Raw genomic sequence first — 72,089 nt, forward strand, 5'->3', positions numbered from 1 at the left:
CTATCATATATTTTTCTTTTCTTAAAACCATGTATTTGTTGTTTATTAATTGTACTTCCACATAAATCCTTATCCTCACCAAGTGGATAATATTCTTCTTTACGAGACTGATTAAAATCATGTAGGTCTTCTATGTTTATTGAAAAAGACCAATTATACCCTAAATCAGGCATATCATACCCCCATTTATTAATTCGCATATTAACTATATGTCCTTCTTTATAAAATTCAATTGTAAGCAGGTAGTTAAATTCAATGAGGAAAGGTGTATGGTCAGTATAACCAGGTGTTGTGGTTGTAAATTTTACTTGTTTAACAAAACGTGCTGTTTTCTTTAAAAATATATATTGTGATAAATCACTAAATCTAATTAAGTCATTCGCATCTGTAGGGTTTGGATAATTGATTAATTTATAAGTATTCTTCATATTAATATTTTTACTTACACTATATTTTTGTCGTTCAGCCTGTGCCTTTGTATAATAATTTGATAAATCAATATCCTGAGAAGATTTTCCAAAGATAGAACCATCTTTTCCATCATAAGTCATTTATATTAGATTTAAAATGATATCATAAAAATTTTCATTATTGTTGAGTTGAAATAATACATATAAACATAATTGACCACAACATTTAGAATTAATTTCTTGAACTTGAAATGTTTGATAAACACCATTCTGTAAGAATTGTATTACTTCAACAGGTGGTGGCATACCATAACTATCAAAATAATATTTATCCTGACTATTATGAATACAAACCCAATGAGAACCATTCTATGTGTCTAAATTCATAATAATATTCTTTGTATTCTTATTTATATGTATTAATTCATCTCTCATACAAATAACCACATTATCAATTTTTAGTGTTTTACAATACTTAGCTAGTTCTATATTTGACGTTGTATTCTTTCCAAATTGTTTAAACCATTTATCCATTTATTTATGAGAAAGATACAATCCATTACCCCGTTTAGTTAGTTTAACACCCGCTTGAGCGATAGAGGAAAGCATATCTCCAACCAACAATCTAGCTTTATCAGGTAGACTTTCAAGTTTTTGAGCAAAATCTACAATTACACCACTTCCACTAATTTGTTTCTCCAACTCCTTGTTATGTCTTTCCAATTCTTTTTGAGCTTTTAGTTGTGCCTTCCTTTCGTTAGCAGTTTTTACCGCTGCTGAAATACCACCAGTCAATGCTCCCGCCGCACTTAAACCAGCAAATAAAGGAATTAGAAACGGGAGAAATCCTCCTCTTGACTCGTCTATTGAATATTTCTTTAACATAGGTTTCGTCATTTTAATTTTAAGAGATCCAACATCATTTAGTGTTTTTACTTGTGTGTGTGTGAGTAAAACATCAATTCTTACAGCTCCTTTTCTTTGAATTGTATTAACATTAATAATACAAGGCTTTTGATTTTGAATACAAGATGTTAATTTATTAAGATTGATTTGATTAACATATACCCCAACCATTTATTTATGAGAAAAAACCTATGTGATATTAATCATAACACCATTATCTGTATTAATCTGTAATTCTGTTTCCTCCAAAAGCAAACAATATGCATTAACCTCTTCACTCTCCCCTCTTTCAATGTATAGAGAAGTATCCACTCGATTAGACTTTATAGTTTCCTTTTGAGAACTCAGGTCAATTGCGTAGATTGTATAAAGCTTTTGAAACGCAACCATATCCAAAATAGGATCATTATTACCATTACTTTCACACACCTTTTGGTAGGACTTGTAGGCTTCCGCATAATCATTTTTTTCCCAATCAATTTCCAATCTATCTCGCGGATAAAATGTGCCATCAAGAGAAACCCGAAGTTGTTTCACCTTAGCATTATCACTCAGCGCATAATTCTTATCAGTGCCTTCATCTCCATCTGGTTTCTTAAAAATGAGCCATAGGTATCGTGGCTTTCCTTGAAGAACACCTAAATTCCAAATGTAGGTAGTGTGTTCCAGTTTAACGTGTTGACATCTTCTTTTAAGGTATGATACATTTAGTGGTTTCTTTGAGTTAAGTCTTCTATTTAACATCTCTTCCGTTTTAAGATTAGGAGTATATTCACTAATATACCAACACAAATCATTAATAACAAATTTATTATTATCACCAAAAGCATTTTGAGCCCCAAAAAGCAATCTATTTACATTATCATTCCTTTGTCGTTGAAATCTAATTTTAAGCCCATACAAAACTTTATCATAATCACAAAATCCAAATATACCTTTAAGAGGTACTGCTACGGTAAAACTATTCTCTGCTTTTGTTTCATCATTATACATTGACTTCCTTTGACTATAACCGGGGTCAGCATTTGTTCCCGTTGACATATCAGGAATAAAACCTTCAACAGCTCCCTTACCCATTCTATCACTAAACGAATATAGTGTAAATTTCATCATTTCAGATGTAGCAGAGACATAATCAACCGCTTCAACCTCTTGTGTTCCAATATACAGGCGGACACTGTCAAACATTTTCCAGAAGAAATCATTTACGAGTGTAGCATTAGTATTATTCGCAGCCTTAGTGAATTTAAATTTACACAGCAAGAAACTATCAGCTATATTCAAGTAAGTTTGTTGATTATTTATTTCAAAACTTTTTGTCCCGTTTGAATTCCAGTCTGTTCCTGTTATAGCATTTACCTTAAAATAGTCTTCCTTTTTAGTGGAGTTTGAAATGATAATCATATCATCCAAATCATAGATACTATCAATCGCTTCCATACTTGTATTTATATAGCATTAAAATTGTTGAAACCCTGACCCAAGTATTTTAATGATTTTTTGTCGTTCTTGTGAAGATAGTTGAGTTTTACCTTTTTTTATTTCTTTGATTGCTTGTAATTTATGAGACTCCTTTTGAGCATCTTTTATACTCTTTATAGCACCCGCAACTGAACCCATGGCAGAAGCAGTTGAACCAATTAGGTCTTTATGTTTAAGGATGGTTGAACCAATACCCATTAGAGTATCAATTATCCCATCTCCTTTATTTCGAAATTGATGACCTACACCTCGTTGTCTCTTAGGTTTATAGTATCCTCTACCCACATACCTTGTATAGTCTGGTGAAAGGAACATGCCCTCCCCTGTAATTATTTTATATTTTCCCAACTCGTGTTTTCTCACAATAACCATTATTTATTTATTGAAAAACTTCACGTAGGTGAATTCTGATGGATATAATTTCATCATTAAAGGATATCATACGATTATCTTGGTCGGTTATCCTAAAATTTACTCTGTATATGGTTTTTCCTGACACAGGTAAATAGACAAGATTTTTTGGTTCCATATTAAATTTATAACCAATCGGGGTTGAGTATGCACTGAATGAAAATATTGTATTTCTTCTTATTCCATCGTTATAAGCACCATCAATCAAATCACAATGAATTAATACTGAATTTATACCGGAGGATATTTGGATAACATTATCACTGTAAAACGTCCCGTTAGTTTCAATCTTTTTTGAAGAGAAACCCAATAGCTCTCTGAACGAATTTTCAATCGTGAAATCAACTTTATAATTATTTTTAAGCTTAATCGTTGATTTTGAAGTGTGTTTTTGAATATCTATTACCATATTTTTTGGTTCATCACCTTTTTCTTTCATAAGGCGAGAGACTTCTGAAGATATTTGAGAAATCTCGTAAGCTCCGGGTGAAACGGTTATAGTTTTATATCCACTTCCTGGATTATAACTAAACTTGTTGTTTTTCTCTGTGATATTAAACAAGGTATTATAAGTTTCCATCGACAATAAAGATGCCTCATATGAGGTAAGGGGGTCAAGTTGTAGTGGGTAAGGGAATGATGCTGTGTAATCACTCGTTGTGAAATTAAAACTAAGAATTGTGCTTCTCATCTTATTTAATATCTATTAAAATATCTTTGTATTGACATTTAATAATTATTTTCATATTCATCAACTGATCTAAAATGGCTGAGGATTCATTAAAACAATTGTTGTTTCCAGCCTTCTCACTACCTAACAACAATAATAGCCTTTTAACTAATTGTGATGGGTCATTTGGAAGAAAACTAACACCTGAACCAAGCTTACTTAAAGCATCAATAATATGTTTCTCCTTCTCATTCTTCTTACTTTTACCAGCAACAGAAACTCCATAATCAAGTGCATTTAGCAACTCAATATATACCCTATCTTCCTCTCTTTCCATATCAAGTGGTTCCTCAAAATATTTTGAACCGCTGAATCCGGGGTTTGTTAGAAGAAACATTAATCTTGGAGTTAATTTAACATTTGGTTGAGTAGAACTCAAGAACATCAATTCATCATTAAATATCAATACCTTTTCTTCCACAAGATGAAACACTGCTGGTTCTTCTGTTGGAATGAGACCTGCTCTGGTTTTTGAATCTGCCAAATATTCATTGTTTTGAAGAGCTTCCACTACATAATTAGGGGGTTGAATTACCTCCTCAAGTTTCTGAAATAATTCTTCATCATTATATTCTAATTTTCCAAGTACTTGTTTTGTTATCTGACTAAAATCTTTGAGCATTTGAAGTTTTTTCGGAGTAAATTCTACCGTGGGAACTGTAGGGTGTTGAGTTTTTAAAAGCGGTTTAAAAAATTTCTCTTGTTTTCTTTCAAAGGCTTCTTCACCAGTTAGTTTCTGTCTCCGTTTCTTCTTTATCTCTTCCTGTTGTTTTACAACTTTTGAAACCAACTCTTGATGTTCTTTAAACTTTCTTGCTCTTTCTTCAGTATTCATTTTCTGTATTTATTTATTGAAAAATATCATTTAATAAATTGTAAAGGTCAATGGGAAAATTTTCCTTTTCTTCATCATTATAGTAAATGTGTTGAAATAAATCCTTTTCTTTAAATATTTCATCAAATTCTTTATTGGTATTAATACGAGTTGTTATTTCTTCTTCACTAATACTTGTATCTCTGCTTTTCATACGTTTGCGTTGAGTCTCCTCATCGATATCAAAACCAAATGATAAAATCTTAACTCCATCACCACACAAATGTTTAATAATTTGTCTCATTCCTTCAGGATTAGTTTCTAAAATCCCAAGACCATTAGATTTTACTTTATTTAACTCACTCTTACAATGTGAATATTTTGTAGAACCAAGAGAGACCTCCTCAAATATTTGACCTTCGTTCCTCAATCGCATATGTTCCTCCATTGAAATGTAGTAATAATCTTTCCCTTCTACTTCTCCTGGTCGCTTTGCTCTGGTTGTAGTACTCACAAAACGAATCATAGGGTGTTTTTAAAAAAAACTTACAATCTTTTCATTTTTACTATTCAAGAGTTTAGATTTATGAAAGTTCTTTCCTGAAGCAGATTTACCCACAAGATTAATAATAATAGTTATCATTTATATATGTAATTATGTTTAAAATAAAAATACATCCTTTAATATCTCATCTTGTTTCACAACAATATATTTATATTTTTCAATCGTGTGTTTCATATAATTTTCAAATTCTTTTTTACTACATAACGTAGAGCAATTATCTCTCCAAAAATTATTTACATCTATTGAATTTAACTTAAATAAAATAAAAGTATTGGCATTGTTTCTTATTGAGCATCGAGGGAGTTGAAAATATGATTGACTAAGATATATACAATTACAAGAAGAATGTCTCCCTCTTGTATAGTAGCTATCCATTACTGTTTGGTTTCTCTCATTAACACAATCATCAAAGATGACGAGGTTCTTTTTTGATTTATCTAAATCTTGAGGTGAAGGTATATCATCCGTATTATCACTGAGAATACAAGTTATGGGTTTTGGTTTCGATTTTGATTTCTGTGCATCACAAAATAATTGTATTATATCTTCAATATTATAATCATTTAGTTTGTTTTGAAGTTTAAATAAACCGATAATGTCTTCCTTTTTAAGACCTGCATTAAAACCCTGTGAGAGTAGTTGATACTCGGGTTGAAAACTAGACTTTGTAAAAATTATTAAATTATCATAATCTAAAAAATTAGGACCAAGGAGCATCTTTAAAAGTAAACAGGTTTTTCCACATCCACTTGAACCAACTATTAGACATCTCAATGAATTTGGAATGTTTTTATGGTTATTAAATTTTATCTTATTTTCCCAAACGGGTAAAAAATCATTCATTTATATATTTGGAAAACAAGTCATCTAACTTTTTTTGAGCTATTTTAGAAACTCTATATTTTATCCTGAGTTCGGGTTTAATTTCAAAATAATTCATTATTTTATTTATATAGTATCTTGTATTAACATTTCCATTAAAATTATTTTGAATAATAAATATCATTAAACCCTTATACATTTCCTCAATACAAATAGTCTCTTCCCTTGAAAGAAATGGTGTATTATCATCACAATACTTAACATTCATCTCTCTTATTAATCTTGTAAAGTAATTCATTTTTGGTTCTAATTTAAAAGAGTTATATATTTTTTTATTTTTTTTATTATCATTAATTAAAATTAAATCACAGAAAATACATTGTTTATATGAACCCTCATTATTAAGCCCTATTCTATCACAAGCTGGACAATTCTCTAATTTATCATATGGAGAGTCTGGAAATTCTAAATATCCTTCAGAACTTATCATATTTATATGGTAAATTTTTACTTAAACTAAACGCAAGTTTATTCATTAATAAATACAATGTTTCAAAGCACAAAAGACAAATTTCAATCAATCTCTACTTCGGTGAAAGATATAGAAAAATATGTCAAAGATGTTAAATTGAACAAAGATAAATATGGAAATTTTTGGGTAAAACCAGTTATGGAAAATAACATGAGCCCCTCTATTTCATTTAAAGGAAGAGCTCTAACTATACCTGGAAAGACATCCATTAAAGTAAATCTAACAAAAGTTTCTCCTCTACTCCTGGCAATTTATTCAAAGCTTGAAAAAGTGATTGACCACGATACTTTGAAAAAGAATGATAAGACCATCAACAATACTCGTGGAGAAATTTGTATTTACTTTAATAATCCAAAGGGTGTAGATCTAAGTAAAATGAATGATGTTAATATTTCTGGTGAAATGTCATTTCGTTCTATGATAGTTAGAGATTATTTAAAGATAACTTTTGATATTAAAAATGTAGAGATTGAATCCATTAATGAAAGAAAGTATATTAGTGTAGCAGCATAGCAAACCTGTTGTGCATTTTGTGATACAAGCACCAAATTTGGCACAAATGTACATTAATATGTTGCGAACATTTTCAGATATTGGGCCACTTGAAATTCCATAATTTTTTTTTCAAATTTTTTCAAATTTCGTAATTTCAAATTTTTCAGGTGACACCGTCACAATTTCGGTCTTCGAGGCCGGCCGATATACTGGGGCGGCTTAGCCCAAATATTCAAAAGAATTGTGCATTTTGTGATACAAGCACCAAATTTGGCACAAATGTACATTAATATGTTGCGAACATTGTGTGGTCAGCAATGAAGACGAGAGTCTGAATTACATGTATGCAAAAGACCTTGTGAACCAGTGAAGCAAATACACGGGTAAGCATGAATTAAATCTAGGGCATGATATAATTTCCATGATGTTTACCTCTACACTCAATGGTGGAAGGAGGTAATGTTTTGATCCCAGCTTGTCTGTATGTCTGTTTGTCTGTTAGTCCACAAAATTCCAGACAAAGCTTGTAGTAGTGGTAGTTGTAGTGGTAGTGGTGATAACAGAAATTGTTATATAGAACTGAACTTATATTATTATTATATGCAGAAAATAACTTCATTTCTATATGCCCTGCAGTGGACAGGTTAATTGGTTTATGCACTGAAGGGGTCACCCTGGTGTGCACTGCTGTGTTCTGCCTCACTGAGTTGTTCAGGTATGATGTACTCAGCACAAGCTTCCGGTCGGCCCGGAGGTGGGGGTGCGGGGCCTGTCACGGAACGTCAAAACAAACGGCCTGCCGGGGCCGCCCAAAAGTCGGGCGTGAGGGGCGCGTCCACTAATGGAACGCCTCTCGCTTCCCAGATCGAGGGCCACGTGGTCAGGAGAACCTCGTCCCTTCCGGTCACACTTTGCCTATCGGCCGGCCTCGAAGACCGAAATTGTGACGGTGTCACCCGAAAAATTTGAAATTACGAAATTTGAAAAAATTTGAAAAAAAAAATAACGGAATTTCAAGTGGCCCAATATCTGAAAATGTTCGCAACATATTAATGTACATTTGTGCCAAATTTGGTGCTTGTATCACAAAATGCACAATTCTTTTGAATATTTGGGCTAAGCCGCCCCACTATATTGGTATAGATGGAAAGGTTTCTTCTGCTAATTAAATATGAGTCATTACAGCAGTGAAGATTTTACTATTTCATTGAACTCGGACGATAGTGATGATAGTATTTCATTGAACTCGGACGATGGTGATGATAGTATTTCATTGAACACAGATGATAGTTATGATACTAATAGTTTGTGCTCAAATGATAGTTATGAGAGTAGCTTTATTGATGACTCTGAGTATGATTCTGAGTATTCATGTGATAGTTATGACTTAGATGATTCTGAGTGAAAAAGTGTTTTAGTTTAAGCACAGCGATATATATAAAACGGAGCTGTAAAGCTCAAAAGTGTTTTATTTTAAGCACAGTGATATATATAAAACACCACGTTTTCTCACGCTATAAATATGGTTTATTGTGATACTTGCGAGAAGGAAGTAAAATATTATAAACAACATATTCTCACCGCAAAACATACATACAACATTCTTAACAAACTTTCCCCTCTTCCACCTAAAACAAAACATTGTAAGGTCTGTAAAACAACCATCCTCAAGAAGGGGTTTAAAGCCCATCTTAAAACTAACAAACACTTGTCAAAATTGTTTACTATTAAAAATACTGATGGTGCTTTCAAAAGACATATCAGGATTCGAATCTTTAACTTCAAACCTCCCGAACCAAAGTCTATAGTTGATGCTGTAGAAATAGTCAAACCTGCTGTTCAAACATTGATTGAAAAAACACTAAGAGAAATGAAACCACTTAAATTTTATATGGGGGTAAAATTAGAAATGACAAAGGATAAAGGAGTTATAGATACACCATACATGAGAACTGAGCCACACTTTATATCTTCATATCAAGATTTTAAAACATCAGGAGTCTATGATGAACTTATTAAACAAGAGCAAGATGTGGATAATTCAATCGTAGGAAGTGGATTCAATATAGGAAAAATTATTTACATAGACATTCATATTCTTAAATCAGATCCTTCAAAAGCTTCTTCTTACATTGATTTACCCAGTGTTATCAAAAATAAAAAAGCAGTTATCAATATCAAAAATAAAGACAATAAATGTTTTCTCTGGTCTATTTTAGCACACTTACATCCTCCACATTTTCATGATGAAAGAGTATCTCATTATAAAAAATATGAGAATACATTAAATACGAAAGATCTAAAGTTTCCGATGACTTTAAATGATATTCCTAAATTTGAAAAGATGAATAATTTATCAGTTAATGTTTATGGTCTAACAGAAACAAACAACATTCAGGTTTTAAAGCTTTCTGACAATTGTAAACAAACTCATATTAATCTTCTATATTTTAATTCAGAGGAAAATTCACATTATACATACATCAAAGATATTGCTAAATTAATAAAACCACAAGTCTGTAAGAGAACAAATAAAATATATATTTGTTTGCGTTGTCTTAACTTCTTCAATTCACAAGAAAGATTAGATAAACATTCAAATTATTGTGGTGAACATAAATCAACGGTAATCAATATGCCTAAAGAAGGGTCAAAGATCACATTCAAAGATGAAAATAAAAAGATCAAACATCCATTTGTTATATATGCTGATTTTGAAAGTATTCTAGAAAAAATAGATACTGCTTCTCCAGATCCAAAATAATCATACACAAATAAATATCAAAAACATACTCCTTGTGGTTTTTGTTATTATATCAAATCATCCGTTGGTGATAAATATAACAAGTTAGAGGTGTATAGAGGCTCAAATACCCCAGAGGAGTTTGTGAAACGACTAGAAAAAGACTGTGTTCGATTAACCAAGATAATGAGAGAAACCAATAAACCAATGTCCTTAACAAGTAAAGAAAAAAGGGAATTAATAAAAAACAATGTCTGTCATATTTGTGAGGAGAAAATTGGTAAAGGTCGAAAGGTTAGAGACCATTGTCATCTCACTGGTAAATATAGAGGTCCGGCTCATCAAAGTTGTAATATTAATTATCAACTCCCCTCTTTCATTCCTGTCTTTATTCATAACAACGCTCATTATGATACACATCTATTTATCAAGGAACTCTCAAAGACTTCTGGAAGTATCTCAGCAATTCCAAACACGGATCAGAAATACATTTCATTCACAAAAGCAATTCACACATCTCCTATTACTCATATCAGATTTCTTGATACATTTAAATTCATGGCAAGTCCATTGGCTAACTTGGTTCAAAATCTAAAAGAGTTTCCATGTCTTTCAGAGTATTTTTTAGATAAAGATTTTCTAACACAAAAGGGAATTTACCCCTATGACTATATGGACTCATTTGAGAGATTCAATGAAACACAACTTCCTTCAAAAGAAAATTTCTATAACAAATTAAACAACAGTAATATATCTGATAAAGATTATGTACATGCACAAAATGTTTGGGAAAAATATAACATCAAGAATCTTGGCGAGTATCACGATTTGTATCTCAAAACGGATGTGCTTTTATTGGCCGATGTATTTGAAGCCTTTAGATCTGTTTGTCGCACTGGATATGGATTGGATCCTGCTCACTACTACACAGCACCTGGATTGGCCTGGAGTGCGATGTTGAAAATGACAAAACAAGTTTGGATTTGATAACCGATGTTGATATGCTTTTGATGATTGAAAAGGCAAAAAGAGGTGGAATTTCACAAGTCTGCTCGAGTAGATACGCAAAAGCAAATAACAAATATCTTCCAAATTATGATCCAACGAAAGAGAGTTCTTACTTGATGTACTATGACGCGAACAACCTGTATGGCTGGGCAATGTCTCAGGCTCTTCCTTATGGAAAACTTAGATGGGTAAAGGAAAAAGACTACAAAAACGTTTTACAAGATGTATGTATCTCTACACAAAAAAAATTGGATGAAGAAAAAGTTGGTTATTATTTTGAAATTGATTTAAAATATCCAGAGGAACTCCATAACCTACACAAAGATCTCCCATTTGCTTGTGAGAAAGAAAGTCCAAAGAAAGAATGGTTGAGTGATAATTATCAACGATCGTTTGATATAGGTGAATCAACAGAAAAATTACTTACTACATTATATAACAAGAAAAATTATGTTCTACACCAAAGAAATTTGCGACAATATTTATCAAAAGGTCTAAGAGTAGAGAAGATCCATAGGGTTCTAAAGTTCAATCAAAGTCATTGGTTAAAGGGGTACATTGATTTTAATACACAAAGAAGAACAGAGTCAAAAACAGATTTTGAGAAAGACTTTTATAAATTGATGAATAATGCGGTCTTTGGTAAGACTATGGAGAATGTGAGGAAAAGACAAAATATCAGACTATCAACATCTTGGGAACAAGCATCAAAATTAATTAATAGACCGAGTTTTACTCGAGCTGAGGTCTTTACTGAGAACTTTTGTGCGATCCATTTGATTAAAGAGAGTATTGAAATGAACAAACCTATTTATATTGGAACAACAATTCTTGATTTATCAAAGTCATTAATGTATGATTACTTTTATAATAACTTGAGGAAGAAATATCAAAATGATGTTAATCTACTTTATATGGATACAGATAGTTTTATTTTGAAAATTAATACCAACGATGTTTATTCAGACATGAAAAGAGACATTAATATCTATGACAAGAGTAATTACAGTCCAGAGAGTGAGTTGTTCTCTTCTAAAAATAAAAAGGTGATTGGAAAGTTCAAGGATGAATTAGGAGGAAATGTTATGAGTGAATTTGTGGGATTGAGGTCAAAGGCTTATGCTTATAAATACATTGTGAATAACGTTGAAAAGACTGATAAGAAGTTAAAAGGTGTAAAGAAAAATGTTATTAAAGAAACAATAAACTTTAAGGATTATTATAACTGTTTAACAACAAAGAAAGAAGAGTTTAGAAAGATTAATGGAATAAGAAGTTATAAACATCAATTATATTCAGAAGAGATAAATAAGAAAGCATTGGGGGCTTTTGATGATAAGAGGTTTATTTTAGAAAATGGAATTGATAGTCTCCCTTATGGTTATATAAGTATATAAGTGATAAGATATATATAAGTGATAAGATATATATATAAGTGATAAGATATACATAAGTGATAAGATATATATAAGTGATAAGATATATATAAGTGATAAGTTAAAAGGGGGGGGTTGGGGATTTTAACGGGCTACAGCCGCCTTTTTTACTATTATATAAATGATAGAACCAAGTACCAACCAGACTAAAGAGTGGAGGTGTAATCAACCTTGGTATATAAATGGTAAACATAACGAATGTGAAAAATATCAAATAGGTATAATTGAAAAGACAACTGGTAAAACAATTTACAAAACAAATAAGAGAATTAATTTAAATACCGGTGAATTGGGTAAAAAAGATGGAAATATTTTTGAGTGGACGGAAAACTTTGATGGTTGTCAGGAAAATATATACTTTAATTTAAAAATGGTATGTGGCACTGGAGGCGCTCAAACAAGAACATTGAGGGAGGTTTACCATTTTATCTTAGCTCAGTTAAAATATCTTAATAAAGAACCAAACTCAAACATATTTTTTGTTAATATATTAGATGGTGAAGAGAGTGGCAAGAGAATTAAATTATTTCCCACACATAAACAAATATTTGTAGGGTCGTTGTGTGAGTGGGCCAAAGATGATTCACCAGATGATATTAAGAGTAAAAGGTTAAAAGGTCCATAAGGTCAGAAGGATCACAGGTTCACACAGAAGGACCATTGTTTAAGTGGTCTAATGAATAAGGATAACATGTCAAAAGGTTAGAAGGTTCGTAAAGAACAGGGTGAGAGAAATAGAGGTGTTATGGGGCAATGAGGGAGGGAAAGAATTAATATGGAAGTGAATGGGTCAATGTTTGAGTGGGTCAAAGATTAATCTGCCAGATGATATGTAGAAGAAGGATGATAGGTCTATAAGAGAAAACAAATATTTGTAGTGTTTGAGTGGTCTAATGAACAACATTAAGGATAGGTACTACAGACAAAAGGTTCATAAAGATGAGGGTGGGAGAAATAGAGGTGTTTTGGGACAATGAGGGAGGGGAAAATTTAACATGTAAGTGAATGAGGATTTGCGGTGTCCCAGAACCAACATTATTACACTACTGGAGGGGCTACAAAAACAAATATCCACCATTTTCTTTCCTCGCATAGCTTTGAGGCCTGTTTTGTTCGGCCTGTGGTGTCTTGCTCTCTCTCACAGTTTTATTTCAACTATAATTCGATATCTCATTTCATTTTTCACAGTCGCTAACATAGTTTTTGACTCGGTGAAAAAAGCGGGAAGAAAATCCGATTAAAGTTTCCGTTTATAGAACAAAATGAATAATTCTCAAAGGCCTGTAATATAAAGGCCATTGAGTCTCTCTCACACCTTTATCTCCAATCTAACTCACCATCTGATTTCATTTTTATCATTGGTTTTAGACTCGTCAGAAATAATTGAGAACATTCACGCACACACAGGAAAATGCCGAGATAAATCATGAGAATAAAAAAATCATACACCGCCTAAAATATCAGAAGGGAGAAATGTCGACATATATAAAAAATTCGCTTTTTCTTTTCCGTTAAGATATATTACTTTTCCGTTTGATGACAGTCGTCACAAAAACGTCAGCAATGATGCTGACATATTTCTTCAGTCTTATTTCATTCAAAATTATTATCCGGAAGTAAAGGTTCGCATGTTCATTTCACGTGTGCAAAAACAAACTCCATTTCACGTGTGCATGGACGTGTCATTCACATGTGTAAAACAAATAAATTAACAGACGGAAAATTGCTGAGATATTTCATTCGGAACGATTATACATCGCCTTTCATCGAATTTGACCGAGTTTCAGGAAATTACCGAGAGATATTTCTTCGTTTTTATTTTATTAGTTGCTAGCAGAAGTACCCGACGTTGCCGGGCGGGGGAGGGAGGGGGCATAAAGGGGGGAGGGAGGCGGGAGGGACGGGGCAGGGGGGAGAAGGAGGGGGAGGGAGGGAGGTGGGAAGGGCACGTACACTTTAAACATGTATTTTCATTAGTCTAGGACCTGGCTAAGACATGTATGCACATAATTTAGGAGAGGATAACTCAACTGTTATAGGCTAATATGACCCGAAAGAACAACCTGGGATGTGTGCCAAAATCTCTATCCCGGGCGAAAAGCCCGAAAATACAGCCATCTTTAACACGATTTCCTACTAATATCAGGCATATTCATGATATACAAAGGCCACTATGAGCCTCCATACATTTTATGATTTTGAGCTCCCTGATTGGCTGATAGTTTCAGTCTATAATTATACCACATTGAGGTTTGTCAGTGTGAGTCATGTAAAATGGTAAGTTTCCACATTTTATTTCAATTTTAATGAGCAAACTATTTAGATTTTTAATGCTTAATTAGTAGTTTTAGAGGTGATCAATATAAATGAATCTAATTTCACATATGGAATTTTATAAGCAGATGAGAAACCTATGTTACGCCCAAGGACTCTGAAGAGCCAAAATACCCCGTAGACCAAAAGACCCCAAGGATGCAGAAGACCCCCAAGGATTCTCAAGGCCCCAAATACCCTGAAGACCCAAAACATCCAAAAGACCCTGAAGACCCAATGGACCCCGAAGACCCAAAATATCCCAAACACCCAAAAGACTGCGAAGACCCAAAATACCCTGAAGACCCGAAGGATACAAAAGACACAGAGGACCCAAAATACCCCAAGGACTCAGAAGACGCCCAAGGACTCTGAAGACCAAAAATACCCCAAAGACCCAAAAGACCCTGAAGACCATAAAATACCCCAAAGACCCTTAAAGAAAATTAAACACCCAAAAGAACCCGAAGACCCAAAATACCCCAAAGACCGTTAAACACCCCAAAAAAACCAAATACCCCGAAGACCCAAAAGACATCAATGACCCAAAATATGCCAAAGACCCTTAAACACCCTTAAAGACCCAAACGACCACAAAACCCAAAATACCCTGAAGACCCAAAATTCCGCAAAGACCCAAAATCACCCCCCCCCCCGAACCCCCCGACTTCCCATGCCTCCTCTCCCTAAGCCCGCTCCCTCCCACAGATCTTCCGTTGTCCCTGTTCTCTGCTGTTGTACATGTGTGCTTCCCTCTCTCTCCCCATCTTGTCTCCCGCTCCCTTTTGTTGTATGTTTTGTGTGTCCGTTTGTTTTTGGTTTTTTTGTGATTGACGTTACCTCTTACACAAGCTTCGATCTTGTATACAAGAAGAAGAAAAAAAGACCCCAAATACCCAAAACATCCCAAGACCCTTAAAGACCAAAAAGACCATGAAGACCCAAAAGACTGTTAATGGCCCAAAATAACACAAAAACCCAAAATACCCCAAAGACCCAAAATACCCCAAATACCTTTAAATACCCCGAAGACCAACAACATCAAAACGCCCCTTTAGACTGAAAAGACACAAAATACCCCAAATACCTTTAAATACCCCAAAGACCAAAAAGATCGAAAAGACCCTGAAGAATGAAAAGACTCAAAATATCCCAAATACCCTTAAAGAATCCGACGACCCAAAAGACCCTGACAACCGAAAAGACCCTGAAGACCCAAAGGAACCAAAGAACCTTAAAGACCGAAAAGAGCCCAAAGACCCAAAATACCCCAACACTCAAAACATCCCAAAGACCCTTAAAGACCCCAAATACACCAACAAAACCCCAAAGACCAAAAAGATTGAAAAGCCCCATAAGACCAAAAATACCCCAAAAAACCCCCAAAAAACCCCAAAGACCAAAAAGATTGAAAAGACCCAGAAGATCGAAAAGACCCCAAAGACCCAAAATACCCCAACACTCAAAATATCGCAAAGACCCTTAAAGAACCCAAAGACCCCCAAAAACCCCAAAGACCAAAAAGATTGAAAAGCCCCAGAAGACCCTTAAATACCCCAAAGACCCAAACAATCCAAAAGACTGAAAAGACCCTGAAGACCCTTAAAGACCTGAGTACCCAGTGGACCCCAAAGACCCAAAATACTCAAATAACTCAAAAGACCGAGATGACCCAAAATATACAAATGACCCAAAAGACACAGATGAACCAGAAGACCCGAAAGACACAAAAGACACTGAAGACCCTGAAGACCCCAAAAACCCCAAGGGCCCAAATGACGCAGAGGACACAAAAATACGTCAAGGACACAAAAAATACGTCAAGGACACAAAAATACGTCAAGAACACAAAAGACCCCAAGGATTCCGAAGACCCAAAAGAAGAGTAATTATGCCTCTTATGTTGGAATTGTAGATGGTGGCTTGCAAACTGAGCCTCATGGTCGGTACAGAAGCGGTATTTTTTAAATCACAATAAATACAAGGCACAGGGAGGTGAAATTTGCTGCACATTATGTGCAATATGTGCAGAGCAAAACGAGTGTTCATTTACGTCTGTGGGATGTCTAATAAATAAAGGTTATAAAAGCACACATGACACTACGCCCAGACTTCAGACTTCGGCATGCTCACATGGCTGTACCATCAAAAACTGTTCCAACCCATCCATTTTTGACGGGCTTTATACTAGTTTTCCATAAACAGTAATTGTGTCTCCTCTATAGGCGCCCGCGGAACGACGTAACTTCCGGTTAGTGCACCCTTCGCGGCAACAGTCACGTGATTGGATACGTTGAAAACAAACCACAAAAGGGCACGTGTTACAGCTTACTTCCGGTAGTCTCGCCCTCACCTATTGGAAATGTAGACGGTGGCTTGCAAACCAAGCCCAAGGGCAGTGTACAGATGCGTTTAAAAAAAAAAAATAATGAATACAAGGCACAGGAAGGTGAAATTCACTACACGTGATGTGCAACACACGCAGAGTAAAATGATCATTCATTTACATCCGCAGGGTGTCTGATAAATAAAGAAGATATAAGCACACCTGACACTAGGCCGAGGCTTCAGACTTTGGCATGCTCACAAGGCTGCTCCATTGAATAAACTGTTCGAATAAACTGTTTTTACTAATCTAGTAATATTTCATGAAGCAATAGAAAAATATATAAAAGTACATGGAAGGAGCACACAAACAACAACAACAATAACAACAACAACAATAACAACAACAATAACAACCACAGCCGCAACAGCCGCAACAGCAGCAACAGCAGCAACAGCAGCAACAGCAGCAGCAACAGCAGCAACAGCAGCAACTACATGTTACAGATGATTTTTTTGCATGTTTCACTTCATTTTACCTCCTCATTGAGATTCACAAATAGACATGCAATGTTTGTCAAGTACACGTGCTGTCTTTTGATCAATCCTACCAGCAAAGTGATGGGTAGGCCTGCCTAGTGTTACTGAAATGTCGATAATGAAATATATTCACGCCAATCGTGATGACAGAAACACGTGTAACGAATATCATACTGTTTTGAGCTTCCGGTGCTTGGAGGAGGGAAACATCAGGACTGACTCACAATGAGAATGCGTGTGCTTTGAAAACATTGCTCCTTTGTGACGCCAGTGGGGATGGAATTGAAATTAGTCTGCAATAAATCGCTGCTTTCCACTCTTTACATACTGGCTTGCTGGCTGGGTGTTGAAAGGCTTGTTACATTAGCATCACTGGTGTGTGTGTGTGTGTGTGTGTGTGTGTGTGTGTGTGTGTGTGTGTGTGTGTGTGTGTGTGTGTGTGTGTGTGTGTGTGTGTGTGTGTGTGTGTGTTCGATCCCCTGGGCACAGCAGCGAGAAATTTCCGGACCTTGTGATGGAGTGACGACTTGCCCAGGATTCATTCGTGCCTTGAAGCATTCGCAACTTGATGAGTACCAATGATCTGTCATAAATCTGACGGAATACCCCTGCTCGCCCACTACCACCGCCGCTGGGTTCACTTAAGGTACACAAATATTGTACACCGCTCCTTTGCTATTCCATCACCAGGCGATGCATGAGGTCATCGCCGGGCACCGAAGGGGACACGGTGATGACGCACGCTGAAAGGGAGTACTCAGTTTTCACTCCGGTTTCTTGTGTGTTTTTTTTTTTTTCTTTCTTTCTTTCTTGTTTGTTTGTTATCTGCGAAAATCGAAAATTTTTCATTCATTCATTCAAGTATATTGGTTGGTCTTGTGCGTCATTACTTGGCAAAAAATTTTTTTATGCTTCCGCCGCCGAAGGTGGCCGGAGGCATTATTTTGACAAGTATGTTGATCACTCCGGTTTGTGTGTGTGTGTGTGTGTGTGTGTGTGTGTGTGTGTGTGTGTGTGTGTGTGTGTGTGTGTGTGTGTGTGTGTGTGTGTGTGTGTGTGTGTTTGTCTCTCCGCTCACTTATACTTGCCGACAGGTCACAAATTTAAACCGATCTTCACGAAACTTCACCAAATGGTAGAGTTTGTGGTCCCACAGCATCCTATTTTTTTTTTTTGGTCAAAGTGTCAAAAGGTCAACACAGGCCAAAGGTCGACCACTTTTCCTCGAATTTCTAAAATCCTCAATTTTCATCTGATTGACTTGGAATTTTAAGAGGATTTGCATATATGGTCACTGAATTCAACCACCAAGTATTTTTGAGGTCAACATTGGCCAAAAGGTCAACATATGCCAAGTTTCTAAAATCCTCAATTTTCATCGGATTGACTTGAAATTTGAAGAGGATTTGCACATCTCGTCACTGAATTCAACCACTAATTTTATTTTTAGGTCAACATAGGCCAAAAGGTCAACATAAGCCAGACTTCTAAAATCCTAAATTTTCATCTGATTGACTTGAAATTTTAAGAGGATTTGCATATATGGTCACAGAATTCAACCACCAAGTATTTTTGAGGTCAACATTGGCCAAAAGGTCAACATAGGCCAAATTTCTAAAATCCTCAATTTTCATCGGATTGACTTGAAATTTGAGGAGGATTTGCACATCTGGTCACTGAATTCAACCACCAATTTTATTTTTAGGTCAACATAGGACAAAAGGTCAACATAAGCCAGACTTATAAAATCCTAAATTGTCATCCGATTGACTTGAAATTTTAAGAGGATTTGCATATATGGTCACTGAATTCAACCACCTAGTATTTTTGAGGTCAACATAGGCCAAAAGGTCAACACAGGCCAAATTTCTAAAATCCTCAATTTTCATCAAATTGACTTCAAAGTTTAAGAGGATTTGCATGCCAGGTCACTAAATTCAACCACCTATTATTTTTGAGGTCATCATAGGCCAACAACTTATTTTAGGGATTTCACAAATATCATGTTATGCATGACATATTTCTTCTTTGTTGGTTTGTCCGGGCTATATCTCGAATTTTGGATGGCATATTATATTTTGATTTATATCTCTTTTGAGCTAGGAAGCTGACATTTTGGGCACAATAGTGAGCACGTCTTTTGGCAAAGACGATATTTTTTATTTTTTGAATAATCAATTAAATGATGAATTATCAATTGTTATCGATTTATTTAGTGCTTATTTATTTCCTTTCTCATTTGAGCGATATCTCAGGCACCTTTTGAGTTTGGAAGCTCATATTTGGACATGGCAATGGCCAAGCGATTTGGCTACAAAGGGTATTTTAGGTTTTTTAATGTAATTATTTATCAATTATTCAATGAATTATTTAATTTTGCAATTAATTACTTGATTATTTTTCATAAAGCTACATATTCGGATGAAACGGTGGTGGTTTAGGTATGCTATTAGCCAACTGATCAATAAATTAATTATTTTACGATTATTTTTTACTTATTTTCATTATTAATCACTTATTTATTTTCTTTCTCATCTGGGCAATATCTCAGGTACCTTTTGAGCTGGGAAGCTGATATTTGGACATCATAGTGACCACGTGATTTGGCTATAAAGGACATTTGGATTAATTGATTAATCAGTTAATTATTTTGTTGATCAATCAATTAATCGATTAATTATTTTTTTCCCCGATTAATCAATTATTTCATTAATTTTCAAAAACCTACATTTTTGAATGAAACACTGTTGGTTTAGGTATGCTATTAGCCAATTGATTAAGAAATTAATTATTTTTCGATTTTTATTTATTTATTTTAATTACGCAATTAATCAATCAATTATTGTACACCTATCCCACCCAATACTATCTCTATGTGCTGTGGCACCCCGGCGATGCTATGCGCTGGATGATATGTTATTTATTTATTTGCCATGGGGGCGGTGTACTTTGAATGTGTCTGTACTTGTAATTATTTATAATTTGCGGAAAATAGCTTTGATAACAATTCTACACTCCCACCCCCAACATTTCAGTGTTGTGTTACATGCTCCTCCCCAAACCACGGCCACGGTGTACCTCCGAGCCCCGAAAGGAGTCACGGCAGAAAGATGTGCTATTATGTGTGCCAATGACCAATGGTGAAACCACACCAATCAATTGTTACAAAAACCAAGTATTATATTAAAACCACACAATAATAACAAGTAACGCACGTACAAGAAAACCTCACTTGCACAGCAAACACCATATAATTTCTATGATGGTACCACCAATTTCCTGAATCAATAACTCACGGTATTCCCACATGAGCAATTGGTAACATCCCCCAAAGTCACTGTGTCACGATACCAGGCCAAAGTCGATCCCCTTGGCTCTCGCGATCACAAGAAAAGGTCGTACTGAGACCTGAACCCAGAACGGCTAACAGACGACGCTGCAGAAGAGCCGCTTGGTGAGGTGTCGGGCCAACGTCGGTCCGGTAAAAGTTCACCCAAAAGGCGACTGGGAATTCACACCTTCCATTCACCAGACAATGTCGATGACATGAACGATCAGCGGCTCCCAAGCGGAGAACCGCGAAGAAGCACGAGTTCCCAAGCGAAATCCATGACAAACACGAGAACCAGGTGAATGGCTGGTGCTAGGTGAAATGGCTGGTGCGAGGTGAAATGGCGGATGGGTCGGTAATGGAGGCATACCTGCTCTCCAGCGATGGTTCACTTTCGGAACCAAAGGCAAAACCCGTCACGCAGGTTTATTTGCCACAGCAATAACGACACTGTCACAGGAATCCCTTTCCCAGGGAAACCAATATTCGCTCGTGACCAATGTCCACCAGCGTCCGCTCGACACCTCGTAGCAGATCGGCCTTCCTTTCCCGATCTCACTCAATCCGCTCACCTGCCTCTTCTTCTTCTTCCGGTTTCGCCCTCACCCATCTCGTTTTTCCTTCTGAGACATTATTTTTACCTTTGAAGACAGTTATCTCCATTTCACACTCAAACTGTAAAAATAATAGTACATGAAACTACAAATGCTTCAAGTGGATGACAACCACAAAGATGGAAGTGACGAATCCGTAACAGTTGTAGCATCAGTTTCCATCTTTTCACAACCTTCAGTGGATAAGCAACTTAAAGGAAAAGTTTCACAGGCCAAACACACACGCCACACGAAAGTGTTACTTTCCTATCTGCAATTAACATATCCATTTCCTCAATTAGCTCTGCAGTGAAACGTGCGAAGGAAATTGCAATCAAACATCCCACCTGTACAGGTGTTGGCATCGGGGTGGGGGAGGGCAAGCATAAAATCCATTTGGGTAACTTTTTTTTTTTTTTCAGAACAAATCTTGCGACAAATATCTGATCAAAAGTGCAGCATATTGCAGGAATCAACTTCGAACTGTTTACTTTTTATCTCTAGTGGCAATGAACCTCAACTGTGTAAACATCCGGAATCCCATGCAGGATGCCAGAACTGCCTGCATACATCTCCTGCATCTTTGATATCATTTGACACCTGGCTCTGTCTGCAAAATTCAAGCTTAATGGCAGCAAGGCACTTCGATGCATTAGGAGGCCATTTGGTCCATCTAGTCTGCACTACTTCAAAAGCACATCAATTAAATATATTGGTATATGGACTTAATTTCACTGGGGGGGGGGGGCGGGGGGGAGTAGGGTTGGTCAACACTGGGGCACAGGGATCATCCCAAAGGATTTTTAATTTTTGATGTACCATAATTTTTACAGAGCAATTGGTGCTGCCAAAGCAGTTTATTGGCAATGGGTATACAGGGTGGTTTGCTATTGTCTTGCCTGCATTGTTTATCTGTGCTCTTTCCTTTTAAATGCTGTGTCAAGCAAGGACGCAGCACATATCATGTTCTTTATGAAGTCTTTAGTATGACTCGGACAGGGTTGAATCACCGCCCTCCCAGACTCAGAGTGGACACTATAACTATTACGCCACCAAGTCTGGTTAAGGGATATATGATAATAATAATAATAATAATAATAATAATAAGTACGCATGCATTTGAGTACACCTCCTCCGTCAAATAAATAAATAAATAAACTATATGGTGTTCATTGAATACTTATCCTGCGTAGTCAACTTGGTGCAAGCCAACTCTTCTGTTTTTGAAGGGTTTTTTTTCCTTTGATCCAATATGGCTGCTATACCACGTGAGTGATGACATCATAAATCTTATTCTCTAATATTCTTACGTATATCATGCTCAAGAAATTTCAAACTGATTAGACTAAGTGATCTGATTGAATTTATGACGTCATAATTAAGGCACCAACGACGTCATCGTTAACAGCACTTATTCAGCATGCAGAGTTGTTTACAATGAGTTACATTTCAATTTTTCTCTATGAAGCAGTTTTGGAGATTTCGAGGTGCAATGTTTTTTGGTTTTTCCAAGATGGTGCCCATACCACGTAAAGTATGACGTCATAATTATCATTAAAATATTCTACAGGAGGAGGTGCTCCTACGGTCAAAGTTTTGTGTCCCTCAGACTAACAGTTGCAGAGAAAACATTTTTTTCATACTGATCGGATCAAGTGCTGTACTTGTCGAATTATGACGTCATAATGAAGGCACCGATGACATCATTAATATATCTTATTTCCCATTATATGGGGAGTACTTGACATACATGGGGAGTACTTGACAATGAGCCATGTTTCATTTTTTTTTTTCAATTGAGCAGTTTCGGAGATATAGAGGTGCAACGATTGCAAAGATGGCGTCCGTGCCACGTGATTTATGACGTCATAATTATGAATAAAAATTATACATGTGGAAGCGCTCCTATGGTAAAAATTTCGTGTCAATCCGACCAAAGGTTACTGAAAAAATGAATTTTTAAAATAAAAAAACACGACGCATGCCACACGCATGTACGCCACACGCATGTACGCCACACGCATGTACGCTACACGTACGCCACCGAATGCCTAACCCTGTTTTTCGCTTCGCGAACTCAGGGTAATAACATATTCTTCAGTGCGCAACATTGATGGAGCGCCTCTGCCGGGGTTGCTAAAAAATGGGATGTTTGCATTTTAGAAGAGTTGATGTTGTTGTTGTGGTAGTTGTGGTATTTGACCAGACACTGACTTTTCGATCCCAGTCTGCTCGCTCACCAGGGGACGCGGCCCTTTTTTTTACCTGCGCGACGACCGATGCAGTATGGTAGAGAGTTATGGTTTTCCATTGTCATAGGGTCTTTCGGTTGCTAGTTATAGTCACGTGGTCGCAAGTTGTACATGAGTACGCAGTATTCTTTTTATCAGAATTAATGATCTTCATCGTTTGAATACCGGGTAACAAGTCTTTCTGCTTGCCATTTCAACTACTGAGGCCCTGCTGCTGACATCACGATATTTGTCATTGAGGTTTACTCCTCAAGGTTTTGACTATATGTACTTCCTTCCTCTGTCCCCTACCCTCCGACCTACCTGGTTTGCTTAGACCTGACCAGTGTAGTTCATTGGGTCATCGGGGCACACAAGCCAAATTTCTGGGCTAACCTACAGGAGTTACTATGGCAGTTCTAAAAATTAGGCAAGCAGCAGCGAGGTGCATCATTGCTGGGAGTGTTGTTGACACAAATGAATGAAAATCCTACCACAGCTTCGTCATCCAATTCCAACTGAATCAACTTACATTACACTTAATTTGTTTTACCACAATGTGCACCAATCTCTGAACACGAACCCTGCAGATATAATTCCTTAATTGCTGTCCGCACAAACACTCCACCTCCCTCCCATTTTTATGGATTACATCCAGTATTACATTACCCCAAGTGAGCATTCTAGCAAATGAGCTCACCTGCTCTCAGCTTACAATACTTGATATTAAATGGAGGTCTCCCATCGAAGAACAAAATGGGCTTGACCATGCTTTGCTCCTGAGATCTAATGGAATCAAACCCATGCATGCCAGTAATTGATCGGCACTCACTTTCAAATTCATTGCTTGTTGGGACCTCATGAAACCAAGTACCATGATGTTTCAGTGACGATCACAACCCAGTGGTGCCAATCTTGTCTCCATTGAGGCAGGAGCTTGGGTGCTGGTATTGCTAAGGCAGGAATTTGGCCAGGGTACCAGCACGCAATGGCCCACCATTTTCAAAAAACGAAGGATTATTCAAGTCTGACAGGATGATGCAGAAGGAGGTAGTGTCCTTGATTTTGAGCTGTTTTGCCATTCCTCAGCTGGTAAGGGTCGCTGCAAGCCGGTGGTGCCGGAGGGCCGGGCGTGGCAATATGGCGGCAGATGGTGGTGCTCATTTTGAAGGCAAAGTTTCCTGGGACCCCAGTGTTCCTGAAATATTTTGTAGAAGCCCTGAATACAGTATGGTGGTAGAGGATAGGGTTGGTGTGGAGACATTGAATGTTCAGAAGGCACAGAGGAGGTTCTATGAATGTCCAGCACCTTCAGAATGGCACAGAGATGGTGTTGGGTTTTATGATCATCACCTGCACGAAGCGGGGATAAGCAAGTCAGTGATGACAAAACTAATTGAGGTGGGTCAATCTGGTTAATATGGAGTCTGGGTTGTGACAGTGTTGGCAAGGAACAGAAGTCAGACATTGAGGACAGAAGCACCATGTCACTACTTTGTCATACACATCATACACGACTCAATTAGTTTCATCATGTCATAATCAGAGCACCATGTTATACACGCTCCATTCCTCATATCTCAGATCGTCAGTCTGCAGCCTCCTCACTCTCTGCAGACCTGGACAAAATCACAGACTGGTCAAACAAGTGGCCATCATAACCATCTTACTATAATTCACCAAATGTCCGTCCGTCTGTCAGTCCATTCGAAGGTACCGCAAAAACGGCTGAACCGATCGCAACGATATTTTGGGTGGGTAATCCTTGGACCCCCTGAGATAAAATAGGCGATATTGTTTTTCCAATTCCAGCTTTTGCCTCCAGCATAACGTTATTTCCCCGGGTGCCGCACAAATGGCTGCACCGATCGCTGCACAGCTGCACCGATCACACTCGGTGACCTCGGACAAAGACCTTTTATAAGGACATGGGTTGAATCCCTGCTTGAGAGAATGCCAACCCCCTCTCCACCATCACGGTCATCTCTCCAACTCACAATCCCACGAGATATGCGGAAAGGACGACCCAAAACCAATTGTCTTCTTTTTGATTCACATATACACATCATTAAAAGTAAATAATGACCTCTGCCAAAGTTCAAACGATGTGGGTTTAATCTCTACATGAGAGAATTCCACATAGCTATTTGGGCGGTGTATAAGCTAACAGATCGCTGTCTCCATCGATCTTGCCAAGGCCGTAACACCTATCGGCTCAAAATCCTTTTAACTGTTGACTTGGTAGTTTTTACAATGAAGAAAACATTAACAATGTTGTTAAAAGTTTATTTTGTGATTAATTTGTGATTGGAGTTATGTTGTTTGGAATGAAAAAAGAGATATCGAGTTCAAGTGAATGACGACATGCCGTGATGGTTTCTACTTTCTAAACGTGAGCTTCGCGGATCGCCATATGCAGATTCGCCACGGACCCACGGATGTTTTTTTTTACGTGAACGTACAGGTTTGTTTGCGAACGGGTACGTTTTTCATGGAAGTCCTTCACGAACTTGCTGTCCATGTCTGACGTGCGACTCAAGTTGCTACAGGAATGTGGAATTTATTGGTTTCATGCTTTAGCATTCGCCATATCTGCATTGTGTTTGATTCTGGCCTTCCACCCGTGCATAGCACGGGTATCTCACTAGTAGAAAAAATTGCTGTTAGTTCAAGGTGTCATCAGTAACCAATTCACATCACTCGATACAGTAATGGGTTAGATTCCTCTCTCTCATCCGTGCAGATAGTCCTGGTGAGGCTCTTGACTGGCACATTCTGGCCTTACCATCACCAGTTCCACCCACCATAGCAACACTACCGTCTTGTGCACCTTCCTATCTATCACGCGGTGCTTGGGTTAGGTACTTTTTTTTGTTGTTGTTGGGTGGATTGCACTAATATTAGCACATGTCCGTTCCATTAATTGATTATAACATACATGAATCAGAGGAAGAAGATTTTGCTGGATCATGTACTCCAGAAAGAAGAAGGGCATTTTCAGCTCTGCCATGAACCTCAAACTCTGCAAAACAATTACAATGGAGAGCATCACACAGAAGCCAATAAAGAAGTTCTTCATCAATACCGCAGATTGAAGCATGTGGCTGAAAGCACTCGACACATTGGAATTTCATCCACGGAAGTGCATATAATTGCCTCATACATTCCCTATAACAGTCTTGTTACCCACAAATCGTTTAGCTAAATGAAAGTTCATTTGCTCCATGGATTTTCTTTTTTCATAAAGTCCATTAAGCCCACAAACACTTCTTGTGTTTTCTTTCCAATGTGTTTTTCTTTTCTGTTTTACGATAAAAGAAATTTGTTCGATGCTAACACAGACAATCCATTTGAATGTTTGTTTTGTTGTTGTTATTTCTTACAAAGTAATACAATCTATCTGTTTGGCTAAACATATTTTGTAATTAAATTTCCTGATACTGCATTTGCAGATCTGAAAAATAATTCTAATAAAGTTTTATTCTCACTTACGAGTGGTTGATATTGCAGTTCAATTATCTTGTCTGGGTTCGATTCCCAACCACACGATGTAAACTGTTGGATTGGTGCTTCGCAGGCAGGGGTGTTGCATCAGTGAGTATGCTGTTCATCGGATGGGATGTTACACTTGGTGACGGGTCGCCCACCTCTGGTCGCTGGTGGACACCACATATTCCAGAATGTATTTCATTGTAAAGAGAGGGCGATTGTGTGCTGACACTGTCAATATTTGAAATTCTTGCTCTGAATACTGCTGAGTATGGGAATGGTAGGATAATTTAGAGGTATGCACATCACACATAATGGGAAACATTGAGAGAATAAAAAGAGATAGAATGAAAGGATCCGTGGTGCGAGGGATTGAAGCGACTGGGGTGGGAAGGGTAAGGGTCTGGGTGGGGACGGAAGCCACTCTTGAGAAAAAGGCACATGACAGCACGCCTGGAGTTTGCAGTTTGCAAAAAGGCACGTCAAAGACTCTGAGAGCATGAGGCAAAGGATTCTGTGATCTATTAAGACGAAAATTGAACTTTTTTGCCTGAATGCAAAGCGCTATGTCTGGCGGAAACCCGGCAGAACTCATCACCCATCTAACACCAACATGCTATGGGGATGCTTTTCAGAAGCAGGGACTGGGAGAATTGTAAGGATAGAGGGAACAATTGATGGAGTCAAATACAGGCAAATCCTTGAGGAGAACCTGCTTTAGATTGCAATAGACCTGAGACTGCGGTGAAGATTTGCATTCCAACAGCAGGACAATAACCCCAAGCATGCAGCCAAAGCAACACTGGAACGGCTTCAGAACAAGAACGTGGAAGTCCTTGAGTGGCCTAGCCAAAGCCCAGACTTGAATCCCATTAGGAATCTGTGGAAAGACTTGAAGATTCCTGTTCACCGACGCTCCCCATCCAACTTAACACACCTTGAACAAATCTGCAAGGAAGAATTAGAATCTCCCTAAATCCAGATGTGCAAAGCTAATACAGACATACCCAAGAAGACCCAAAGCTGTAATCTTTGCCAAAGGTGCTTCAACGAAGTATTGTCTCAGGGGGGCTAAATACTTGCAGTGCTTATAGTAGAAAGTCTACACCACTTTCAAATTTTTCAACTTTTGTTGCCTTATCACCAGGAATTAAAATACATTAAATCAGACCTTTTCCACCCTTATTTACACATCCTAACTCCGAACTTCCAAGTGAAAAACAAATTCTACAAATTTCAAAAAATTAATTAAAAATACAAAACCCCTGAGTGTCCATCCCCCTGAATTAATAATTGGTGGAAGCACATTTGACAGTAATTACAGCTGTGAGTCTGTTGGGGTCAGTCTCTACCAACTTTGCACAGCTTGATTGGACAATATTTGCCCATTCTTCCGTACAAAACTATTCAAGCTCAATTAAGTTGTGTGTGGAGCATTGATAGACAGCAATCCTCAAGTCATGCCACATTTTAGATTGGATTTAGGTCCGGCCTCTGACTGGGCCACTCAAGGACATTTATCTTTTTGTTCCTTAGCTACTCCAGTGTAGCTTTGGCTGTGTGCTTCAGGTCGTTGTTATGCGGGAAGGTGAACTTCCGTCCCAATTTCCTCAACGATCTTTCTGTATTTTGTCTCATCCATTTTCCCTTCTATCCTGATAAATGCCCCAGCCCCTGCTGATGATAAACATCCCCATAACATGATGCTGCCACCACCATGCCTCACAGTAGGGATGGTGTTCTTTGGGTGATGTGCTGTGTTGGGTTTGTGCCAAATGTAACATTTTGCATTTAGGCCATAAAGTTCCATCTTGGTTTCGTCAGACCACAAAACCTATTTCCACATGGCTTCAGAATCTCCCGAATGTTTTTTTGCATACCTCAAACGAGACTCAAATTGGGTCTTTTTGAGCAATAGCTTCCTTCTTGCCACCCTATCGTACAGGCCAGACTTGTGGAGTGCTTGGGATATTGTTTTCACATTCACACATGTGATTGCCAGTCATTGCCATAAAGGCCTGTAGCTCTTTCAAAGTTGCCATTGGCATCTTGGTGGCCTCTCTGATCAGTCTCCTCCTTGCATGGTCATCCAGTTTGGAGGAATGGCCTGATCTAGGCAGGCTCTTTGTGGTACCATACATCTTCCACTTCTTAATGTTTGTCTTGACTATGCTCCAAGGTATGTTCAAGGCCTTGGAAATATTTTTATGCCAATCCCCTGATCTGTGCCTTTCCCAAACTTTATCCCGGAGGTCTTTTCAAAGCTCCTGGGTGCTCATAGTTGAGTCTTTGCTGTGAAATGCACTATCCAATAGACGAAACTTGAAGGAACAGCTGATTTTATTCTGAAATAATCAGAATCACGACAATTTAACACAGGTGGAGGTCAAATAACTTGGTGTGTGATTTTGAAGGTGATTGGTTGCACCTGAGCTAATTTACAATTGCTATTACAAGGGGGGTGGACACTTATCCAACGAATATATTCTAGTTTGGGATTTTTAATTGATTTTCTGAAATTTGTGGAATATGTTTTTCACTTCGATGTTTTGGGTTACAATGTGTAAATAAAGGTGGAAAAACTCTGATTTAATGCAATTTCAGTCCAGGCTATAAGGAAACAAAAGGTGAAACATTTGAAAGGGGGTGTATGTAGACTTACTCTTGGCTCTGTATGTCCATTACATATATTTGTGTTTTCTTGTCCACCACTCCTTTCCTATTCCATCTCCAGGCACTGCATCATGTCATTGCTAGGCGCTGCATGCTCAGTTTTCACTCCGTTTGTTTGTTTGTTTATTTTATTGTTTTATTGCTACTTCCGCCACCAAAGGTGGATGGAGGTTATGTTTTCACCCCTGTCTGTCTGTTTGTCTGTTTGTTTGTGAACAAGATATCTCAAAATTTGTGGGCGGATTTGGACGAAACTTGGTGGAGAGGTTGTGTGTGTGTGACAAGGACGATTCGATTCGATTTTGGTGAAGATCTGAATATGGATTCGGATATGAGAATTATTTAATTTTATTTATTAGAATTATTTATTTAATTTGAGGTACCTTAGTGAAAATATCGTTACACGGTGGAAAAAAGAACCATTTTTTCACCAAAGCATCTCCATGGTATACCTTTGAGAAAAAAAGTAAGCTGCAAAAAATTGGATAATGGGAAGGGCAATATATGACGTCATTATGACGTCATCAGCTAATTATTACACAATTATATATAAAAAATCGTTTAATTAGTTAGGTGTAAGCCGTGGAGCGTATTTTGACCTTAAAATATATGTTTCTGAGGTAAAGGAATTCAATGCAGTTGCCAATATTGTTCTTAGACTATCTTTAAAAGATTTATGATGTCATTATGACATCATCAACTAAAAATAAGCTCATATTACACACAAATTGGATTGGTTAGTCAACACTGACATATGGAGAGTCTTTAGTTCATATAGTCCTTGAGCCAGACCAAAAGTAATGCTCCGGCGGGGGGAGTAATTCTCATTATGATTTTCCATTAGACCAATGTCTCAAGTGTCAGAAAAGGTGTGATGGACATCTGAGAACGGTAGCTTAGTGCCCGATGGACGCCATCTTTGAAACCACCCAGCTCGAAAATGCCCATTTGGTGGGGTACATTGTTGCACGTGTATCTGGACTTCTATACTAGCTATCGATGTGCGGTTGACGACTAAATATACGTCCGATGTGTACCGTCTAAATAAAAAATAATATGAAGCATTTTGTTTTAGATTAATTATTATAAAAATCAATTATCGAAAAAAAATCATATATTTTTCAATATTTTATTATTAGACTTGTACTTTTTTTAGTGAAACAACACTGGTATGATTTTCCAAATTATGCATTGTGCTACACCGTTTATCTGTCTATAAAAATAACTCAAAAACTAAAACATATCATCCACCACGAGTTTACAACAAATAAATGTAAAGAGGCATAAAATGACAGGCCGCCGCTGGCATTATCTATTCTGACGATAACGCAAGTTAGGAATGTCGTACGCAGAGGATTTTAACACCATACGATATCTAATAAGCAGGCGGAAATTGTTACATAGGAAATCTGCACTTTGGTGGCCATCTTGGATTTAAAAATGGCCGCCAATTATATTAATTATTCATTACTAGAGTTTGGAAAGACGTATGGAGCTGATTTTAACACCATACGATGTATATTCCTAATAAGCAAGCGGAGGTATCATTGAACATGTCATGTTTTAGTCAAATAACACCGGTATGATCTTCCAAATTATACATTTTGCTAAACCGTTTATCTGTCTATAAAGATTTTCAGGCAATTTGGCCTGCATTATAATAGAGAACAACATATGCTATACAATATACAGTGCACACAAAGTTAATCATCAGAGTCGCCATCAGAGTCATTGGCATCCTGAGCCACGATAGCATCATCCTGCACCATGTTGGAGCATCCCTGCAGCTTACACACAACAGTGCACTTCAACCCATTCAGTATGCAGGAGCAATCTGACGGTCGACACGTCCTTCTGCATGTGCATGAGATGAGATTCAAGACGACATCTGGAGCTGGTAGACCCGCCATCCATCGGATTGTGAGCGAACCGCCATCATCGAGTTCCCAACCATGTCCTGCTGATGGTGTTGGGACGTCTGGTAGGTTTTCAAGGCTGCGTCGCCAGATAGCCGCCTGATAGTTGGCCCTAAGCGTATGCTGCATCAAGGAGTCTTCACAAGGCGGCAATTGTCCAGATTCGATCTGGCCCTTCTTTGCACAGAACATGTGATAACGGAGCGAATTAACACCGACGATCTTCATGTTCTTGGCGTACAGCTGACACGTGAAGGCCTGAATGCTATTGAAGACGTCTGTTGGTACATTCCACGAAGATCCCAGATCTGTGAATGCTTGAAGATACAGCTCATTCGCTTGCACAAGCTTCAAAGCCTTTATCTTTCCTTGGCTAGCCAGAGCACTCACAGTGTCACACCCGCTCCATGCATGAAGCCCTGGCAATGCACTGCAAACTCCAGACCCCAATACCGCAGCCAACTTTCCAACGTCGATCATTCTGACTCGAACCTTTGTTCCTCGTCTGATGAAGAGCTGACTATCGATGGTTCTGCTGAGATGAAGACTGATGATCAGAACGTCGGTGTCATCTGCCACTAAGATGATCGTCTTGTAGTGGGTAGCGGCGTGCTTTGCGTGGAGAAACATACGCGTGTCTGCTTCCTCGTGGCTACATTCGAGTGCTTGCACCAACTTCCACCTATCGCGGGTCAGTACCAGACATTTTTCACCGCAGGTGACATACAGTGTTCTGTTGCCTAGCTTTTCGCGATTTGTTTCATGTTTCCACGACTCCGCCAGAAACACAACCAGTTTCTCCTTTGTCTGGCTGCAAGCAAGGAGACGCCGCCAGTTCATGATTTTGTGTGCGGGTCTGATCTCGCTGAAACTGATGCCTTCATTTGAACCGCGGTTCACACGCTCAGCTGCTTTGATGGATTCTTCTGTGTATGTGTCAAAGACAACATCGATGCGCTCACTGCCTTGACCAGCGTGAAGCGCTGCAGCAAGGATGCGGTCAGATAGTTCTTCGAACGTGTCGTTCTCGCCATGCATCTTTTGTATGAGAGCCATCGCATCAATTATTGTTGCACTTCGCTTGTCAACGTTCTCGGCTGGTTCCACAAGACCTTCCATGTGTTTCGCAAGTGCAGCTTTGTTCGTTTTTTTCATTGACCCATCAACGTTTGCCAAAGACCATGGTAACGGCCCTAGTGGGTGACAAAGGACAAGTTGCATGTCGAGGTTCCTTGTCTTGGCGATGAGTATCATGGTGGCAAACAGTTGTCTGTCAGCTCTCAGGACGATCTCCTTGTTTGTGCCCTTCACAACTTTCTGCTTGATCTTACCAAAGGTCTTCAAGTTTAGCTTGTTCAATGTGTCATGAAAGCCTGTTCCCTCTTCAACACGTTTCTGGAAGCTTTGATACGCCGCTTCCCCCTTTTGCAGGGTGTTGAGTAGGTCATTAGAAACGTCCTCCCTCGCAGCCGCTCCGGTAGATATACTGAGAAGACATGACGGATCATCGGCGAATGGATTGGTCCAGTCATTTTCCAGTAGATCACAGATAGCTGTGACGCCAGACTCATCACGTTTGATGCGAGAAGTAGACAAGTCAGGGTGCTTGGCGTGAGATGTGTCGCTGCCATTCACAAGGATAGTTTCTCGTAGTTGCCTCAGTGCAGTAGCCCAATTTTCTGCAGTTAGATAGTATCGTGACACAGCCCCTTGTCGAAGACTAAAACCTCGTGTTCCTCCAGCTGTTTGCGTATCTTTGTTTACTGTTTCTTCTGTTGTCTGATCAACAGCGATTCTAGCAAATGGATTCCCTGGTCTAAGCTGTACGGAGAAGTAGCCTTGATTGAAATGCCTGTACAACTCGGGGCATGTTTCGTGGAGTTGCGTCATCTGTGCATAGTACACTGGTAGATATCTAGCATAGTTCACCTTGTTCATTGCGAAACACCAAGGGATCACTCTTCTGACACAAGCCAAGTGAAGCATCCAGTCGCCTTCTCTATCCGCACGAATCAACCCCAGCAGGGTCTCTACCATATCAATATACATCATCCAGAAGCGAGCCAGGTCTCCATGTTTGGTTCGCAGAAAATGTAGGTATTTCGCGAACATGTCAAAGCTCTGTACACATGAATCATCATCGAGAGCAGCAGCGAGAGTCTCGTGGCAAACATCCTCCTTGATGCTGCGAATTTTGAGGTCAGTGCTTCGAATCTGGGGTTCCTTGTCAGGATGATTGCTTTCTATCCACACCTGGAAGCCCTTCCAAATGATGCGCATTAGTGCCTCGTACATCAACTTGTGGAGTCGCACAGCACGGTTGTATTGCTTGCCTTCCAGAACCCTGTTGATGGAACCTTCAGCGATTACTCCTGACTCAACAGCTACATCCCGAAGGCCTGCATCTCCAAACATTTTCCCAATGCTCGACATGAAGTTACAGATGGTATGGAAGTTCCCCATCATGAGCACGATTCTTCCATATCGAGCATTGTATCATTTCCAGGTAATACATAACATCATTTTCAGGGAATTTCCATCACATCATTTCCAGTTAAGACACGCCCAGGGAATTTCCACAGGAAATGACACACACCCAGCCCTTCTTATAAAAGGCACCGACCACACAGGCTTTTTCAAACACGCTTTCTGCTTCACTTGAGAATGGACTCCTATGCCGAAATGGAATGGGATAACTTTGCTATTCCTTGGAGTCCTACTACCTGTGTAGAACTCAACCTTCAGATTGATGAACTGGACTCGAACCTCTTATCAATGGAGGTAAGTTTGTTTATTTATTTATTTATTTATTTAATTTTTTTTTTTTTTTTTTTTTAGATGAGACTCATGTAAGAGTTAACAAAGTTTATTTTAATATTCATAGAGCTTGATTTATACAAATAAAAATATTGTATTAAATTAATACATTGTTATTTTCTTTCACAGGAAATTGTATCTGAGATACGAAATGAAAATTCTGCTTTTAACACAACTTGGGATGAAGTTATTTTTTTGTTTGAAGACATTTTGAACAACCAAGACCCCCAGAACGAGTTCTACCTTGATGACCCAGCCAAAGAGTTATACCTTGGAGATCCACAAAATCCTGAAAAAGAGTTTTACCATGATGATACTTGTTGTGAGTTATCAAAACAAAACCCACTGAACAAGTTCTACCTTGATGAGCCAGAATACAAGTCATACATTGGAGACCCACAAATTTCTGAAAATTGGGAAAGGGGAGTTCTCCCTGATGGTCCGCAGTTATACTATGTGAGACACATCATAGAAACCCTAAAAAATTGTGAAATGGGAATTCTCCCTGATGGTCCGCAGTTATACTATGTGAGACACATCATAGAAACCCTAAAAAATTGGGCAAGGAGAGTTCTCCCTGATGGTCCGCAGTTATACTATGTGAGACACATCATAGAAACCCTAAAAAATTGGGAAACGGGAATTCTCCCTGATGGTCCGCAGTTATACTATGTGAGACACATCATAGAAACCCTAAAAAATTGGGCAAGGAGAGTTCTCCCTGATGGTCCGCAGTTATACTATGTGAGACACATCATAGAAACCCTAAAAAATTGGGAAACGGGAATTCTCCCTGATGGTCCGCAGTTATACTATGTGAGACACATCATAGAAACCCTAAAAAATTGGGCAAGGAGAGTTCTCCCTGATGGTCCGCAGTTATACTATGTGAGACACATCATAGAAACCCTAAAAAATTGGGAAAGGGAAGTTTTCCCTGATGGTCCGCAGTTATACTATGTGAGACTTATCACGGAAACCCCAAATATTTCTGAAAATTGTGGTTCTACCTTGGGGACTTGGAAAGATGGTTATATTTTTGGAGACTCGGAATGGGGGTTTTGTTTTGATGACTCGGAATGTGATACCTATCTTGGAGGCTCAACAGGAATGTGGTTATACCTTGGGAACTTGGAAAGTTGGTTTTATTTTGGAGACTCTACCTGTGGGGTCCATCTTGGAGACTCTTTGGATTCTAAAGCAATGAACAATGTTCTTTGTTTAATGACGCTTGATTTAAGCAATATCAAGAAAGTTTGAGGAAGAAAATGCTGGAAAATTCTTTCTTCCCATTTCTACTTCTTCAAACTTGAAAGCCTTGAAAGACAGAATTGGAAGAAGAGGAAAAAAAAAAAAATGAAATACATATTTTTAAAAAAGAAGAAAAAAAAGATTATGTTAGGGTTTGGGTGGGATTTTGAATGTGAGGGTTAGGGATGGGGTTGGGTTAGGGATGGGGTTGGGTTAGGGTTGGGATTTTGAATGTGAGGGTTAGGGTTGGGGTTGGGTTAGGGATGGGGTTGGGTTCGGGTTGGGATTTTGAATGTGAGGGTTGGGGTTGGGTTAGGGATGGGATTGGGTTAGGGTTGGGATTTTGAATGTGAGGGTTAGGGATGGGTTGGGGTTGGGTTAGGGATGGGGTTGGGTTAGGGTTGGGATTTTGAATGTGAGGGTTAGGGATGGGGTTGGGTTAGGGATGGGGTTGGGTTAGGGATGGGGTTGGGTTAGGGATGGGGTTGGGTTAGGGATTGGGTTGGGTTAGGGATGGGGTTGGGTTGGGAATGGGTTGGGTTAGGGATGGGGTTGGGTTAGGGATGGGTTTGGGTTAGGGATGGGTTTGGGTTAGGGATGGGGTTGGGTTAGGGTTTGTATATTATTATGACTCACTCACACATACACAAAAGTTAAGCCCCAACTGGAAAGTTGAGGGATTCTGTGTTTGGGGTTCACAGATTTAAAAACGTATCCCCATTATACACACACAAAAGTTAAGCCCCAACTGAAAAGTTGTGGGATTCTGTGTTTGGGGTTCACAGATTTAAAAACGTATCCCCATTATACACACACAAAAGTTAAGCCCCAACTAAAAAGTTGTGGGATTCTGTGTTTGGGGTTCACAGATTTAAAAACGTATCCCCATTACATTTTATTTATTTATTTATTATTTTCAAGGGTATTAGCTGCTTACTTGTGTTTTTTGTAATTCTTGCGAGTAAAATGAACCCAAGATTTCTTCTCCATTTAAATCATATAATTTGTAGGTCCAAGGGACTGTATCCATTACATCAATGATTTTAAATAATTCACGAGTCCATTTTTGTGTATAACCTTTCTCAAAATGACTTTTCCATTTGTATATTCTTACAATATCACCAACTTTAAACTTGGGCTTTCTCAAATTAATCTCCTTTTCATATTCTAATTTTGTAAATGTTTCTGATGGTTTTGATTTTGTTGATGAATGAACTGTATTATTGTAATTATCTACAATATCCTGAATTAAATACACCCATTTTTGAGAACCGAGTTGTGTGAATTTTTTATATAATTTCTCTTTTAAAGTACGATTAAAACGCTCAATAACAACTGCCTTTCCTTCATTAAAGGTGCTGTATAATTTAATACCCTTCCCCTTAAGAAATTTCATGAATATTTTGTTATAGAACTCTGTTCCCTCATCAGTCCATAACTTCTTTGGTTTCCTTTTATCCCGATCAAATATTAGCTTAAAGGCTAACATTAAAGTATCACCCCTTTTATTTTTTAAAGGGACAACCCAGGCAAATCTACTCCTCAAATCAATAACGGTTAAAGCATACCTGTATCCCCTGTCATTATTCAATTCAATTAAATCAGCGGACCATATGTGGTCGGTGTATTTAGAATAAACCTTCCTTCTTTTAAACTTTGTGATTATAGGTTTGTGTAATTCTTCAGCCAAAAGCTCCTCAGTCTTGATGACATCATTAGAGCCTAATAGTTTTTTGAGGAATAACCAAGACCAAGTTTCAATTTAGCATTTATCAAATTTCTCACAATAAACCTATCAACTTTCTCTCTCAACGTTGGATTTTGTATCAAAGACAAATTATACAACATTTCGCTGTCGGCTTTATGTTTTTCAGTCAACGTAGTGGTTTTCCCATAAGGAATATCATGCTTCATACACACTTCGTCAACCCTATTTGTAGGTTTAGACCAAGGTTTAGGATTGTCAGCCTCATCTAATCTTTTATCCAAGTTTGTTCCTGGACCACAGAAAGAATACCCTGGAAGGTGTAATTCCCCTGGAATTCCAGTTGTTGTAAATTTACTTCCTGACAGAAACTTTTGTATGTCTCCTCCTCTTTTAGGAGAGATGAATTGGCACTTTTTAGAGCCACATACTTGACATATTCCTTTTTGATAAACTCTATTATTTTTAGCTTTAACATAAGAGATATTTTTAGATTTAGTTTTCTTTTTACATTTGAGACAATAACTCATATTTATTTATCAGAAAAATTCCGACAGAGTATCAAAACCTTTTTGGTTTTCAACATATACATTTCAATCTTTATTTTTAAAACATAAAGAATCCTAAGGAATGCCTTCACTCTCTCCTCCATTTATTTACAAATAAAAACTAACTAAAGTCAATGACACCAACATCATCAATCACATAATCTTTTCCTTCTTCTTCTTCTTCTTCTTCTTCACCACTTTCTCGTTTAAATCTCCTCCCTGAAATTGAAGACATTAACGTTGTTATTTTTGAAACCATTATCTTCATAAGAGTTGTTAATTCTTTAATTTCCTCTTCGGTGCGTTGAGATTGATTTATTTGCTGTAATACACTCAATCTTTTACGAATCTCACTGATTTCCATCTTTTTATATTTTTCCTCCCTCTCTCTTTGCTCCCTTTCCTCCCTCTCCTCCTTCTCCTTTTTCTCCCTCTCCTCCTTCTTCTTTTTCTCTCTTTCCTCCTTCTCCCTTTTCTCTCCTTCCTCCTTCTCCTTTTTCTCCCTCTCCTCCTCCTTTTTCTCCCTCTCCTCCTTCTCCTCCCTCTCCCTTTCCTCCTTCTCCTTTTTCTCTCTTTCCTCCTTCTCTTCTTCAACTCCTTCCTCATCCCTTGCTACCCTTGAGTTTGAACCCCAAAGAATATTATACATATACTCATCTGGATTTTGAGATATTCTTGTATCTATAATTATTTTTCTCATAATAGGATACCAATAAGATTTGTTGACGATTTCTAAAAGAGTTTTATATTTCATAACTTTGAGAAGTTCATTTTTATTTAATATTTTAAACAAGTCTCTATTTGTGGGTTTAACAATATCAGTATAAGGCCAGTTTTTAATGACAAAATTCCCATGTATATGCTCCAAATCATAAGGTATGTAATACCGAGCACCCTTTTCTTGTAGGTATCCTTGAATACAAAAATTATAATTCTCTTGTAGTCTTCTTCCTGCCATTTATGTATCAGAAATATATGTGAGATTAATATTATGACAGGTAATACCACCCCATCTTCCCACTACCAAATCGGTTTGTATTCCTCGGCTTTCTATCCTTATCTCATTACCTTCCTTCTTTGTCATGCGAACCATCGCTATACTATCATATATTTTTCTTTTCTTAAAATCACGTATTTGTTGTTTACTAATTGTACTTCCACATAAATCCTTATCCTCACCAAGTGGATAATATTCTTCTTTACGAGACTGATTTAAATCATGTAGGTCTTCTATGTTTATTGAAAAAGACCAATTATACCCTAAATCAGGCATATCATACCCCCATTTATTAATTCGCATATTAACTAAATGTCCTTCTTTATAAAATTCAATTGTAAGCAGGTAGTTAAATTCAATGAGGAAAGGTGTATGGTCAGTATAACCAGGTGTTGTGGTTGTAAATTTTACTTGTTTCACAAAACGTGCTGTTTTCTTTAAAAATATATATTGTGATAAATCACTTAATCTAATTAAGTCATTCGCATCTGTAGGGTTTGGATAATTGATTAATTTATAAGTATTCTTCATATTAATATTTTTACTTACACTATATTTTTGTCGTTCAGCCTGTGCCTTTGTATAATAATTTGATAAATCAATATCCTGAGAGGATTTTCCAAAGATAGAACCATCTTTTCCAACATAAGTCATTTATATTAGATTAAAAATGATATCATAAAAATTTTCATTATTGTTGAGTTGAAATAATACATATAAACATAATTGACCACAACATTTAGAATTAATTTCTTGAACTTGAAATGTTTGATAAACACCATTCTGTAAGAATTGTATTACTTCAACAGGTGGTGGCATACCATAACTATCAAAATAATATTTATCCTGACTATTATGAATACAAACCCAATGAGAACCATTCTGTGTGTCTAAATTCATAATAATATTCTTTGTATTCTTATTGTACACCGCTCCTTTCCTATGCCATCTCCAGGCATTGCAAATCGTCATTGCTGGGCACCGAAGGGGGCTCGGCAGTGACGCACGCTGAAAGAGAGTACTCAGTTTTCACTCTGGTTTCTTGTTTGTTTGTTTTCTTGTTTGTTTGTTTGTTTGTTTTCTTTCTTGGTTGTCCGGGCGATATCTCAGCCATCCTTTGAGCTAGGAAGCTGAAATTTTGGCACAATAGTGAGAAAGTCCTTTGTCAAAAACGGTATTTTTTTTTTTTGATTAATCAATAAATTAAGGAGTTATTTAATTATTAGCGATTAATTAAGTTCTTATTTAATTAATTAAATTTCCTTTCTCTTCTGACCATTAACTCAGGCACCTTTTGAGTTAGGAAGCTGATATTTGGACATGCCAATGACCAGGTGATTTGGCTGCAAATGATATTTTTGATTTATTAATTAATCAATTAATCGATTAATTATTTAATTATTCGATTAATGACAAAAAAATTTTTTTTTTTTAAAGTTACAGATTCTGATGAAATAGTGGTAGTTTATGTGTTCTCTGACCAAATTGATTAATAATTTAATTTTTTTATGATTATTATTTATTTATATTCATTATTAATCATTTATTTATTTTCTTTCTCATTTGGCCAATATCTCAGGCACCTTTTGAGCTGGGAAGCTAATATTTGGACATGAGTGACCAAGTGATGTGGCTATCAAGGATATTTTTGAATTATTGATTAATCATTTCATCTATTAATTATTTATTGATTAATCGATTAATTATTTATTGAGTAATCAATGAATTTTTTATAAATGACTTATTTAATTAAATTTCTAAAAGATACATCTTCGGATGAAGCACCAGTGGTTTAGTTATGCGATTAGCCAATTGATTATGAAAATATTTTGTGATAATCTTTTATTGATTTTAATTATACAATTAATCAATCAATTAGTGTACACCTCTCCCTCCCAATGCAGCCTCAATGAGCTGCACTGCGGTATTGCCGGGCGCCGGAGGCGCCCCGGCAATGCCGCGCTGCAGCATATTTAATTATTTGGCATGGGGCGGTGTACTTTGAATGTATGTGTACTTGTTTATATGTATTAATTCATCTCTCATACAAATAACCACATTATCAATTTTTAGTGTTTTACAATACTTAGCTAGTTCTATATTTGACGTTGTATTCTTTCCAAATTGTTTAAACCATTTATCCATTTATTTATGAGAAAGATACAATCCATTACCCCGTTTAGTTAGTTTAACACCCGCTTGAGCGATAGAGGAAAGCATATCTCCAACCAACAATCTAGCTTTATCAGGTAGACTTTCAAGTTTTTGAGCAAAATCTACAATTACACCACTTCCACTAATTTGTTTCTCCAACTCCTTGTTATGTCTTTCCAATTCTTTTTGAGCTTTTAGTTGTGCCTTCCTTTCGTTAGCAGTTTTTACCGCTGCTGAAATACCACCAGTCAATGCTCCCGCCGCACTTAAACCAGCAAATAAAGGAATTAGAAACGGGAGAAATCCTCCTCTTGACTCGTCTATTGAATATTTCTTTAACATAGGTTTCGTCATTTTAATTTTAAGTGATCCAACATCATTTAGTGTTTTTACTTGTGTGTGTGTGTGAGTAAAACATCAATTCTTACAGCTCCTTTTCTTTGAATTGTATTAACATTAATAATACAAGGCTTTTGATTTTGAATACAAGATGTTAATTTATTAAGATTGATTTGATTAACATATACCCCAACCATTTATTTATGAGAAAAAACCTATGTGATATTAATCATAACACCATTATCTGTATTAATCTGTAATTCTGTTTCCTCCAAAAGCAAACAATATGCATTAACCTCTTCACTCTCCCCTCTTTCAATGTATAGAGAAGTATCCACTCGATTAGACTTTATAGTTTCCTTTTGAGAACTCAGGTCAATTGCGTAGATTGTATAAAGTTTTTGAAACGCAACCATATCCAAAATAGGATCATTATTACCATTACTTTCACACACCTTTTGGTAGGACTTGTAGGCTTCCGCATAATCATTTTTTTCCCAATCAATTTCCAATCTATCTCGCGGATAAAATGTGCCATCAAGAGAAACCCGAAGTTGTTTCACCTTAGCATTATCACTCAGCGCATTATTCTTATTAGTACCGTCCTCTCCATCTGGTTTTTTAAAAATGAGCCAGAGGTATCGTGGCTTTCCTTGAAGAACACCCAAATTCCAAGTGTAGGTAGTGTGTTCCAGTTTAACGTGTTGACATCTTCTTTTAAGGTATGATACATTTAGCGGTTTCTTTGAGTTAAGTCTTCTATTTAACATCTCTTCCGTTTTAAGATTAGGAGTATATTCACTGATATACCAACACAAATCATTAATAACAAATTTATTGTTGTCTCCAAAAGCATTTTCATCCCCAAAAAGCAACCTATTTACATTATCATTCCTTTGTAGTTGAAATCTAATTTTAAGACCATACAAAACTTTATCATAATCGCAAAATCCAAATATACCTTTAAGAGGTACTGCTACGGTAAAACTATTCACTGCTTTTGTTTCATCATTATACATTGACTTCCTTTGACTATAACCAGGGTCTGCGTTTGTACCCGTTGACATATCAGGAATAAAACCTTCAACAGCTCCCTTACCCATTCTATCACTAAACGAATATAGTGTAAATTTCATCATTTCAGATGTAGCAGAGACATAATCAACCGCTTCAACCTCTTGTGTTCCAATATACAGGCGGACACTGTCAAACATTTTCCAGAAGAAATCATTTACGAGTGTAGCATTAGTATTATTCGCAGCCTTAGTGAATTTAAATTTACACAGCAAGAAACTATCAGCTATATTCAAGTAAGTTTGTTGATTATTTATTTCAAACCTTTTTGTTCCGTTTGAATTCCAGTCTGTTCCTGTTATAGCATTTACCTTAAAATAGTCTTCCTTTTTAGTGGAGTTTGAAATGATAATCGTATCATCCAAATCATAGATACTATCAATCGCTTCCATACTTGTATTTATATAGCATTAAAATTGTTGAAACCCTGACCCAAGTATTTTAATGATTTTTTGTCGTTCTTGTGAAGATAGTTGAGTTTTACCTTTTTTTATTTCTTTGATTGCTTGTAATTTATGAGACTCCTTTTGAGCATCTTTTATACTCTTTATAGCACCCGCAACGGAGCCCACGGCAGAAGCAGTTGAATCAATTAGGTCTTTATGTTTAAGGATGGTTGAACCAATACCCATTAGAGTATCAATTATCCCATCTCCTTTATTTCGAAATTGATGACCTACACCTCGTTGTCTCTTAGGTTTATAGTATCCTCTACCCACATACCTTGTATAGTCTGGTGAAAGGAACATGCCCTCCCCTGTAATTATTTTATATTTTCCCAACTCGTGTTTTCTCACAATAACCATTATTTATTTATTGAAAAACTTCACGTAGGTGAATTCTGATGGATATAATTTCATCATTAAAGGATATCATACGATTATCTTGGTCGGTTATCCTAAAACTTACTCTGTATATGGTTTTTCCTGACACAGGTAAATAGACAAGATTTTTTGGTTCCATATTAAATTTATAACCAATCGGGGTTGAGTATGCACTGAATGAAAATATTGTATTTGTTCTTATTCCATCGTTATAAGCACCATCAATCAAATCACAATGAATTAATACTGAATTTATACCGGAGGATATTTGGATAACATTATCACTGTAAAACGTCCCGTTATTTTCAATCTTTTTTGAAGAGAAACCCAATAGCTCTCTAAACGAATTTTCAATCGTGAAATCAACTTTATAATTATTTTTAAGTTTAATAGTTGATTTTGAAGTGTGTTTTTGAATATCTATTACAATATTTTTTTGGTTCATCACCTTTTTCTTTCATAAGGCGAGAGACTTCTGAAGATATTTGAGAAATCTCGTAAGCTCCAGGTGAAACGGTTATAGTTTTATATCCACTTCCTGGATTATAACTAAACTTGTTGTTTTTCTCTGTGATATTAAAAAGGGTATTGTAAGTTTCCATTGACAACAAAGATGCCTCATATGAGGTAAGGGGGTCAAGTTGTAGTGGGTAAGGGAATGAAGCTGTGTAATCGCTCGTTGTGAAATTAAAACTAAGAATTGTGCTTCTCATCTTATTTAATATCTAATAAAATATCTTTGTATTGACATTTATTAATTATTTTCATGTTCATCAACTGATCTAAAATGGCTGAGGATTCATTAAAACAATTGTTGTTTCCAGCCTTCTTACTACCTAACAACAATAATAGCCTATTAACTAATTGTGATGGGTCATTTGGAAGAAAACTAACACCCGAACCAAGCTTACTTAAAGCATCAATAATATGTTTCTCCTTCTCATTCTTCTTACTTTTACCAGCAACAGAAACTCCATAATCAAGTGCATTTAGCAACTCAATATATACCCTATCTTCCTCTCTTTCCATATCAAGTGGTTCCTCAAAATATTTTGAACCGCTGAATCCGGGGTTTGTTAGAAGAAACATTAATCTTGGAGTTAATTTAACATTTGGTTGAGTAGAACTCAAGAACATCAATTCATCATTAAATATCAATACCTTTTCTTCCACAAGATGAAACACTGCTGGTTCTTCTGTTGGAATGAGACCTGCTCTGGTTTTTGAACCCGCCGAATATTCATTGTTTTGAAGAGCTTCCACAACATAATTAGGGGGTTGATTTACCTCCTCAAGTTTCCGAAATAATCCCTCGTCATCATATTCTAATTCACCAAGTTCTTGTTTTGTTATCTGACTAAAATCTTTGAGCATTTGAAGTTTTTTCGGAGTAAATTCTACCGTGGGAACTGTAGGTGAGTGTTGAGTTTTCAAAAGTGGTTTAAAGAATTTCTCTTGTTTTCTTTCAAAGGCTTCTTCACCAGTTAGTTTCTGTCTCCGTTTCTTCTTTATCTCTTCCTGTTGTTTAACAACTTTTGAAACTAATTGTTGATGTTCCTTAAACTTTCTTTCTCTTTCTTCAGTATTCATTTTCTGTATTTATTTATTGAAAAATATCATTTAGTATCTCATCTTGTTTCACAACAATATATTTATATTTTCCAATCGTGTGTTTCATATAATTTTCAAATTCTTTTTTACTACATAACGTAGAGCAATTATCTCTCCAAAAATTATTTACATCTATTGAATTTAACTTAAATAAAATAAAAGTATTGGCATTGTTTCTTATTGAGCGTCGAGGGAGTTGAAAATATGATTGACTAAGATATATACAATTACAAGAAGAATGTCTCCCTCTTGTATAGTAGCTATCCATTACTGTTTGGTTTCTCTCATTAACACAATCATCAAAGATGACGAGGTTCTTTTTTGATTTATCTAAATCTTGAGGTGAAGGTATATCATCCGTATTATCACTGAGAATACAAGTTATGGGTTTCGATTTTGATTTCTGTGTATCACAAAATAATTGTATTATATCTTCAATATTATAATCATTCAGTTTGTTTTGAAGTTTAAATAAACCGATAATGTCTTCCTTTTTAAGACCTGCATTAAAACCCTGTGAGAGTAGTTGATACTCGGGTTGAAAACTTGACTTTGTAAAAATTATTAAATTATCATAATCTAAAAAATTAGGACCAAGGAGCATCTTTAAAAGTAAACAGGTTTTCCCACATCCGCTTGAACCAACTATTAGACATCTCAATGAATTTGGAATGTTTTTATGGTTATTAAATTTTATCTTATTTTCCCAAACGGGTAAAAAATCATTCATTTATATATTTGGAAAACAAGTCATCCAACTTTTTTTGAGCTATTTTAGAAACTCTATATTTTATCCTGAGTTCTGGTTTAATTTCAAAATAATTCATTATTTTATTTATGTAGTATCTTGTATTAACATTTCCATTAAAATTATTTTGAATAATAAATATCATTAAACCCTTATACATTTCCTCAATACAAAGAGTCTCTTTCCTTGTAAGAAATGGTGTATTATCACCATAATGCTTAACATTCATCTCTCTTATTAATCTTGTAAAGTAATTCATTTTTGGTTCTAATTTAAAAGAGTTATATGTTTTTTTATATTTCTTATTATCATTAATTAGAATATAATCACAGAATAAACATTGTTTATATGAATCCTCATCATTAAGCCCCACTCTATCACAAGCCGGACAATTCTCTAATTTATCATATGGAGAGTCTGGAAATTCTAAATATCCTTCAGAACTTATCATATTTATGTGGTAAATTTTTACTTAAACTAAACGCAAGTTTATTCATTAATAAATACAATGTTTCAAAGCACAAAAGACAAATTTCAATCAATCTCTACTTCGGTGGAAGATATAGAAAAATATGTCAAAGATGTTAAATTGAACAAAGATAAATATGGAAATTTTTGGGTAAAACCAGTTATGGAAAATAACATGAGCCCCTCTATTTCATTTAAAGGAAGAGCTCTAACTATACCTGGAAAGACATCCATTAAAGTAAATCTAACAAAAGTTTCTCCTCTACTCCTGGCAATTTATTCAAAGCTTGAAAAAGTGATTGACCACGATACTTTGAAAAAGAATGATAAGACCATTAATAATTCTAGAGGAGACATTTGTATTTTCTTTAATAATCCAAAGGGTGTAGATCTAAGTAAAATGAATGATGTTAATATTTCTGGTGAAATGTCATTTCGTTCTATGATAGTTAGAGATTATTTAAAGATAACTTTTGATATAAAAATTGTAGAGATTGAATCTGTTAATGAAAGAAAGTATATAGATATTGATGGGAATATTTTTCTTGCTAATTAAATATGAGTCAATACAGCAGTGAAGATTTTACTATTTCATTGAACTCGGACGATAGTGATGATAGTATTTCATTGAACTTGGATGATGGTGATGATAGTATTTCATTGAACACAGATGATAGTTATGATACTAATAGTTTGTGCTCAAATGATAGTTATGAGAGTAGCTTTATTGATGACTCTGAGTATGATTCTGAGTATTCATGTGATAGTTATGACTTAGATGATTCTGAGTGAAAAAGTGTTTTAGTTTAAGCACAGTGATATATATAAAACGGAGCTGTAAAGCTCAAAAGTGTTTTATTTTAAGCACAGTGATATATATAAAACACCACGTTTTCTCACGCTATAAATATGGTTTATTGTGATACTTGCGAGAAGGAAGTAAAATATTATAAACAACATATTCTCACCGCAAAACATACATACAACATTTTAAACAAACTTTCCCCTCTTCCACCTGAAACAAAACACTGTTCTACATGTAATAAAAATATCCTCAAGAAAAGCCTCAAAATACATCTTAAAACAAATCTACATTTATCAAATTTTATCACAACTAAAAACTCTGATGGAGCATTCAAAGGACATATTAAAATAAGAGTCTTTAACTTCAAACCTCCTGAACCAGAGTCTATAGTTGATGCTGTAGAAATAGTTAAACCTGCTGTTCAAACGTTGATTGAAAAAACACTAAAGGAAATGAAACCACTTAAATTTTATATGGGAGTAAAATTAGAAATGACAAAGGATGAAGGAGTTATAGATGCACCATACATGAGAACTGAGCCACACTTTATATCTTCATATCAAGATTTTAAAACATCAGGAGTCTATGATGAACTTATTAAACAAGAGCAAGATGTGGATAATTCAATCGTAGGAAGTGGATTCAATATAGGAAAAATTATTTACATAGACATTCATATTCTTAAATCAGATCCTCTAAAAGCTTCTTCTTACATTGATTTACCCAGTGTTATCAAAAATAGAAAAGCAGTTATCAATATCAAAAATAAAGACAATAAATGTTTTCTCTGGTCTATTTTAGCACACTTACATCCTCCACATTTTCATGATGAAAGAGTATCTCATTATAAAAAATATGAGAATACATTAAATACGAAAGATCTAAAGTTTCCGATGACTTTAAATGATATTCCTAAATTTGAAAAGATGAATAATTTATCAGTTAATGTTTATGGTCTAACAGAAACAAACAACATTCAGGTTTTAAAGCTTTCTGACAATTGTAAACAAACTCATATTAATCTTCTATATTTTAATTCAGACGAAAATTCACATTATACATACATCAAAGATATTGCTAAATTAATAAAACCACAAGTCTGTAAGAGAACAAATAAAATATATATTTGTTTGCGTTGTCTTAACTTCTTCAATTCACAAGAAAGATTAGATAAACATTCAAATTATTGTGGCGAACATAAATCAACGGTAATCAATATGCCTAAAGAAGGCTCAAAGATCACATTCAAAGATGAAAATAAAAAGATCAAACATCCATTTGTTATATATGCTGATTTTGAAAGTATTTTAGAAAAAATTGATACTGCTTCTCAAGATCCAAAAGAATCATACACAAATAAATATCAAAAACATACTCCTTGTGGTTTTTGTTATTATATCAAATCATCCGTTGGTGATAAATATAACAAGTTAGAGATGTATAGAGGCTCAAATACCCCAGAGGAGTTTGTGAAACGACTAGAAAAAGACTGTGTTCGATTAACCAAGATAATGAGAGAAACCAATAAACCAATGTCCTTAACAAGTAAAGAAAAAAGGGAATTTATAAAAAACAATGTCTGTCATATTTGTGAGGAGAAAATTGGTAAAGGTCTAAAGGTTAGAGACCATTGTCATCTCACTGGTAAATATAGAGGTCCGGCTCATCAAAGTTGTAATATTAATTATCAACTCCCCTCTTTCATTCCTGTCTTTCTTCATAACAACGCTCATTATGATACACATCTATTTATCAAGGAACTCTCAAAGACTTCTGGAAGTATCTCAGCAATTCCAAACACGGATCAGAAATACATTTCATTCACAAAAACAATTCACACATCTCCTATTACTCATATCAGATTTCTTGATACATTTAAATTCATGGCAAGTCCATTGGTTAACTTGGTTCAAAATCTAAAAGAGTTTCCATGTCTTTCAGAGTATTTTTTAGATAAAGATTTTCTAACACAAAAGGGAATTTACCCCTATGACTATATGGACTCATTTGAGAGATTCAATGAAACACAACTTCCTTCAAAAGAAAATTTCTATAACAAATTAAATAATAGTCATATATCTGATAAAGATTATGTACACGCACAAAATGTTTGGGAAAAATATAACATCAAGAATCTTGGCGAGTATCACGATTTGTATCTCAAAACTGATGTGCTTTTATTGGCCGATGTATTTGAAGCCTTTAGATCTGTTTGTCGCACTGGATATGGATTGGATCCTGCTCACTACTACACAGCACCTGGATTGGCCTGGAGTGCGATGTTGAAAATGACAAAACAAGATTTGGATTTGATAACCGATGTTGATATGCTTTTGATGATTGAAAAGGCAAAAAGAGGTGGAATTTCACAAGTCTGCTCGAGTAGATACGCAAAAGCAAATAACAAATATCTTCCAAATTATGATCCAACGAAAGAGAGTTCTTACTTGATGTACTATGACGCGAACAACCTGTATGGCTGGGCAATGTCTCAGGCTCTTCCTTATGGAAAACTTAGATGGGTAAAGGAAAAAGACTACAAAAACGTTTTACAAGATGTATGTATCTCTACACAAAAAGAATTGGATGAAGAAAAAGTTGGTTATTATTTTGAAATTGATTTAAAATATCCAGAGGAACTCCATAACCTACACAAAGATCTCCCATTTGCTTGTGAGAAAGCAAGTCCAAAGAAAGAATGGTTGAGTGATTATCAACGATCGTTTGATATAGGTGAATCAACAGAAAAATTACTTACTACATTATATAACAAGAAAAATTATGTTCTACACCAAAGAAATTTGCGACAATATTTATCAAAAGGTCTAAGAGTAGAGAAGATCCATAGGGTTCTAAAGTTCAATCAAAGTCATTGGTTAAAGGGGTACATTGATTTTAATACACAAAGAAGAACAGAGTCAAAAACAGATTTTGAGAAAGACTTTTATAAATTGATGAATAATGCGGTCTTTGGTAAGACTATGGAGAATGTGAGGAAAAGACAAAATATCAGACTATCAACATCTTGGGAACAAGCATCAAAATTAATTAATAGACCGAGTTTTACTCGAGCTGAGGTCTTTACTGAGAACTTTTGTGCGATCCATTTGATTAAAGAGAGTATTGAAATGAACAAACCTATTTATATTGGAACAACAATTCTTGATTTATCAAAGTCATTAATGTATGATTACTTTTATAATAACTTGAGGAAGAAATATCAAAATGATGTTAATCTACTTTATATGGATACAGATAGTTTTATTTTGAAAATTAATACCAACGATGTTTATTCAGACATGAAAAGAGACATTAATATCTATGACACGAGTAATTACAGTCCAGAGAGTGAGTTGTTCTCTTCTAAAAATAAAAAGGTGATTGGAAAGTTCAAGGATGAATTAGGAGGAAATGTTATGAGTGAATTTGTGGGATTGAGGTCAAAGGCTTATGCTTATAAATACATTGTGAATAACGTTGAAAAGACTGATAAGAAGTTAAAAGGTGTAAAGAAAAATGTTATTAAAGAAACAATAAACTTTAAGGATTATTATAACTGTTTAACAACAAAGAAAGAAGAGTTTAGAAAGATTAATGGAATAAGAAGTTATAAACATCAATTATATTCAGAAGAGATAAATAAGAAAGCATTGGGGGCTTTTGATGATAAGAGGTTTATTTTAGAAAATGGAATTGATAGTCTCCCTTATGGTTATATAAGTATATAAGTGATAAGATATATATATAAGTGATAAGATATATATAAGTGATAAGATATACATAAGTGATAAGATATATATAAGTGATAAGATATATATAAGTGATAAGTTAAAAGGGGGGGGGGGGTTGGGGATTTTAACGGGCTACCGCCGCCTTTTTTACTATTATATAAATGATAGAACCAAGTATCAACCAGACTAAAGAGTGGAGGTGTAATCAACCTTGGTATATAAATGGAAAACATAATGAATGTGAAAAATATCAAATAGGTATAATTGAAAAGGCAACTGGTAAAAAAGTTCACAAAACAAATAAGAGAATTAATTTAAATACCGGTGAATTGGGTAAAAAAGATGGAAATATTTTTGAGTGGACGGAAAACTTTGATGGTTGTCAGGAAAATATATACTTTAATTTAAAAATGGTATGTGGCACTGGAGGCGCTCAAATAAGAACATTGAGGGAGGTTTACCATTTTATCTTAGCTCAGTTAAAATATCTTAATAAAGAACCAAACTCAAACATATTTTTTGTTAATATATTAGATGGTGAAGAGAGTTGTAGGAGAATTAAATTATTTCCCACGCATAAACAAATATTTGTAGGGTCGTTGTTTGAGTGGGTTATATTCACCAGATGATATTAAGAGTAAAAGGTTAAAAGGTTCATAAGGTCAGAAGGATCACAGGTGTTTAAGTGGTCTAATGAATAAGGATAACATGTCAAAAGGTTAGAAGGTTCGTAAAGAACAGGGTGAGAGAAATAGAGGTCTTTAGGGGCAATGAGGGAGGGAAAGAATTAATATGGAAGTGAATGGGTCAATGTTTGAGTGGGTCAAAGATTAATCTGCCAGATGATATGTAGAAGAAGGATGATAGGTCTATAAGAGAAAACAAATATTTGTAGTGTTTGAGTGGTCTAATGAACAACATTAAGGATAGGTACTACAGACAAAAGGTTCATAAAGATGAGGGTGGGAGAAATAGAGGTGTTTATGATTATTTTTGAAAAAGACAAGGGGGTAAATGACATTAGATAGGGATTTCCCATGTTAAACGGAGGTGTCCCAGAAGCAACATTATTACACTACTAATATACATCGTATCATTTCTTTTTTCTCGATATTATCTTCAATGTCAGTTTCTACTTGAGGTTTTTGGGGCCGTGTGTAGTTTCTATAGCAGGAGAAGTGGTAGTGAGCCTCAGCTGCAACCATATCTCGTGTAGTCAATGCCAAAACTCTCTCATCATTGCGAGCTGTCGCAGCATCTCTTATTGTCTTATCTGCTCGAAGTTCAACAGCCAAGACAACTGTTTCACGGGTACGACTGCCTTTTATGAATTTTGAAGCACGCTGGCAAAAAATGCATTTATCATCGTAGACCGTTGAAGTTGATCCTGTCTCTTCCCGTGATGATCGCCGTCGCACCGCATCGCCAGTATCAACTGAAGAACTTCTAGCTGCATTGGTCAAAGTAGCTAGGTGGTTTTTGTGAGTGAAGTCTGATCTACAAGCCCTATGGTATAATATTGGAATATTAGGAAGTTCAACTGCGCCTTCTTGGACTAGCTTTAGAATTGGATAAAAGTTTCTAACTGCGGCTGCGTCACACAATGTCTTCCAAGAACTGTTGCCCGCTGCCTTGCTTAGTTCAGAGAGTGGCGACTTCTTGCTGCACAGGATGCACGTTCCGGACTCAGGTTCAATCTTCGCCCGTTTCGCCTCGACACCGGCCATCTCAGCTGAAAGAACAAAAAGACTGACGTTAGATTACTCCGATATCCGAAAAGCTCGCCAGCTTACATAGACATACTCATCCAAGTCAGTGAACATGTTAGATGGCGCCACAATACAACTCTATAATAGAGTTGTATGTGGCACCATCTAACATGTTCACTTTTAGTTCTTAAGCCACCCACCCCCCCCCCCCCCCCCCTCAGAAATTAATCAGGTCACCGCAACAAATCTCAGACTGAGATATAGAATATAGAATATAGATATAGAATAGAATGACGTCACTTTCGGCACTGGGTTCTGTGGGTTGATTATCGGCGGGAAATTCCAACTGACATAGTTTCGGTTTGTGGAAAGTGCATGCCTTTTCATATATTTTTTGTGTAAACTCGTGGTGGATGATATGTTTTAGTTTTTGAGTTATTTTTATAGACAGATAAACGGTGTAGCACAATGCATAATTTGGAAAATCATACCAGTGTTGTTTCACTAAAAAAAGTACAAGTCTAATAATAAAATATTGAAAAATATATGATTTTTTTTCGATAATTGATTTTTATAATAATTAATCTAAAACAAAATGCTTCATATTATTTTTTATTTAGACGGTACACATCGGACGTATATTTAGTCGTCAACCGCACATCGATAGCTAGTATAGAAGTCCAGATACACGTGCAACAATGTACCCCACCAAATGGGCATTTTCGAGCTGGGTGGTTTCAAAGATGGCGTCCATCCGGGCACTAAGCTACCGTTCTCAGATGTCCATCACACCTTTTCTGACACTTGAGACATTGGTCTAATGGAAAATCATAATGAGAATTACTCCCCCCGCCGGAGCATTCACTTCAAAAAATGGCCGGTTGGCTCAAGGACTAATAAGGCTATGCTTGTTCACAGAATTTAACGCAGCCGCACCTTTTTATTTAGACCGAGCTATTACGTTTCATGACGTCATCATTATGTCATCTGCTAGTTGAATAAAGGATAGATGGTTAAAAATTAAACATATTGAATTAAATATGTATATACATCATAGTAGCGCTTCTCTCCTCTGTTGGGATTAATGATTCCATTGAGATGTAAAAAAAAATAACGATTTCTTATGTCATTATTACCTCACAAAAACACAGTGACAGCCCCCCCCCCCCCCCTCACACACACATCTATTTTATGCTATATCATTGTTGTAATTGTTACTCATGCCTTTGTGAGAGAATATTACGAAGTATTACCAGCCCCATTGATTCTGCAATTAGTATTGATATTCAACACCCTAATTATACTCGAGGCAAGTAATTCATTGTTCAAAGTTGACATGCACACATGTGGAATAAGATTGATAGCTTAGTGTCAGTGATGAGCTGTAGCTGGAAGCAAATAATTTCTGACCGTTGCACCTGCAAAGTTCTGTGTAGGGTAGACCTCTTCCATGAAAAGATCCTTTGGCTGTAGTGGACGAGGGATTATGGTCGATGTTATCCAGTGCACAATGTTATCAATCATGAGGGATTATGGTCGATCTTATCCAGCGCACCGACAGTGAAGAGTCCTTTCCTGAGAATAGATGGGCACACAATTTGATCAGCGGTGAACTGGTCACACATTGCAGATGCCAATTTATTCTCCAGCTGCAGGACCCGGCTGTAGGAGATGCTCAACCCCAGTTTAGCCAGTTGGTCAACAAGTGTTGTGTTCCTCTTCAGTGTGTGAATATTCAATCTAATGTACACAGGAAGTGGAGGCTCTCGCTCTGGAGACTGTTTTTTGGGAGTGGCCCCTTTCTTGCATTTTTCTTCAAATTGTGGAGGTATAACTGAGCCATTGTTTGACTGTCCTGAGTGTCATCAACATTGAAGATTCTTTGTTTTTTTCAACAAAATTAGAATATAGTGACGTCACTGCAACAGCAAATCAGCTTATGGTTGCTTAAATGTCATTGATTAAATCACTCTTCAATTCCCTGACCCTCAAAATGTCAAATTAATGACTTGCAATCTCATCACAATGCTTCACAACCTTATTTTCTACATCTACTTGCTCTACGAGCATGGTAGTATATTGTGACATCATTATGATGTCATAAAGTACACTTCCTGTCATCCGATTTTTTGCAGCTTACCCTCTTTTTGATTGTAACACATGGGAAAAGCTTTGGTGAAAAAATGGTGCTTTTGTCCACAGTGTGACAATCCTTGCCATTTTTGTTACTAAGGTACCTCACTAAGGTACCTCACATGCTGAATGGAGAAGGTGGATCAGACTCGGCAACGGCTGCTCGAGTGAGATGTGCATGGAAGAAGTTTCGGGAATTGAGTGGCGTGCTGATGAGGAGGAGAGTGTCGTTGAAGCTGAAGGGAAAGGTGTTTGCTGCATGTGTGAGAAGTGTTATGATTTATGGGAGCGAGACATGGGTAATGAACGTAGAGCAGCAACGAAGGCTGGAAAGGGTGGAAATGCGAATGGTTCGATGGATGTGCGGAGTATCGTTGAGAGAGGGAGAGAAATGATGAATTGCGAAAGATGATGGGAATAGAGCCTGTGATTGATGCTGTGAAGAGGAACAGGTTGAGATGGTTTGGTCATGTGTTGAGGAAGGATGAAAGTGACTGGTTGAGAAGAGTGATGGAAATGAATGTAGAAGGAAGTAGAGGACAGGGAAGAGCGAGAAAGACTTGGCTAAAGATGGTGGAAGAACAAATGCGGGCAAGGGGGTTAACAAGGAGATGCAGAAAATAGGGCAAAATGGAGAAGATTGTCATGGGGACCGCAAGGCTAACCCCCGCTCTAGCAGGGAAAATGCCCTTAAAATGCATGTTGTTGTTGTTGTTTGGTACCTCACTAATAGGGCTAAAACCAACATATAGCAGGTTATCTCAAAAAGAGGGTTATTTAATTTTTTAAGTGATTCTTCACCATTGAGAGTTAGGGCTAAAACCAACATATAGTAGGATATTATCTCAAATGGTTATGGAAGGATTTGGACGAAACTTGGTGGACAGGTTGTGTGTGTGACAAGGAAGAATCGATTCCACTTTGGTGAAGATCCGGAGCCGGATAGTTTGTTTGTCCGGGCGATATCTCAGCCATCCATTGAGCTAGGAAGCTGGAATTTAGCCACAACAGTGTGCAGTTGCTTTGGCAAAAACTGTATTGTTTATTTTTTGATTAGTCAATTAATTAATTCATTGATCACTTAATTGTTATCGATTAATTAACTACTTATTTATTTCCTTTCTCATCTGTGCAATATCCCAGACACCTTTTGAGCTCGGAAGCTGATATTTGGCCATGACAGTGACCAAGTGATTTGGCTATAAAGGGTATTTTTGATTTAATGGTTAATCGATTAATCAGTTAATTATTTAATTTTTCGATTAATGACTTAATTATTTTTTTTAAAGTTACAGATTCGGATGAAACGGTGGTCGTTTATGTATGTTATTAGCCAATTGATTAAGAAATTAATTATTTTACAATTATCATTTATTTCTTTTTATTATTAATTATTTATTTTCTTTCTCATCTGAAAAATATCTCAGGCATCTGAGCGAGGAAGCTGATACTTGGACATGACAGTGACCAAGTGATTTGTCTTTAAATTATATTTTTGATTTATTGATTATTCAATGAATCGCTTAATTATTTATTTTTTTCAAATTGATTAATTATTTAATTAATTATTTTAAATTACAGATGGTGGTTTGTGTATGCTATTAGCGAATTGATTAAGAAATTAATTATTTTACAGTTATTATTTATTTCTTTTTATTATTAGTTATTTATTTTCTTTCTCATCTGGAAAATATCTCAGGCACCTGAGCTAGGAAGCTGATACTTGGACATGACAGTGACCAAGTGATTTGTCTTTAAATTATATTTTTGATTTATTGATTATTCAATGAATCGCTTAATTATTTATTTTTTTCAAATTGATTAATTATTTAATTAATTGTTTTAAATTACAGATGGTGGTTTGTGTATGCTATTAGCGAATTGATTAAGAAATTAATTATTTTACAGTTATTATTTATTTCTTTTTATTATTAGTTATTTATTTTCTTTCTCATCTGGAAAATATCTCAGGCATCTGAGCTAGGAAGCTGATATTTGGACATGACAGTGACCAAGTCATTTGTCTTTAAATTATATTTTTGTTGATTATTCAATGAATCGCTTAATTATTTTTTTTTCAAATTGATTAATTATTTAATTAATTATTTTAAATTACAGATGGTGGGTTATGTATGCTATTAGCGAATTGATTAAGAAATTAATTATTTTACAATTATTATTTATTTATTTTAATTATGCAATTAATGATTTAATCAATCAATTATTGTACACCACTCCCTCCCAATACCGTCTCTATGTGCTGTGCTGTAGCATCGATGGGGGGGGGGGGTGCCCCGGCAATGCTGAGTGCTGGAGGATATGTTATTAATTTATTTATTTGGCATGGGGGCGTTGTACTTTTAATGTATGTGTACTTGTTTTTAATTTTTTTTTTTTAATTAAAAAAAAAAATCCACTTTGACATGATGTTGTATTATGTGTAGATCAGTGACAAAAACATCTCAATTTAATCCATTTTAAATTCAAACTGTACCAACAAAAGTGAAAAAAGGCAAAGGGAGTGAATACCTTCTGAAGGCACTGTACATATCATGATATTTCAAAACTTTGTTTACCGATAATGCCAAAACATTGTGGATGAGTTGGGTAGGTGACAAGAACAAGGGGATTTGATTTGGGGTCAGATGCGAATCCAGATCAGGCCAATCAGTGGATACAAACCGTAAGCTATTCAGCCTGGCGGAGGGATATGCATTCTACCAAGTGGCATTTCTCGATACCAATGTCATGCAAACCAAGCCAACAGTTATATTTAGAGCTTGAAGAATTCATGACGTCAACAACAGCAAATGGAAATACCTTGCTGCACAGTAGAGATAAGGATGGCAGCTGAGATAGAAATGGGAAGATAAAATTAGAAAGCACGTAAACAAGGAGCAAGAAAAAAAGTGAAAATGCTATGGGGAGCAAATGAATCGATGAAGACAGGTGATCAATAGTTCAATGGCGCAACGTTAAAGTGTAAATGTAATAAAGTAAGCATGATGCATGACGGTTCAGTTCCATGGTGAAAATTGTTGTTTAAGTATGCATGCATGTAGAAAAATACAATTCGTGAAAAAGTCGAAAGAAATGTGGAAAATTGTCAGCAATGTGCGATTTAGGTCATGCTATGCATTTACTGATCAGCACTATAGTTTCAAGTAAATGATGATTAGACATGGTGACGTTTTTGGGGGACAATGGGTGTTATAACTTATAAGTTTGCTTTCATACATGTTTGGTTTAATGTTCGACAAGGAGTTTAACATGCATTTCTTCTTCTAAAATTATTCTTTAACTTCTTCTCATAACATTAATGTTCTTTCGAGTTTAGAACAGGGAGTTTAATCTCTTTGTTTAACGTTTTCATTCACACTCAAAATTCATCCATTTATTATGTACGCAAGTATGGTGGATATTTTGACCTCTCCCTCCCTGTACTTTTGACCGGTATGTGCCCCTTACCTTCTCTCCCCTTACTCCCACATACTGCCATGTGGTGGGAACTTAATTTTTAACTCACCTGGAACATGGTTCCAGGGAGCTTTTAGGATGGCACGTCGTTGTCCTTCAGTCCATAAACACGTGCAACTTCTTCTCTGAAACTGTTGATGGCATTCTCGCCAAACTTGGCTAAAATAATATTTGGTATGTTGCAACTCAAGATTGTTCACGTCATTAAAAGATTGGGTTCTAAGGGGGGTCTACTGGGAGTAAAGGTGGGTCCATGTTTGACCCCCTAAAATAGGTACAGTCGTGACCAAAAATATTGGCACCCTTGCATTTTTTTCAAATAATGCACCATTTCTTACAGAAAATTGTTGAAATTAAAAAATCTTTTGGTATCCACATATGTATTTCTTTGGTTTGCAGTGGAACAAAACAAAAAAAGCTGAAAAATTACTAAATCTTAGCTTATTCCACACAGAAATCCTAAAATGGCCTGGACAATATTATTGGCACCTTTTAGAAGTTGTTAGAAATAATTAGATTTCAACCAGATGATTCTCCTTTACTTTGGAATTGAACTCACCTATGGTGAGTTGCAGGTGCCTGCAATATAAAAATCACTCATTCAACCAGTTTGAATAGAGAAAAGGAGTCATTCTGCTGTTTCGTAAGTGAATTGTCGGAGGAGGTCAGACACAAGATTGTAGCATGGACAATCTCAAGGCTACAAGTCCATCTCCAGAGACCTTGATGTTCCTGTGTCCACCATAACCAATGTTATCAGGAGGTTTAAGGCCGATGGCACTGAAGCCAACCTCCCTAGCCATGGCCGCAAGAGAAAACTTGATCGAAGATTGCAGTGAAGGATTGTTCAAATGCTGGAGAAAGCACCTCGATCAACTGCCAAACAGATTAAAGCTGACCTTCAGACACAAGGTACGATAGTTTCAACTCGCACCATCTGTCAATAACTAAATGAAAGGGGATTCTATAGTAGGAGACCCAATATGACACAACTGCTGAGAAAGCCCGACTGGAGTTTGCCAAAACACACCTGAACAAGCCAAATCCTTCTGGGAGAATGTCCTGTGGACAGATGAGAATAAATTAGAGCTTTTCTGTAAAGCACATCATCTCTATGTTTACAGAAAACAAAATGAAGCCTTCAAAGAAAAGAACACCTTCCCTGCTTTCAAGCATGGAGGAAGTTCAGTGATGTTTTGGGGTTGCTGTGCTGCCTCTGGCACTGGGTGCCTTGAATGTGTGCATGGCATCATGAAATCAGGAGATTACCAAGGCATTTTGGAGCGCAATGTTCAACCTAGTGTCAGAAAGCTGGGTCTCCAGCAGGTCATGGGTCTTGCAGCAGGACAATGACCCCAAAGACACTTCAAAAAGCACCCAGGAATAGTTCCAGCCAAAACACTGGACTGTTCTGAAATGCCCAGCAATGACTCCAGATCTAAGTCCCATTGAACACCTGTGGGGAGATCTGAAAACAGCAGTTGGGAGAGGGCCGCTGCATTCCTCATCCCTCAGATCGGCAGTCTGCAGCCTCCTCACTCTCTGCAGACCTGGACAAAATCACAGACTGGGGAAACAAGTGGAACATGTCTTTCAATCCTGACAAATCTCACACACTTACGATGTCTCTCCGAAAAGACCGACTGGACAACCCTCCCATCTACTTTCTGAATAATCCTCTCCAAGAAGTTCTGTCACTCAAGCTTTTGGGTCTCACTATCTGCCATGATCTTTCCTGGGAAAACCACATTTCCAAGCTGGCCTCCAAAGCCAGTCGCCGACTGGGCATCCTCCGTCGTGTGAAGTCCTTCCTTGGCACACCTGAGCTCCTCACCACATACAAGGCTTTCATCCGCAGCTCAATGGAGTACTGCTCTCCCCTCTGGGCTGGTGCTCCTGCCTCACACCGAGCTCGTCTTCACGCTGTTGAAACCAAAGCATTCAGAATCATTGGAATCTCCCGCGATGACGCTATCTCCGAGGGCCTTTCACTTAATCACCGCAGGCAGGTTGGTGGTCTTTCCGTCTTCTACCGACTCCTCTCCGGCCTTGCTCCCCCAGCTCTCTCTGGGCTCTGTCCCCCCAAATATTCCTGCAGGTCGCACAAGATCTGCCTGCAACCCTCTTATGGTTAAACTGCCAAAATCAAGACTCTCTGCTCACTTTCACTCCTTCATTCCTCTTTTCTCCCGCCTCTGGAACAAACTCCCTCACTCTCTTCAATCCCACTCCTCCCTCCAGGTCTTTAAAACGGCTGTTCACTACCATCTCTTATCTTCCCCAATCCAAAACCTTGATCTTTTCTACCCCCGCTAATTTCACCACAAATCCACTTTTTTTAGGTGACTTTTGACCTCTTTCCTGGAATTCCTTGGTGTCCTTGCGTTTTATACCTATCCTGCCTCCCCCCAGGCCCTCTCCCTCTAAAAACATCTCCCGATGTCCCTGCTCTCAAATGTTGTGTTTGTGTGCTTCCTCCCCTTCTCTCCCCATCTTGTCGACCGCTCCCCTTTTTATATACTTTGTTTGCTTGTTTGTTTGATTTGTTTGTTTGATAAATGTTAGCTCTTTCACGAGCCTCGACTCTGTATACAAAAAAAAAGAAAAAAAAGGCATCCTTCAAATCTGGGAGAACTGGAGCAGTTTGCACAAGAAGAGTGGGCCATACTGCCAGTAGAGATATAAAAGAGATGTGTAGGAAGCTCATTCATGGCTATTGGAAACGCTTGACTGCATTTATTTTGTGCTACCTAGCACAAAATAACTCCAGGTTGTCAATAATTTTGTCAATGCCATTTCTTTTTATTTTCTGATTTAAAAGGATATATTAAGTTCTGAATCAAAAACAAAGGTTCTGTAATATTAACAGTGAAATAATTAATTGTGGAGAACAAATACTTTTGTCAATTTCAACTTATTTTTTGAGAAAATTGTGAGTTATTTGAAAAAAGTGCAAGGGTGCCAATATTTTTGGCCTCGACTGTATTTGCTCTCTTCTCTGAAACTACACACACACAATTTTGATTAAAGTTGACCACAACCTTCATCACCCATCATGTACCAAAGGTTGTTCAGGGCATTAAAAAAAGCTGGGCCCTGAGGGATCTACTTGGGTGGGGAGGGGGGGGGGGGGGGGGTTTGTTTGTTTAAAGTCTTATGATTATGTTAGTATGATTGTATATGCTGCCCTGTATTCTAGCAACCATTGAAATTGGTTAAAAATGCCATGATACGGTTTAAAATACCTTTAGTCAGTGTAGTATATTGCTTTATTCTACCAGGTGATCGCCCAGGGGGATTGCCCCTATGTTTAGAATACTGATTGATGTGAAAAATATGCTGATAGTTTTCTTATGAAATCTTCCATGTTTTGCATGTTTTGGAAGAATATTACAAACCATGACAGTGGGGGAAGAACTTAAATTTTATAAAAAATTTAAGGAAATTAAAAAAGGTGCAAATAGCTCGTGTTATTGTTTCTAACCCACCCTTCTCCAAGACTCCCCACCTGGTAATGATTTATTTGATATAATCCAAACTTCTCATGACCCTCTCTCAGGAAATGAAAAGTGAGGTTAAGCAATTGTTTGGTTTTTTTTTGGTTTTTTTGTATACAGAATCGTGGCTCGTGAAAGACCTAACATTTATGACCAAAAAAAATAATCAAACAGACAAACAAAATATATAAAAAGAGGGAGCGGTGGACAAGATGGGGAGAGAAGGGGAAGCACACAAACACAACATTTGAGAGCAGGGACATCGGGAGATGTATGGGAGGGAGAGGTCTTGGGGGGAGGAGGCGTAGGAAGGGGGGGGGGGGGTGGGAGAAGTATAAAACACAAGGACACCAAGGACTTCGAGGAAAGAAGTTGGTATTTCAAAAAATTGAATTTGGGGTGAAATTAGCGGGGGTAGAAAAGATCAAGGTTTTGGATGGGGGAAGATAAGAGATGGTGATGAACAGCTGTTTTAAAGACCTGGAGGGAGGAGTGGGATTCAAGAGAGTGAGGGAGTTTGTTCCAGAGGCGGGAGAAAAGAGGAATGAAGGAGTGAAGGTGAGCAGAGAGTCTTGATTTTGGCAGTTTAACCATGAGAGGGTTGCAGGCAGATCTTGCGCGACCTGTAGGAATATTTGGGGGACAGAGCCCAGAGAGAGCTGGGGGAGCCAGGCTGGAGAGGAGTCGGTAGAAGACAGAAAGACCACCAACCTGCCTGCGGTGAGTAAGTGAAAGGCCCTCGGAGATAGCTTCATCACGGGAGATTCCAATGATTCTGAACGCCTTGGTTTCAACAGCGTGGAGCCGAGCTAGGTGTGAGGCAGGAGCACCAGCCCAGAGGGGAGAGCAGTACTCCTGTGCTGCGGATGAAAGCCTTGTATGTGGTGAGGAGCTCAGGTGTGCCAAGGAAGGACTTCTCACGACGGAGGATGCCCAGTCGGCGACTGGCTTTGGAGGCCAGTTTGAAAATGTGGTTTTCCCAGGAAAGATCATGGCAGATAGTGAGACCCAAAAGCTTGAGTGACAGAACTTCTTGGAGAGGATTATTCAGAAAGTGGATGGGAGGGTTGTCCAGTCGGTCTTTTTGGAAAGACATCATAAGAGTGTGAGATTTGTCAGGATTGAAAGACATGTTCCACTTGTTTGACCAGTCTGTGATTTTGTCCAGGTCTGCAGAGAGTGAGGAGGCTGCAGACTGCCGATCTGAGGGATGAGGAATGGAGCGGCAGAGAGTGGAGTTATCAGCCAGGAGATAGAGAGGATTTTCAAGAGAGTCAGAGAGATCATTGATGAAGACCAGAAAAAGCACAGGGCCCAGAACACTGCCTTGGGGAACTCCAGCCTGAACAGGAAGAGGAGATGAGAGAAACCCATTCAGGGCCACACGTTGACGACGACCAGAGAGGAAGTCCACAAGCCATGAGTGGAGATTTCCATGGATACCTTAAGAGGAGAGTTTGGTGAGCAGAGCGGGGTGCCAGACCGTATCGAAGGCACGTGATATGTCAAGGGAGACAGCTCTAATTTCCTGTTTGGCGTTGAGGACCTCCATCCATTGTTGAGACAGCAGAAGCAGCATGTCCAGAGTAGAGTAAGTTCAGAATTCATTTTGTCTGTCTGTCTGTCCATCTGTGCACAAACGTCAGCTTATGATCGGGGAACAAATTAATTTAAATTGAATGGTATATTTTGACCACAAATCTGAAAAAAAAAACTTGTTCCAGTAGTTTAGCAGTACGTTGTCTCTGAATTCGACACAATTGCACATGTGTCGAGAGAAGTGAGATAATTATTTTAGTCTGTCTGTCAGTGACACAAAATTGAAAATAATTCCAAACAGGAAATTTACTGTTTTTAAGGATGTTATAAAGGACACAAACAAATGGTACGAAAAACTAATGTAATTTGTTAAATAAATTGCTGCAATAGACACTGCATAAAACGGCGGTATAACGTGGAATTAATTTATTTATATACCTTTAAATCTCTTTAAACATTTATCTAAATTTAAATAAATGCAGTATTTGAACACTGTAGAACACAAATTGCTTTCATAATACTTCCAAGAACCATGCTACATATCATACATAGCAAGAGGAAGGGTCGGGGGGGGGGGGGGGGGAATGTGAATCGGGATGAAGAAGAGGCCGCCAATTTTGCCATGGTGATCAATAAAGCCTCCATCCCCTAAACTGCGACTCAACGTCATCTTATTACAGTGTATCGGGATTGTTTATAGGACTTCTTCAGTACTGGTAGTGCTAAACTTCCAGGATTTTTTTTAACGATCTTTAAAAATCATTCCTTCGTTAAAATTGAAGTATCGACTTGAACACTGCATGGGGTATCGTGTTCTACGAGCCATCTAGTTGGATAATGTGAACGTTTTTCTGGAAGTCTTCAGCATCACTTTTACGAGTGCACCCGATGGCATCATTTCTCGGATTCAAAGTGATGCTCTGCAAAATTCTTATTTTCTGTGGCTTGTCTTCAACAACAAGGACTGTCCTTGATATGTGTGAAAGCACCGGCACATTAAATGGGCCTCGAACAGCCATTCTCCGTGACAGACCTGGCAGCCTCCTGTCAAATCAACACGCCATCAAAGTCTTTGAATATTCAGTGTTCACAAAGGAATGGCAGTGAAAAGAAAGTGAAAGTGAAAGCGAACACTCTTTCATGGACATACTGGAGGCCTCCTGCAGATTTGAGAACATTCTGGTTGAAGCTAATGATTGCTGAGCAGTCCTGATGGATATCGGTGCACTTACTTATGAGTTGTCCAGCGTTGGTTCGATTCCTGACCCAAATGTAAATGTGTGCCACCACCATCTGGGTGTCCCGTCAATCTACATCTCAATTTTGCTGGATGTTAAAGATTCCACGGAGGTAAAGATTTTGACGAAGATTCCTGAACGACGACATTCCTGCCCATGCCCTAAGGGATGGAATGGAGAGGGAAGCCGCACTCCCGGCAATGATGCCACCAGCACCAGGAGCTGAACACGAGACAAGATTATTGAGTGTATCAGTTTGGGTCTCATCCTCATCAGCAACACAAGGCTGCGGAGAAGCATCGATGATTGAGTGTGTGGCAGTGCCGCTGATGCAGTGCCCCTTAATGCACATTAAGGCAGGAATCTGCATTTTTTTTTCAGGGTGCTGGAGATAGCTCGCCTACTCTTCGCGTAGGCCTCGGTGAGATCTTGAACGTCCACCAACTATAATGCCGATAGAGGGAATGCCAAGTTTAACGTCCATCCACAGGGTGGCACACACATTGCTGTCTTGTCTTAGCAGTGAAACACTCGGATGATAGTACATTAGTACAAGGTGTTTCATAAAAACCGCAACCCTCTTAAAATTATGTGAAACTTAAATTTTTTAATACAAACTATTTTATTGCAGGTTTGTCTGAAGCATCGTTTGGAGGAAACACTGCAAAAATCAGAGTCACACTTAGTATTGTGGAGTCTTACTTTGCGACAAGCTCATGTAAACTGACTCAAACACAGTTCGGAAAGAAGTTCGAGACAAAATTAGCAGCAGACAAGTCTGATATTTTTCGATTGATAAGGAGGTTTAACCGATCTGGACTGGCAACGGAAGATCTCGGCAACTGAAGGCCATTTTGCACCCCCTCGTCCCCCTTGCCCCAGACCAGATAAGGGCAAGTCCCACGGGATAGTACAAAATCTTAATTGCTCAAAGTCTGGTTGCCAGACGACTGCAGGATCACAAGAAAACATTGAAGCGGTCCATGTCCCACGGTGGTGTCTGTAACGAAGTTAAACTGGTTAAAACATGGTTTAAACACTTAAACCAAACCTGGCAGACCTCACAAGGTGGTATTCATGTTTGGACCGTTAAAGAACGAGTCTAGACAACAATTTGAAGCGCAAACGCTAAGACCACCTCGATGCAAATACTCGTATATTCCTGGATTCTCTACAAAATAGATATGATGTGTCTTGCAATGAAAAGTCCAAATATTCTTCTTCATCCCAATTAGCCGTGACGTCGCACCATGAAGTCGAACGCCATATCCTATCCGAATTGTACACTACATGTTACATTGCTGTGCAGTTGAACTCAAACGGCGAATAATTCTCGATTTTCTACAAATATGCATCATATAAACCCAGATTATTTCATGGCCCACCAATGGCCGAAAGATCTACGCATTGCCAGGAATTGGACGAGGTTTGTTCGAAATACCAGAGTGTGGATCAGGCCTACAAAATGTTCGCTTTTGTGCTTGGAACTTTTTAAAGAGCACTATTATGAAACAACAGAGATGGCAGATGTTGTGGTTATCCACCACGATTGAGAGAGGAAGCCATCCCCACAATTTAGCATAAGAAACAACCGTCGATCAAAACTGGAACACCATCTTTACCCAGCTACCAGCATATAAACATGGGCCATTTGAATGGTGAAGCAAAGACCTGTTTCGCTTACCGGCATCCGATCTCACCATCCACATGTCCCCCTCCTCTGGGGGCGGTACATTGGCAAGGCACAGAGACAGCATTGAGACGACACAGCACGGACACGACGTTGGGACACAGCATGGACACGACATGGACATGGCACAGACACAGCACAGACACGGACGGACACGATGGTGAGCCACGGCATGGACATCACACAGCATGACCACACAGACACAAACCGTGTCCGGGGAAGGCATGAAACAGGACAATCCTGTAACATAGAGGACACTGGGTCAGCCTGTTACACTGAGAGACAAAACGTTTGTCGCACATTTGGTCAGTGGTGTCTGAGTGTGCCTAGGCGGTGTCCATGGTGTATTGTGTCCATGCTGTGTCCTGTCCATGCTGTGTCATGTTCATGCTGTGGCATGTTTATTCTGTGTCATGTTTAAGCTGTGTCATGTTTATGCCGTGTCATGTTCATGCTGTGTCATGTTCGTGCTGTGTCGTGTTCGTGCTGTGTCGTGTCCATGCTGTGTCGTGTCCGTGCTGTGTCGTGTCGGTGCTGTGTCATGTCCGTGCTGTGTCATGTCCGTGCTGTTCCATGTCCGTGCTGTGCCGTGTCCGTGCTTTGACGTGTCCCTGCCATGTCATGTCTGTGTTGTGTCGAGTCCGTGCTGTGCTGTGTCCATGCTGTGGCGTGTCCATGCTGTGCCGTGTCCATGCTGTGCCGTGTCCATGCTAGGTCGTGTCCGTGCTAGGTCGTGTCTGTGCTGCGCCATGCCCATACTGTGTCGTGTCTGTGTTGTGTTGTGTCCGTGCTGTGTCCATGCTGTGTCATGTAAATGCTGTGCCATGTCCGTGCTAGGTCATGTCTGTGCTGTACCGTATCAATGCTGTGTCGTGTCTGTGTTGTGTCGTGTCCGTGCTGTGCTGTATCCATGCTGGGGCTTGTCCATCTTATGGCGTGTCCATGCTGTCTCATGTCCATGCTGTGCCGTGTCCATGCTGTGTCCCGACTGTGTTGTGTTGTGTCCATGTTGTGCTGTGTCCATGCTGTGCTGTGTCCATGCTGGGGCATGTCCATCCTGTGGCATGTCCGTGCTGTGTCGTGTCCGTGCTGTATCATGTCCGTGCTCTGGCGTGTCTGTGCTGTGATGTGTCCATGCTGTGTCGTGTCCGTGCTGTTTCATGTCCATGCTATGTCATGTCCGTGCTGTGTCATGTCCGTGCTGTGTCATGTCCGTGCTGTGTCGTGTCCGTGCTGTGTCATGTCGGTGCTGTGTCGTGTCCATGCTGTGTCATGTCCATGCTGTGTCGTGTCCATGCTGTGTCATGTCCATGCTGTGTCATGTCCATACTGTGCCATGTCCGTGCTGTGTCATGTCTGTGCTGCGTCGTGTCCATGCTGTGTCACGTCCATGCTGTGTCATGTCCATGCAGTGTCGTGTCCATGCTGTGCCATGTCCGTGCTGTGTCATGCCTCTGCTGTGTCTGTGCTGTGTCATGCCCATTCTGTGCCAATGCTGTGTCATGTTCATGCTGTGCCTGTACTGTGCCGTGTCCATGCTGTGTAGTGTCTGTGCTGTCATGTCCGTGCTGTGTCATGTCCGTGCTGTGTCATGTCCGTGCTGTGTCGTGTCCGTGCTGTGTCGTGTCCGTGCTGTGTCGTGTCTGTGCTGTGTCATGTCGGTGCTGTGTCGTGTCCATGCTGTGTCATGTCCATGCTGTGTCGTGTCCATGCTGTGTCATGTCCATGCTGTGTCATGTCCATACTGTGCCATGTCCGTGCTGTGTCATGTCTGTGCTGTGTCGTGTCCATGCTGTGTCACGTCCATGCTGTGTCATGTCCATGCAGTGCCATGTCCGTGCTGTGTCATGTCCCTGCTGTGTCTGTGCTGTGTCATGCCCATTCTGTGCCCGTGCTGTGTCATGTTCGTGCTGTGCCTGTACTGTGCCGTGTCCATGCTGTGTAGTGTCTGTGCTGTCATGTCCGTGCTGTGTCGTGTCCGTGCTGTGTCGTGTCCGTGCTGTGTCGTGTCCGTGCTGTGTTGTGTCCGTGCTGTGTCATGTCGGTGCTGTGTTGTGTCCATGCTGTGTCATGTCCATGCTGTGTCGTGTCCATTCTGTGTCATGTCCATGCTGTGACATGTCCATACTGTGCCATGTCTGTGCTGTGTCATGTCTGTGCTGCGTCGTGTCCATGCTGTGTCGCGTCCATGCTGTGCCACGTCCGTGCTGTGTCATGTCCCTGCTGTGTCTGTGCTGTGTCATGCCCATTCTGTGCCCATGTTGTGTCATGTTCGTGCTGTGCCGTGCCTGTACTGTGCCGTGCCCATGCTGTGTAGTGTCCGTGCTGTCATGTCCATGCTGTGTAATATCCATGCTGTGCCCGTGCTGTGCCATGTCCGTGCTGTGCCATGCCCGTGCTGTGCCATGTCCTTGCGGTGCCTGTGCTGTGCCATGCCCGTGCTGTGCCATGTCCTTGCGGTGCCTGTGCTGTGCCATGCCCATGCTGTGCCATGTCTGTGCTGTGTCATATCCGTGCTGTGCCGTGTCCATGCTGTGTCATGCCGTATTTCTTCTGGAGTAACATAACTAATTTATCTATTAATACAAAATCCCTGATAAATCAATTAAAGGAAAAACAAAACCGACCAATCTGTAGTGAACATGCACCCGGCGTTTTTCATCTGCACGACGAACATAACACCGCCATCTTCACTAACACCATTTTCATGTGAAACGATGCGGCTCCACAATTCCCCCGAAAGCGTTCCCATCACTAATTTTGTCTGCAATCGTTTCTTCAAAATCCCAATGTCCATGCTGTGTCATGGCCGAGCTGTGTCATGTCCGTGCTGTATCGCGTCCATGCTGTGCCATGTCCGTGCTGTGCCGTGCATGCCCGGTGAGAACCTTCAGAGCTGCTAATGATGGTGAAATCAGTATCGGAATCCAAGCTTGAAATGCACTCTGTCTCTATGTTAACCGCCATTTGGATCAAGGTGAGTTCATTGTGTGACGTCACTGGCGAAATCAAAAATCGACACTTTCGTGCTATTTTCAACACTTTCTAATCTGAAAAAAAATTCAAAATAAATCTACTCTTCAAATTAGACCGTGATTAATGATTTTCAATGTTTTTCAAAAAAAAAAATTGTGTTTGGGTTCCTTTAAGGTTATGAACATTCATACTCCAACAGTGAAGCCGTTAATTGAAAATAATTTGTTAATTGCTCCATAAAGTAGCACATTTGCTCTAATTAATTTATGAAAGGATGTAACATTCCACTTGTCACACGTCAACTATCCGAAAGACTCATCCAACAGCACATTCCCAGAGTTAATGGTTCAACGAGTCATTATCTTCAATTGAAATCCAATTAATTCCTTATTACACTTTAATCTTTGCCCAATTTTTTAATCTCACCATTACATTGAACTTCGATGAAACATTATTTAACAACGATTACAACACATCAACAATTAAGGAATGATGAAAAAATGTCTGTGTGTCTGTGTAGGTGCGTCCGCATTGATACCTCCGCCACCAAAGGTGGATGGAGGTTATGTTTTTACCCCTGTCTGTCTATTTGTTTGTCCGTTTGTGAACAAATTATCTCAAAAACTTGTGGACGGATTCGGAGGAAATTTGGCAGAGATGTAGCGCATGTGACAAAGATGAAATAATTAGATTTTGGTGAAGATCCGGATTCCTATCCGGCTATTAGAATTTTGTTAAGTGATTCTTCACCATTTGGAGATAGGGACAAAACCGGTACATAGCAGGATATCTCAAAAAGTTATGGATGGATTTGGACGAAACTTGTTGGAAAGGTCGGGTGTGTGACAAGGAAGAATCGATTCAATTTTGGTGAAGATCTGAATATGGATTCGGATATGAGAATTATTTATAATTTTTTAAGTCTGAAATTGCTTGATCTCCGATGATCAATTTGGATTCAGACCAGGTCATTCTACTCTGGACATGCTGATTCTGCTGTCTCAACAATGGATGGAGGTCAATGCCAAACAAGAAATCAGAGCCGTCTCCCTCGACATATCACGTGCCTTCGATACGGTCTGGCACCCAGCTCTGCTTACCAAACTCTCCTCCTGTGGTATCCATGGAAATCTCCACGCTTGGCTTGCGGACTTCCTCTCTTGTCGTAGTCAACGTGTGGCCCTGAATGGATATCTCTCATCTCCCCTTCCTATTCAGGCTGGAGTTCCGCAAGGCAGTGTTCTGGGCCCTGTGCTCTTTCTGGTCCTTATCAATGATCTCTCCGACTCTCTGGAAAATCGTTTCTATCTCTTTGCTGATGACTCCACTCTCTGCCGCTCCATTCCTCATCCCTCAGATCGGCAGTCTGCAGCCTCCTCACTCTCTGCAGACCTGAACAAAATCACAGACTGGTCAAACAAGTGGAACATGTCTTTCAATCCTGACAAATCTCACACTCTTACAATGTCTCTCCGAAAAGACCGACTGGACAACCCTCCCATCCACTTTCTCAACAATCCTCTCCAATAAATTCTGTCACTCAAGCTTTTGGGTCTCACTATCTGCCATGATCTTTCCTGGGAAAACCACATTTCCAAGCTGGCCTCCAAAGCCAGTCGCCGGCTGGGCATCCTCTGCCGTGCGAAGTCCTTCCTTGGCACTCCTGAGCTCCTCATCACATACAAGGCTTTCATCCGCAGCTCAATGGAATACTGCTCTCCCCTATGGGCTAGTGCTTCTGCCTCACACCTATCTCGGCTTCACGCTGTTTAAACCAACGCCTTCAGAATCATTGGAATCTCCCGCGATGAAGCTAACTCCGAGGGCCTTTCACTTACGCACCGCAGGCAGGTTGGTGGTAAAAGTGTCTTCCACCGACTCCTCTCCGGCTTGCTCCCCCAGCTCTGTGCTCTGCCCCCAAAAATGTCTTCTAGCGACTGTCTCGAATGTTCCCCAAATATTCCTACAGGTCGCACAAGATCTGCTAGCAACCCTCTTATGGTTAAACTGCCAAAATCTTGGCTCTCTGCTCACCTTCACTCTTTCATTCCCCTTTTCTCCCGCCTCTGGAACAAACTCCCCCACTCCCTTCAATCCCACTCCACCCTCCAGGTCTTTAAAACAGCTCTTCTCCACCATCTCTTATCTGCCCCCATCCAAAACCTTGATCTTTTCTACCCCCGCTAATTCACCCCAGATCCACTTTTTTGAAATACCGACTTCTTTCCTGGAAGTCCTTACAGTGTCCATATGTTTTATACTTCTTCCACCCCCCCCCCCCAAGCCCTCCCACCCCAAGCCCCCTCCCTCCCATAGTTCTCTCGATGTCCCTGCTCTCAAATGTTGTGTTTGTGTCCTGCCCCCTCTCTCCCCATCTTGTCTACCGCTCCCCGTATTTTGTATTTGATGTGTTTGTTTGATTTTTTTGTGTGATTAATGTTAGCTCTTTCACGAGCCTCGATCTTGTATACAAAAAAAAGAAAAAAAAGCGCTTTTTCACCATTGGGAGATCGGGCCAAAAACGGTACATAGCAGGATATCTCCAAACGTTATGGATGGATTTGGACGAAACTTGTTGGACATGTTGTGTGTGTGACAAGGAAGAGTCGATTCAATTTTGGTGAAGATCTGGATCCGGATCCAGCTATTATAATTTTTTAAGTGATTCTTCACCATTGAGTGATATGGCCAGCCAATTGGAGGTATGCTCTCTACTGAGTGCCGTGCTAGTTTAATGAGCAATGCGACACGCATTTCAATCTTTGATGCTGTACTCGAAATGCAAATTGTTTTTTTTAATGAAAACCATTGAAAATCATTAATCGTGGTCTAATTTGAAGAGTGAATTTTTTTGCCAATTAGAGAATGTCGAAAATAGCCCTTGAGTGTCTATGTTCCGTTTTCCAGTGACGTCATGTGATGAACTCACCTTGATCCAAATGGCAACTTGGATTCCGCGCAGTATTCCTCCGTCATAAGTAAAATCTGAAGGT

Source organism: Myxine glutinosa, chromosome 8 (genome assembly GCF_964187855.1).
Source record: "Myxine glutinosa chromosome 8, kmMyxGlut1.1, whole genome shotgun sequence".
NCBI classification, from domain to species: Eukaryota; Metazoa; Chordata; class Myxini; order Myxiniformes; family Myxinidae; genus Myxine; species Myxine glutinosa.